The sequence below is a fragment of the Puma concolor genome, chromosome C2 (genome assembly GCF_028749965.1).
Source record: "Puma concolor isolate L17-30 chromosome C2, mPumCon1.1.hap2, whole genome shotgun sequence".
Lineage (NCBI taxonomy): Eukaryota > Metazoa > Chordata > Mammalia > Carnivora > Felidae > Puma > Puma concolor.
The window spans coordinates 62,449,642-62,521,730 of record NC_141675.1 but is presented as its reverse complement, the minus strand read 5'-3'; the positions used below and the strand labels follow the sequence as shown (position 1 = coordinate 62,521,730).

At 37.5% G+C, this 72,089-nt stretch overlaps 2 long non-coding RNA genes across 5 annotated transcripts; one reads left to right on the top strand and one right to left on the bottom strand.

The window, feature by feature from the left end:
* Window positions 1-11,976: 11,976 nt before the first annotated feature.
* LOC147577287 (uncharacterized) lies at window positions 11,977-31,158 on the bottom strand. Of its 3 annotated transcripts, none has more exons than XR_015240108.1 (4): window positions 30,952-31,158; window positions 30,091-30,208; window positions 28,832-28,913; window positions 11,977-12,124 (listed from the first exon to the last, which is right to left on the bottom strand). It is a non-coding gene; the product is annotated as an uncharacterized LOC147577287 (long non-coding RNA). The 3 variants fall into 3 exon arrangements; XR_015240110.1 differs by lacking the exon at window positions 11,977-12,124 and adding an exon at window positions 22,694-22,919; XR_015240109.1 differs by lacking the exon at window positions 11,977-12,124 and adding an exon at window positions 28,219-28,734.
* Window positions 31,159-49,599: 18,441 nt separating this feature from the next.
* LOC147577286 (uncharacterized) lies at window positions 49,600-69,762 on the top strand. Of its 2 annotated transcripts, none has more exons than XR_015240106.1 (2): window positions 49,600-49,882; window positions 69,282-69,762. It is a non-coding gene; the product is annotated as an uncharacterized LOC147577286 (long non-coding RNA). The 2 variants fall into 2 exon arrangements; XR_015240107.1 differs by lacking the exon at window positions 49,600-49,882 and adding an exon at window positions 53,150-53,847.
* Window positions 69,763-72,089: the final 2,327 nt, after the last annotated feature.

Genomic DNA, 72,089 nt, shown 5'->3' with positions numbered 1-72,089 from the left:
GTGGGCAGTGGGCACCCAGAACATATTTGTTGAATAGATGAATGAATGGATTACTGACAACTTCTTAGTATTAGCAGATATTGCGTTGATGAACTTTGTTAGACGTGTTTGCAGGTTCTGATTGAACCAATGTGAGAAGCCATAGTACTCTATTCTGCTCAGAATTGTCTTCTCTGCGTTAAATTTGGCTTGAATTTTAAGACAAAAGGCAACATTCTGTTTTGTAAGTGGCCTGATTTCCTTTCGCACTAACATCCATTTTGGAGCACTTATTGTGCTGTGAACTTTGCTCTTGCAGAGTCTATTGTTTGGCTTGAACCAACATAGAATCCCTTGGAATAAAAACAAAAGGGATTAAAAGGGATATCATATCACCCCATTTTCCATGGTTTCTTTTCAACTCTTGGCATCTAGATTCTCACGTATTCCCCTGACCAAATCTGATGTGGGGACTTTCAGGCACCTTGTTCTCTCCGTGATCTCTCTGCCTCCCAGCCTTGTTGTTGTTCCTTGGTTTAAACCCTGGTTGTTAGAGGAAATGAAGAGGAGCAAGGTCACCAAAATTAACTTATTCCTTGTAAACTTCTTTGGTAGAACTATTCAGTGAGTGATACATGAGAATCTTAGACTTTCTGTTGCTTTGAAATGTTTAAGTCATCCATGTTCAAATAATATTTAAGTATTTAGGCATAAGTCTCTGTAACAGCGAATCTACAAAGAAGTTATATCAACCTGTGCTTCAGCATTTACCCAAAGTCTTATTTTTGTGTTTCATGCAACATCTAGGATTTTCTGTAGGAGATTAGTGGCCAACTTCAGAAATTTCTTTTGTTTTTTCTTAGCCAAACTCTATCCAGCTTTATTAAAGATACTTTTCATAAGTAATCATGGTATTTCAGGCAGGACACAGGCAGATAATCATTAACAGTATACAGCAACTTTCAAGCTCCTTCTTCAATGGACTGCCATAATCAGAAAGCCACTATAAAACCCAATGAAGTCTTCACTTGATGCTCTGAAAAGGGAAAGTTTAGAGTGAGGGTTAGCATTTTGCATTTAGCGTGTTGTTTAACAACGTTTCACAAGTCCACCTTGACTTTCAGGAAATGAAATGAAAATGGCAGAATTATCAATCTGAAGATCCACAAGCTAAAAAATGGAACTCTTTTGAGGGATGCCATCTCCATGGTGACACTGTAAAGTCCAAATTGCTTGACATACTGGAAGCCATGTTGGGGGTCAGGTCCCAACAGCTCTCTGGGCTTAAGGGAGTCTAGTCTATGCTGAAGGCAGAGAGGGAGAAGAGAACATAAGAGATGAATTTTAGTTTGTCCACACCACAGGGCATTTGTGTCAACGTGGTTAATGTGTGCCAACATCAACAAATCCCTCCTGAGAACCAGGAGGCAGTTTCTGAAAACTAGAAGGGAAAGGTGTCCCCCCGCCTGCATCAATCTAGTTTTGGGGATATTCTATTAGCGACATAGGCCCTTCCCCCAAAACAACAAAGTGTTCTGTGTGCTAACAACATAGCTTAAAAAAAAAGTAAAACACAATTCCGCATTTGTATAAAACTTGATAAAAAATGGTATTTCAAACTGTGTAGTCACCAGAAGTACAGTTATCAAAAAATGCACACACTTCACATGGCATCTCCAACACCCCCAGCTTTCTGTGCCTGGTCTCTTGGCATCGCTGTTTTCAGCAGGGCCATTCCTATCCTTGCCAGGGTCCACTTTCCCCTTTTTCCCTTTAGGCATCTTCTCTTCCTTCTTTGCAGAGGCCTTTTTAGGTTTGGGCTCTGGCTTGGGGGGAACAGGTTTAGCAGATAACCTTGCGGATCTTCTCTGTGCCTTGTCCTTCACCTTGGCTTTATCTCCTTTGCATCCCCTTCAGCCTTCCTCTTGGGCAGGGTGGCAGTGGTGGTGGCGGGGTGGGGGTAGAGTGCTGCGGCACCGGCTTCAGTGAGTCCAGGGGGTCCTTCTCGCCTCTTCTTCACACTGCTCCAACTTCAGAAGTTTTAAAATTTTACAAAATTTGGCCAAGTGTGGGTCAACACTTCAGTGTTTTCATTTTTATGCATGTGATTAACCACGCTGTATTACTGGAATATAAACTCCACGAACATAACCCACATAAAACTTTTATTGCTTTGCTTTTCAGTGAAGAAATGATCTACCACCTTAAAAAATATGCTCTTGATTTTAGAACTTTTCACAAAGTGTCTTACTTTCTCTAATCATGGTCACAGATTTTAAGAAGTGTGAGGTTTTCATCTCTGAAAATGTAAGACAATTAAAATTTCATATCTTCAGAATGCCTGGTGTTAAGGTCTAGACTTAGCATGAATTCATGTCTCCACAAGTATTTATTCAGTTGTATTTAATGTCAAGCATTGTTCTTGTCTTGAAGGTATTAGCAGGTGTCTTCATTGATCTTATACAGAATTTAACAGAGTTGAATGTTGTAGAAGCACCATAACTGTGTGCCATGGGGGCATACTTTCAACATTCAGGGTGACCACTTTGAAGACATAACATTTAATTTGAAATGTGAAGGCTGAGTTGAAGTTATCTAGCCTAAGGTGGCAGACAGTGTTCCTGGTATAGGAAGCAGCAAATTCAAAAGTCTTGCGGGGATAGAAAACTTGGTATATTTCCATTTTTTAAAAGTGAACTATATGACTAGAGCACTGAATGCTAGTAGCAAAGTAGTGTATGATGAGGCCAAAGAGGTTAAAAAGACCCAGACTATGTAGATTCTTGAAGTCTATTTGCTTTTGAATTTAGAACCTGAAAGTCTTGTATTAAATAGGGGAGGACATGATCAGCATTGGATGGAAAAGATTTTCCAGTTGCAGTGTGGAAAATGGGGTTAATAATGACCTTGGAAGACAACTTAGGAGACATTTGAAATATTTCAGGTCAGAAGCAATGGTGACTTGGACTAGGGGGCCTTAATAGTCTCTGGAACAATGGGTTATTTGGGAGATAGAATTGCCAGGACCCGTTGATAGATTAGATTTGGAAGTTGAAAGAAGCGTGTAGTCGAGCATGACTGAATGGCTAACTGGTGGGCATACATAGTAACATGAGAACATGAGGCTGGATGCAGGGGGGTGTGGTCAGTCATCTATTCCCTGTGATCCCAGAATGCACAAAAATCCCTCTCCCCCAATATCTGCTACTTATTTGAAATTTATAAGATGAAATCCTAAAAGTTGGAAGGATTTTATAGGTAATCTTCCCAATGTATGTATTCCCACAAAGGTGCTGGGGGATGATTATTCAGTCTCTGTTCCACTTCTGTCAGGATGGAGTTCACTATCATGCTCTAGAGATACTGATGATTATTCATCCCTTCTAAAAGATTTTGCTGCCTGTCCCAGCACTTGACCGAAAGCCTTGACTATACTGGTAACTGGTAGAACCAACCCACTTAGCACAACAAATTGGGTTAGGTATGAAAATCTGGCTCAAGAGGCTCCAACAAAATCTTGTTGGAAAAATTTGAACTGTAAGACCCAGAAATGACAGAGATGTTGTTGAATCCTGGAATGCTAAGAGAATGTTGAGATGCTCATAGAGTTGTTGTGGCCAGCCAGGACTGCATGCAAGTTGAAATTATGGAGTCACAGAAACCAGAAATTTCAAGGATCAATCCATTCTGCAGAGAGAAGCGTGTAGCAAATTTAAAGAGAGAAAGAGAGGGAAGAGACTCTGTGGTTCCGGAAAGAAAGAAGCCGAGAGAGGAGATACCTGACACTATTTTGCTTTCTAGGAAGAGTAATTGCATTGCCTGAAGTTGACTTCTATCAGTGTCTCCTTCTCTTTCGTTTCAAGAATCTACTTTTCAACAAATAGGCTGGAGTGGGATTTTGTTCATTGCCATCACTTGATGCCTGTCTTAGATACTCTCCTAAAGAAGAATGTTCTCATTTTTAATAGATCCTCTGGATAGGGGTGCCTGGGTCACTCAGTCCCTTAAGTGTCCGACTTCAGCTCAGGTCATGATCTCACGGTTCGAGCCCCGCGTCGGGCTCTGTGCTGACAGCTCAGAGCCTGGAGCCTGCTTCGGATTCTGTGTGTCTCTCTCTGCCCCTCGCCTGCTCATGCTCTGTCTCTTTCTGTCCCCAAAATAAATAAAAACGTTGAAAGAAAAAAAAATTAAAAAAAAAATCCCGCGGATAGTTTTTTTCCCCCTCTACATTGAACGATATCTTTCTTCCTTCAACTTCTGTGGTCCCTGGGAACCATGCCGAGTGAGTCTAATTCCTTCACTGTCCATGTAAGAGAGGGTGCGTCCTCTCCAAGTGTTCTTGTCACAAAAAGTCTAATCGTTCCTAACACGATTTGATTTTCAGACCTCTCCCCTATTCTGTCATACTCACCTGGATACTTTAGGATTTGCCAATCCTTTTAGAAGAAGGGGCCCAGAATTAAACGAAACACTTCATGTATGATTTGACAAGCTCAGAGTAACATAAGGCTATCACTGTCCATTGTAACTTTGCAGTTAACTAAATCTCTTTTTGGAAAATTTCTGGATTTGAGATTTTTTTTTGTTTTGTTTTAGCAAAAACGAGTTTCTAGAAAAAAATACAATGAGAAAATAATTCCTTTGAATTAAAACATCGCTGGTTGGTAAAATACAAGTGCCCTTTATGTTGGATGGCGGGTAATGACATTTAGCTGTCACCAGCTACTCAAATCTTAGCTTTTGTCTTTCCAGTGGGTCAGCTGATACCTCCCTGTCAAAATGAAATGTTACACATTTTGTGAGAGAGGAGAGGATTCCTGAGCCAGAATCCATGCAGCCATTCAGGGAAGTTGGAGAGGGGACTACGCTGCTCAGTCAGTGCAAACACGAGGCGGACTGGGTGAATTTGGAAGAGGGATAATATGAGGAAGGACAGCAAGGGAGAGATGGAAAGATATATATATATATATATATATAAACCCAATTCAGTTAAGGTTAGCGATTCACTACTGACAAGGAACTTTCAGGGGTTACTTTGAGAGAGCTAGCTGCCTTCTTAAGATTAGTCCAGTGGAGTGGAGAGTAGAGGGAATGCAATTTTTGTATTTCTGGTCATGAGTCGCTGCTGTTAATTAAAGATTTTTTGAAAGTCTTTAAAATTCCAGTGACTGGATGTGGATCTATTGGTCTCTGCAGCAACAAACTGATATGCCACCCTCAGTGTATCAGATTAGGATACCTTAATATCTGATCCCCACAGCTCCTTATAAAAGAGAGTCACTGATTGATTGTTAAATTTCGTTTTCTTTTTGTGTGTGTGGGAAACTAAGAAGCAAACGTGAGAAGCTTTTTTTCCATAGTTATAGATGACTCCAGGGGCAGAGCCAGAAATAGACACCCCTTTTTCATACATAGTTCAATTTCCAGCCATGCTGAGCCCTGCCAATTGCAAACTGATCCGGTCTGTGCTGGCAATCTGTCTGCATGCAGTAAGTGATCATGTGCCACGCTTTCTACAGAGAGGCATTAGCGTCGGCATCTGGCAAAGGTTGTCCCTTCTCGGCTGCTGGACTGTGGCTGAAGCTCAAGGAAACACAGGGTTTCTCACTGTCTTTCTGGGTCAGGTTTACTTCGGGGGAGCAGTGCTTTGTCAAAATAAGAAATTATACCTTCTCAGGTCTGTCTTAGAAACACTCTCTCCAGAGCTGCAGGTTTCATTCAGCTTTCATAACGTTACAAGGCTTAATCTCAGTAAGGTTATCAGTTCTGTCATGTATTATAAACCCTCCAATCAAGGCAGTGGGAAACAGTGCTTCTATTTAATACCCGGAGAAATGGTGGAAGTCAGCGATTGATACCAACACAATGATGGGAAAAAGTGTCCAGAGGTGCTACTCACATAATCTCATTTTACAACATCTTGAAAATTCAATAGAAAGGACTCCACTAACAATACCATTACACACTACTGATTATTGTTCTCAAATGTTCCTAAAGCTCTAACAGCATAACTTAACAATAAAAATGCTCTATAAATACATCCCAACAGTGTACGTAACTGTATTTTTTTCCTTTAAAAACAAAAGGACAAGTGTTAGTCACAGTCATACAATTTTACTTTAGGTAGTTTCTTGGCTAAAATTGCATTATCATTTTCTAACTTATAAAATTATAAATAAATGAGCTATTACTTGACATTGGAAAGAATTTCCAAGTAATTTAGAAAAGGTGGAGAATATTGCATGTTGGGTTAACTACGCATTTACATGTGATCTTACATGGAGAGACATATTTTGTTTATCATGAGCTCTACATTATTTCTGAAAGCATTTGGGGAGAAAGCAAACCTTCCTTGCAGAAAGCATTTATAATTTTCAAATTCCCTGCTTAAATGTGTCAATAATTCTTGGTTTTATCTTTTGCCCTTAAGGCTTTTGGAATAGGTATATTTTTCAAGTGAGTTAAAATTGTAGGAAGTTACTAGTATATCCTGTCCAAGAAACAAAAAACAAAACAAATAAACAGCTGAGAGCCATACATGCAAAATACGCTCCAGCTCTTGAAAAAGATTTCAAACTGGTTTAGGAAAATATATTTTATGCTTCCTGTTTGTGCTCACACCATGAAATGAGGCGAGAGTACATAACAGTCTATGTTATTAAGAAAAACACTAATATCATTTCCCTAAAAATATCACATTATTTCATTCTGTAATGGAGAGAACTAACAATTTTGTTTACATATTAATAGTTTTGACTTAACACTAAAATATCTGATAAAATTAATTTTTTAGTTTAAGTTTCAATTTAAGTTATTTTAACGCTATTGATAACAGTAAACTATTAAGTTAGGAACATTCTCAAAATGATTTTTAAACCCATTGGGGAGGTCCACGTCCTTTCAAATAATTCATATTTATATCAATACTCACTTTCAAAGTATCACGGAGTTCCTTAAAATTTCTTTATTTAAAACATCTAATGCAAATTAAAATTTAATAACAATTTTAAAATAAAATCTACATATTTTATTTTTAATAACGTTTTAATATATTTTAGGTCATTACATATTATCAATTTCTGTCATTGAGAAATCTGGTGTATTATTAAAATATATCTGAAATATTTTCTTATAGCTGGACTACAAGGACAGATTTCTAAAACCTGTTTTATACTAAGAATCTGTAATACTACCACCTTACATTTTATTTAAATACCTTTGAAAATGATTATTTTAGGCCATATTCCTAGATGGTAATTTTACATATTCAGTCAGATTTGTTTACAGTTTTTATAAACAACATTTATTGGAGAATGCAAGAAGCATCAGAAGAGAAGTTTTAACTCCCTCAAACATAGTAAAATGATCAAACGTTTGGAATAGAAGCAAATTGTAAAAATGTGTCTTAACTGAGACGCTTTGCCCTAAGGAACCAAGCCTTTGTGTTTGATGATTCTTCCATAAACCTGAGTTTATTTTAAAAAATTGATCCTTTTAATGTAAGAAAGTTGATGGAGAAAGAATTCCACTTACAAGTTTTTCCACTAGACACTATAAAACTCCATCACAGCACCTCACATTTTTGGCATCTGCAGTTGAACCCCACAGTTGAATGTTGCCAGATCTTATTTTGAAAAATTGTGTTGTGTCTACAGAATGCAAATCATCTGAATGGAAATGGAAAGCTTGCTTCGTCCTCGATGCTCCATTTCAGTTGAACGGTGAGAAGACCCAAACGTCAACGAGACATGAAGAAATTTATGGAAAGAACAAGACCAAGAAAAGAGAGGAAAGGATAAGAAAAGGCAAGAGTAAAAGGAAAAAGCAAAGACAGCTAGGTTTGATTTGGAAAGACAGATTCCGTGACATGTTTCTTAGGGCCATTCTACGCAAATAGTGTTGCCTTCCCTGTCGCCATTGCTGGTCCACAGCGTATATATACTCTCTGTGATCACCCTTATTTGAAATATTTGACAGTTGATTAATTATTCAGTTTCTCATTTTTTCTTTGATGTTTTAATGCCTTTCTCTTTGCTGAAGAAATTAAGACTGTCACATATCAATAAGGAATGCTTTTCTAAACTTGGTGTTTGTATATTTTAAAAAAGATACTGGAGTATAACTTTTATTAACCTGAAAAATATAAGTGGGAAAACTTACTGGAGAGCTGGATCATCCTTGATGATTCTTAATTAGATAGAGGTTAAATACTGTTTGCTTCTATATACAGTTCTTACAATGCAAAATTATTCTTTACTGTTTTCCATTATATTTCTAGATACTGTACCTACCTAAACTCTCATTTCACATTGGTTTATATTAACTCTCTAATGAACGATGTGTTCACTTTACTGAAGGACTAAGTCAATCTGAAAAGTAAAAGCAATAGAGAATTCTATTTATATAAATAGAAGGCTTACGTGAAATTCGATCTTGTACGTGCTTTATCTTTCTCAGGACAATGGTTCAAAATCAGCCTTACAACCAGCAAGAGAAGAGGAGAGTAAAAAACTAAGGAGTTCTAAATAATTCATGGATGTGCATGGAAATAATGTTTCAAAACTGAAGTCAGAAGCAGCTGCTGGGGGAATTTTTTTTTTTTTTTTTTTAAGTTAGAGTCAACAACAGTCATATTATTTCAGGTTAGCTCACACCATTGTGTGGATTTACAATGCAACATTTGTATGTTTCCACTGGTTTGAGAAAGAAATTTAGAAGACCTAAAACACACAAACAGCAAATATAAAGAATCCTTTCTAGTTCTCGCAGACGGTATGATTCAGTAGTAAGAAACACCATTCTGCTTGCAGAATCTACTCTAAAACATGATTCTGTATTTTCAAAAGTAAATCCAAACCTTGGCCAAACCTTTTCGGACAGTAAATCCCTCTTTCACAGCATAAATATAAAAATAAGGCAAGTTATTGTTCCTGGTTTTTTCCACATTGTTTATTTCACAAATGCCCTACTTATCTTGACATAGGTTTAGGATAAGGGTCATTGGAGAGGCTCGACAATAACGGAAAAACCACTTATTATCTGGGTAGGTCATTCACAACTCTAAGATTGAACAATGATGTAGAAGCAAATTATTTATTTTTCAAATTAAGAGTGTGAACATAGCGATGGAAAAAGGAAAGTAATCAAAACTGTTTGAGGCTAAACATTGAAGTAAAACAGGATATTCTTTTAGATCATTTGGAAAGAAAACAATTGATAACTATGTAAGTGGAACCATTCATCTTCAATTTATTTAAATTGGTTTTCCTCCAGCCCCCTTTGCATGGCAAGAAACTCATGTTCTAGCTCCCTGGACCAACATAAAGATAATATTTATAAATATATTTACTGGATTTAGATATAGATGAATCTAAATAACCCTAATATCTCCAGTTAAATAATGGATCATAGTGAGCTAAATACTTTGTGGAAATGTCTGTAATATCATAGATTAAACAATACATTCCTGAAAGTTACTTTTATACTAATATTTTAAGATTATTTATGTTAAATATTTTCCTTAAGTGATGATGATGTTGACCCTGTAATTAAGTGGGTCTGGGTTGGGGGGGGACATTTGTCATCTTTAACATTCAGGAAAGAACTACTTACTTATTTCATATAACTCAATGAAAAATTCCAAATTTTTAAATTAATCTCTCTTCCTACCAGTGCATATGTTTGACCCTATTTAAACCCTGAGCTTATAAGCAGTATATTTTGAGGTTTTTAAAAGATTTTAAACAGACTAGAATAATTGATATTGTTGAACACTAAAATGAATTATAATATTTTAAGTAGTAATATCAAGAGTTAGATAGATTTCTTAATTCACATTGCTAGCTAAAGCTCAGATATTGGCCTTGTTTTATCCTGAGCTATGTTCACTCATAAGATTGCAAATAAGAATTATTTGAAACAGAACTCTACATACACACCTGAAGTTGCAATTTTTTCCTTTTAATTATCGTAGGTATCATTTCCTGCTTTTACTTGTTATTAGTTCTGATACCCCAAAACGAATCTCTGTGTGCTTGATTCAAATCAAAGCCAGACATTTCATCCCATCTATGACTTCCATTAATCAGCTCTCCCATAACATTACAATTTAAAACAATGCCAACTGCCCCCCTGCAAGTTGTAGTTCATAGACAAAAGCCATAATGCAACACGTGACTTGGCAGTGAAAGCATGGTGTGTGGGGGGATGCGGATTTGATTCTGACTTCATTGGGTGCTTTGCATTTCCATTTTGATCATCTTGATATTGACCGGCTCTGCATTAATTAGCCTATGTAGATAATATGTGCACAACACAAATGAACTAGCTTTACTTCTTTTTTGTTTTTCTTTTTACCACGTCCAGGTTTTCTGACCTTCCTTATTTCTCAGTCCTGGGGGTTCTCTCTCAGCTCCGTCTCTGGCAGTTTACGGAGAGCGTGTGCTGTGACGGAGATCGACAGAAGCTGCCTTGTACATTCGCTATCCCATGCAAACCCCACTTCCATTTGCACGTGGGCCAGGAAGATCCAGGCGGTTTCATCTTCCTGACTAGCTTTCATCTCTCTGCAACAGCTGTCTGGTGAGCTCTGTGGTGAAGTCTCACGCAGGATCTGAGAAGAAGTGTGCTCTGATCAAACTGGAGTTGTCAACTCGAGTGCAAAAGTGAAAAGTCTGCCTTCCAGACATAGGCACAAAGATCGGCAAATGACCAGCTCTGCTTTGCCAAAAATCAGAAAATGATTTTGAGTTATTTACATGCTAATTTCAAATGATCTCTGGCTTGATCTGAGAAAAAGAAGTATGTAAAAATGGGCTAAAAAATGCATGTACAGATTTTAAAAAGGAATGTTAAGTTTTCTATTAGCACTTTAAAAAAATTGGCTGACAGCGGGCGATAACGTTAGATTGGGCTCCCCCATCTGCAGTGAGCAGCGTTCTGAGGTTACAGGTTTCTACAGACAGAAGAGCAGGGACATACAAAAAAAAAATCGTTACTTGGTCAAATGTTTGGTTTCAAAAAGAATCGTTTGTTGGTCTACAACAGATGTGAGAGCATTTCAGGGAAACATTTACATATTTGAAACACTAGTTATGATGGGGCACTTTATTTCAGTGTGAGGGAAGACGTTTCCAACTTTAATTTTCTTTCTGGTTAGCGTTTAAGTAGGGGGGATGAGGGCCACTTCCTCGTTCTCAGAAGTAGACTTACCTACTTTTTTCCCTCTAACTTAAGAAGTGAGAAATCATTCAATTATGCCGACTATATTTAACGATTAGAAAGATTTTTCTATTCCAGGTCTTCAACTGTTGTGTTTCTTTTAACTTGGAGATATAGCTAATGGATAGCCATTATAGTTTTTTTTTTTTAATTTCTATTTTCTCATTGCGTTCATGAAGCAAAGAGGAGAAAAGCTTTTGTTTCCCCTAAAGGAAGTTGTAAATTTTGAAGTATGTTTTTATAAATTCTCTCACATGTATACAGTCACTATTTCTCATCAATCGCATATGTGCAGATACAACAGCCCACGAATGTGTCTGATTATTGGGCCATCAATTTCACTCTTACCAAATAAAGTAGTTTGACTTTATTATTTACATGATTCTTAAAATATGTAGGCCAATGACCACACAAATAAACACGGGCTTTTGGATCAGGAGACAGCCTGGTGTTTATGAACAAGTTTCTTTGTGTTTTTAACAATATCTGGCACATTGAAACAAAACTCTTTACTGAAACATGGAACCTGGATATTTGTGTACTTCGTGATCTATGCTGGGCAGGGGCCCCATCCTCTGCTCTGATGGCAGACAAGAGTATGAAAATCTGTTATTGCGTTTTGACATTTTCTTTGCACGATTAGGTCAGTTGGTAAGTCTCCACTCTGCAGTTCTTAGAAGCCCAGATTTCCTGTTACAATGCAATGTGGTTCTGATTACAGCCTTACTGAAGCCCAGACTTAGTACCTGTGTTCTGCTAGCAGTTTTACCCCTCATTTTCCGTGTTAACATGAGCAACTTATTGACCCTACCTTCTCTTCTTTGCCTGCGATGGTTGGGGAGATTGCGAATCCAAGGGGGTCACAGTGAGGAAACTGAAGACAGCGTATTATCCACGTTCTGAGTTCTGGTACAATGCTCTCAAGCTGGAGAAGAGGACCATAATACACTCAAAACAAAAGTGTTTTTTCTAGTATAGAGTTGTGGCTTATCTGTTTTGGGCTTTAATTGTGACTGTCACCACAAGTTCAGTTCGTGAGACAACGTGATTATTGTTCAGAGGAACACTGCCAAAGACCTTACAAACCTCTAGTCCTACGCAATATCATATAATGAATCTGGTCCATGGAACCATCTTTGCTCACATGACTCACACAGCTTCTTACGTAAGTTTGCCTTAGCATGTAAGCTGACTTACACAGTTTTCCTGCCTTTCATTCTCGCTCCCCTACATTCCTTCCCTCACAAAGTAGCCTGGATTTTCTTTCAAAAATGAATGTTGGGGTGTGTGAGTGGCTCAGTCAGTTAAGCGTCCGACTCTTGATTTCAGCTCAAGTCATGATCTCACGGTCCTGGGATCGAGCTCTGAGTCCAGCTCCACAATGGGCTTGGAGCCTGCTTAAGATTCTCTCTCTCACCCTCTCTCTCTGCCTTGCCCCTCCCTGGCTCACCCTCTATCTCTCCCTCTAATAAAAAACAAAGTGAAATAAATAAGGTTGTTTCTCTCTCTTGCTAGTATCCTCCAATGACTTCTCACTGCACTCTGATCAACTTCCAAACTCCTTTTTGTGTATTCAAATGCTTGACATGATCTGGGCTGTACCATTTTCTTGACCTCAATTCTTACCACTGTCCTTCTCTTTGCACACTGCATATCGTGCACAATGGCTTTCTTCCTGGTTCTGCCTTGAAGCCTCTGAACTGGCCGTTCCCTCTTCTTGAGAGCCTGTTTTCCTGCCTCATCACACTGATGACTCCTTCTCATTCAACCATTAGGTCTCCGCTGACCCATCTTGTCACTCAATTCAGACAACTCTTCCTGGGCCTCCTGATCTAAAGAATTCTCCGAGGGATTCTCTTTCAACCACCTATTTTATTTCCTTCACAGCACTCACTACACTTTAATATTATTTGTTGCTTCATTGACTTACTAGTTTATTTTTTGTCTTCCTATGCAGGCATGTGTGCTTCCAGAGAAAAGGGACTTTATCTTATTCTCAGTATCCTTGTTGTTGGGTGGATAGACAAAAGACCGATCACTGAGTTTATCCAAGTCCACTAACCAGAAAAAACTCAAGACTGGTTTCAGAGTCTAACTCTAGTTATACTCTAGTATAACTAACTTAGAGCTCATCCTTTTGTTCCTCATTTCTACAGTTGTCTTAATTCTCGTCAGGGTCCTACATTCACTAGTTTTCATTATCCTGAATTCATTTAGTTTCTAGTAGCCCCTAGAGAGAGAACCTAACACATGCTAGGTACTTTGTGAATGTTAGTAGAACTGGAATCTGACATTTTATTTTAATTAAGTTGAGCAACCTCACATTACCACATAACATATTAACTCTACTAAAAAAACCATTTTCTAAACATAAAGCAACTAAAATTAGTGACATTCCTCCTGTTTTAATGTTAATACCTTAAATCTCTATGATGGGAGTTTTTATAGGAACATCTTTCAGTGAGGTTTTACAATATTACTGTATCTGCTTGTATAGAATTTCTTTAAGGAAGTGTTCTTACATCTCCTTTTTTAAACAGGATTAAAGTTAGGTGACTCACCCAAAGCTCTGGTGAGCCAGTAGTGAAGGAAGTACCTGTGATTCTAATCTCTCCCCTCTCTCCCCCTGCCCCTCCCTCCCCTACCTTCCTGCCCATTCCCTTTTTAAATGTTTTTTGCTATTTTGTTCCCTTTGGATTTTTTTTTAAGTTTAAATTTATTTTCTTTTTTTTCAACATGTTATTTAAAAGCATCCACAAACAAAAGCCTTGGGAATGGAAAGAGAGGCGTGGGGGAGAGATTGTGGTAAAAATGGGGAGATCTCAGAACTTCAAGAAACCTCTTCACCAAAGAGAGCAAAGGCCGGGAAATGGTGATGTCATTCCTTTTCAAAAGTAGCCAGAAGGAAGGCTGGAAATGACCCATGCATATACTCATCGTTTATGGCAATGCTTTCTCTGTCGTGCACCCAGATCTTCAATGCCTCTCTTCTAAGCCATCCCATGAGCTGCGCCGCTGAGGATATTTAAAAGCTCTGCCTACCAAACACAATTTGATTGGCAGCTAAAGACTTATTTTCAGATGTGATGGATAAAGCAGAGGCTCTTAACTTCCTTTTCTGCTTTCTCATCTTCATGACACAGTTTTGTTTTCTTTTTTTAGGGAGGATAAAATGCATTTTTTTTTTTTAATTTTTTTTTTCAACGTTTTTTATTTATTTTTGGGACAGAGAGAAACAGAGCATGAACGGGGGAGGGGCAGAGAGAGAGGGAGACACAGCATCGGAAACAGGCTCCAGGCTCCGAGCCATCAGCCCAGAGCCTGACGCGGGGCTCGAACTCACGGACCGCGAGATCGTGACCTGGCTGAAGTCGGACGCTTAACCGACTGCGCCACCCAGGCGCCCCTAAAATGCATTTTTTAAAAAAAGTTTGTTTATTTTGAGAGAGACAGAGACAGCATAAGTCGGGGAAAGGCAGAGAGAATGAGAGAGAGAATTCCAAGCAGGCTTCAGCACTGTCAGTGCAGAGCCGGGTTTGGGGCTTGAACTTACAAAACTGTTGTATCATGACCTGAGCAGAAACCAAGACTTGGACACTTGACCGAAGGAGCCACCCAGGCAGCCTGATAAAATGCATTTTTAAGGGGAAGTGATGTTGCAACCAACCAACAGGAGTGGCAAACATGCCTGTTCTCATTTCCCCAATGAGAACCATAAAGTAGGGCAAGTGGGCAAATACCTCAGGCCGATTCAGGGCGATTCACTGCAGCCCAACTCTCAATTCCAAGCAAGTATAAGCAGGGAGAAAATGACAAAACATTGAAATGTTAATCTTCAAATGCTCCTTGTAGACTTTCGTTTTTCTTTTTTTTTGTGCATCTGGAAGGGTTCAATGGTAGGAGGAAAATGGGCTTGAAATGGCTAAGGAAATGCTGTGAAGAAAGAAGCAAGCAATTGGGAAAAAGGGCTTCTTCCACGTGGAAAAAAAAAAAAAAAGAATAAGGAAAAGGAAAAAAAAGGACGAAGCGCTCTGGGGCCGGCAGAGCACAGGGGTTACCGTCCTAGTCTGTGCCATTCAGGGCAGGGCACTGAGCCTCTGCGAGCTTGCTTGCTGTCTTTTGAGGAGAATATTTATTTTGCAGTTTGTTTTGAGGTCTAATCTAGTACTAGGTTCATAGGAGATATTCAGTAGCTGATAGTTTTAAAAGTCACGGAGGTAATTTGAACAAGGTCGAAAATAAAGACCTGGGAGTCGCTTAGAGCAGGAAACACAGGATTCTTTTCCAAGTCTGCAGTAAAGAGAGGTGTCTTTACACAGGACCCCTTCAGCTATACAGAAGCTATTTTCAGCAAAAACCCTTTTGAAAGCTTTTCCTGATATTAATTATAAAATAATATGGGCCTAAAAAATCAATGGTGACAATATGATCAGTTAGAACATCTAGAAAAAATGGTTTGGATGTCAGGCTACTGGCTTGTTTATGGGAAAAAGAGGGAAAAAACGGGTGAGGAGGGTTTTCTTTGTTGTTTTTTATTTTTGTTTTTGTTTTGTTTTGTTTTTTCCTCCTGAAAGCAAGGTTATTTATGTTATGAAGTGAATTATTTGAATGCTTTTTTTTTTTTTTTTTTTTAGTTTTCACCTGGTTATATTAGCAGCATATAGACACAACCTCCCTATACTCTGGGAGCTTGTTGTTAAGTATTTTTCTTTCATATTATTAAGAAAATATAGATAATCGTAGATATTTTTCTTGTTAGGTTGTGTTTTCATTGCAACTTGTTATGTGGAGAGTAAACTTGAAACTTGTTACAAATTCACCAAACCAAATTCTGAGTTTCCTAAGGGTTTTGCTCCAATATAGTAGTAGCTTTATATGTTTTTTATTTTTATTTTGTTTTTTTTACTGATTTTATTAGTAATATGTATTAACTGATTAAAAACAAATAAATGCAAAAGCAGCCTCTATAGAAGTTCTATGGAAGAAAGAAAAAATAGTCTGTGAGTTTATTACTCAGAGATCATTGTTTTTGGGGGTATATTATCCAGATTTATGTAGTCATTCCCAATTCGTTTTTAAATGAAATCATGCTATGATATTTTCAATCTCATTTTAACTTAAAATACACCTCAGGCTTTCAATACCAATAAATATAGATTTGTCATAATTTTAATGATTTACATAATAATCCGTTTGAATGGATACACTATAATTTATGTAACCAATTCTCCCTTTGGAACTACTTAAATCTTTATTTTCCCAATTCTTTTTTACTACTAAAACGTATACTTCTATTTGTCTGATTGCTTCCATAGGATTAATTCTTAACAGTGAAATTTCTAGGTCAAAGGAAATTCATATTTAAAATTTTGTTGATATATATTTTCAGACTGTCCTCATGAAAACTGTTCTAGTGTTTACAAATGGCTTTTCTCTCTTGTTAACACTGGACATTGTAATTCTTTTTAATCTGGGCTTATCTAGTAATATAAAAGTACCTCATTTTAATTTGCATTTCTTTATTTACTGTTAAGCATGAACAATTTTTTTGTGTGTTTATTGGCTGACACTCTACTTTTGTGAATTGCCTAATCATGCCTTTTGACTATTTTTTTACTGGCCATTAATCTCTTTTGCAGACCAATTTTTCATAGCATCTTATATATTGGAGTTATTGCTGGTCATTTTGTTAATAATTCTTTTTAAATTCATTTTATAAATTCACAGGACCTGAAATTTTAAGTAAAAAATGACACAAATTTGTATGGGCAAAGAAAGGTGGGGACATATAAAGAAATAGAATGGACCTTAGGGAAAGATCCAAGGTCTCCAAAATGTTATTTGAAATAGTAGCTAAATTACAACAGAAGAGAGGTGGATGACTCATAAAAATTATTTTCCAGTAATTAACGTTTTAAAGAGTTGGCCATGTTCTAGAACAGGACGCCAGGATCCTCTTCTGTGGGACTTTGCAAATGGGTTTCATACCTTTCTATCTGGCTTGCACAACGTGAAAGGATAGGCCAGATGACTGTTCAAGATGTACCTTTGCCCAAAGTACTTTTTTTTTTTCCTATTTTTACATATAAACTTGAGATTCTTAAAAGCCCTAATTCAAGGTACTTTTTAGTTCAGTTACCAATGCTATGGACGCTGTCCTTTCTAACGGGCTTAAAAAATGAGAAAGCCTAAACCATATTTCGAAGCTTAAGAACGAATAAAAGTAGCTCTCTGTTTCAGTTCTTCCTAATACATGAAGAGTGATTGTGACTCATCTTCCTCAGTTTTAATTTCTTACTGCTCTCTTGTGGCCATTCAAATGAACTGTCCAGATTTTTTTTTAAACAGATCTTACAATGTTAATTGTTAATAAATTATCAAGCAGAGTCATCAAATGTTGTTTGTGTAATCAATTTGGAGTCTCTGACATTTGAACATTGAGGTTGCAAAATAATTATTTTATTACTAAACATTTACAGGCATGGGGCTGCAGAATAGGAAAGGCCTGCAAACTTCTTCTGATTTTTGTGAAAGCAGCCACGTGGTTATTCATCTATGAAGTCACCAAAAAGCTAAAATTTGACGTAGTTCTGGCCCTTCTGAAAGTAAAATAATGCCATTCCCAGCTCCTTCCCTTACTATGGCTTGGGAATATCAGTAGGGCCTAAGTTCAGTCATTATAATATAAAATAGTTCTTTTTTAGGGGTGGGGGGAATAACAAAGCTGGCTAAACATTAGAGCACAAATAAGATACAGCTAAAAACTAAAATTATTCTGTGACATTTTGGTCATGTAATACTGCCCACGGGTAGACAAGGACCCACAATCTCAGCTTCAGAGATCTTAAGAAGACAAAATGGGGGCACTGGGGTGGCTCAGTTGGCTGAGCGTCTGACTCTTGATTTCATCTGAGGTCATGATTTCACTGTTTGTGGGTTAGAGCCCCATGTTGAGCTCCGCACTGACAGCACAGAGCCTGCTTGGGATTTCTCTTTGTCCCTCTCTCTGTCCCTCTCCCTGCTCACACACACACACACACACACACACACTCTCTCTCTCTCTCTTTCTCTTTCAAAATAGATAAGCAAACATTAAACAAAAAAAAAAGACAAAATGAATTGAAATGCTTTATTCGTACAGGCCTGTCAGTCAGCAAGTTAAGATGTTGCCTAACAAAACTCTACTTCATTTGGCCTCAATCCCTGTGACCACATCTATGCAAATGGGGCAGGTTTTGAGTGCAACAAGTAGCTACTCTGCCATAATTAGCATATGTATATAAGCATACTTCATTTTATTGTGCTTCACAGATACTGTGTTTTTTTACAAATTAGAGGTTGGTGGCAACCTTATGTCTAGTAAGTCGATGGGCACCATTTTTCCAACAGCATTTGCTCACTTTGCATCCCTGTCACATTTTGGTTATTTTCCAATGTTCCCAACTTTTCCATTATTATGATATTTTTATGGCGATCCACGATTAGTGATCTTTAATCTTACTATTGTAATTGTTTGGGTGCCCCTACAAAGTAGCAAACTTCACCCATAAATGTTGTGTGTGTTCTCATTGCTCCACCAACCGGCCGTTCCCCCCATCTCTCTCCCTCTGCTCAGACCTCCCTATTCCCTGAGACACAACAATATTGACATTAGACCACTTAATCCTACAATAACCTCTAAGTGTTCAAGCAGAAGGCAGAGTTTCATGACTCTCAATTTAAATCAAAAGCTAGAAATGGTTGGACTTAGTGAGGAAGGCATGTCAAAAGCCGAGACAGGCTGAAAGCTAAGCCCTTGCATCGAACAGCCAACATGTGAATGCAAAGGAAAAATTCTTTTTTTTAAATATTTTTTTCAGTTTTGTTTATTTATGTTGAGAGACAGAGTGAGCAGGGGAGGGGTAGAGAGAGAGGGAAAGAGAGAATCTTAAGCAAGCTCCACACTGTCAGCACAGAGCCTGACGTGGGGCTCGAACTCATGAAACCAAGAGATCATGACCTGAACTGAGAGTCAGACGCTTAACCGACTGAGTCACCCAGGTGCTCCTACAAAGGAAAAAATCTTAAAGGGAATTAAGCAGTGATGCACAAATGATGAGAAAACAAAACAGCCTTATTGCTGATAGAGAGGAAGTTTGAATGGTCTGGATAGAAGATCAAACCAACCACCATGTTCCTTTCAGTCAAAGCCTGATTTAGAGCAAGACCCTAACCTTCCTCAATTCTATGAAGCCTAAGAGGTAAAGAAGCTGCACAAGAAAAATCTGAAGCTAGCAGAGTTTGGTTCATGAAGTTTAAGGAAAGAAGGTGTCTCCGTAACATAAAAATGCACAGTGACGCAAGTGCTGATGCAGAAACTACAGCAAATTATCCAGGAGATCTAGCTAAGATAATTTATGAAGGTGGCTGTACTAAACAACAGATTTTCAATGTAGATGAAACAGCCTTATACTGGGAGAAGATGCCATCTAGGACTTTCATAGCTAGAGAGAAGTTAATGCCTGGTTTCATAGCTTCAAAGGACAGGTTGACTATCTTGTTAGGGGCTAATGCAGCTGGTGACTTTAAGTTGAAACCAACTGTCATTGACCATTCTGGAAATCCTAGGACCCTTAGGAATTATTATGCTAAATCTACTTTGCCTATGTTCTATAAATGGAACAACAAAGCCGGGGTGACAGCATGTCTCTTTATACAACATGGCTTACTGAATATTTTAAGCCCACTGTTGATACTTACTGCTCAGAAAAAAAGATTCCTTTCAAAATATTACCACTCACTGACAATGCACCTGGTCATCTAAGAGCTCTGATGGAGATGTACAATGAGATTAATCTTGTTTTCATGCCTGCTAACACAATATCCATTCTATAGCCCATGTATCAAGGGCTAATTTTGACTTTCAAGACTTATTATTTAAGAAATACATTTCATAAGGCTATAACTGTCATGGATAGTGATACCTCTGATGGATCTAGGCAAAGTAAAATGAAAAGTTTTTAGAAAGGATTCACCATTCTAAATGCCATTTAGATGCAACCACCACCCTGACCAGTCAGCTGTGATCAACGTCAAGGCAAAACCCTCCACCAGCAAAAAGATTACGGCTCACTGAAAGCTTAGATGAGGCTTAGAATTTTTTTTCAGCAATAAAGTATTTTTAAATGAAGGTATGGCCTTTGTTTTAATAAGTAATGCTATCATATACTTAATACATTACAGTGTAGTTTAAACGTAACTTTTGTATGCACTGGAAACCGGAGAAATCATCTGGCTCACTTTATTGCAATATTTACTTTATTGTGGTGGTCTGGTACCAAGCCTGCAGTGTCTCTGACGTATACTATATTCACGTGGCTAATTCTTCTGTAAAATGAGGTCCACGCTCTTCCAGACATGATGCTATAGGAACAGAGCTGCGTTCAGAGCGGCCAGAGTTGTTACTTCAACCAATATATATTGGAGCAACATCTCTGAATCAGGTCCTAGGAATATAAATAATAGCCACCTCCCCCCAAAGGCATCGTTTCATTGAGTTTACAGTCTACTGTATGAGGCAGACATGATCCATGGAGGAATGCAAAAACACAACCATGATAAATCCTACAAAGAAATATGAAGTTTATCCAATCAAGAGGATTAGAAAAGGTTTCCTTGAGAATGTGATGATACAGCCAAGATGTCAAGGTGAATAGACACTAATGAGGCCGAGAGGAGAGAAAGAGCGGAAGGACCAGTGTGTGCAAAGGCCCTGCAGTGAGAGGGAGCAGGAAGCTGTTAATGAAATGAAACAATAGTTATTTAGTAGTAAGAAAGAAGAGGAAGGGTGAGATACTTAAAGGTGTTGAGATATGGTTTTGTGGGCTCAGTGAAAGGGTAAGTTTGCCTTTATTACAAAAGTATAAGAAAGATATCAAGATGCTCTAAGCAGATAATGTTAGGATCTCCTCGTGTTTGAAAAGACTGTTTTACTTTATGTGTGGAAAGTGGAGAGACAGGGGTCCAAGAAATGAAAAGAGAACACTTTGAAATCTATTGCAATAGTCCAGGTGAGACTCGGTAGTAGCATTGATGGGCTGTGAGAAATATCTAAATCAAAGGATACATAATCTTTAAGACTTAATTAACAATGGATTGGTTATTAGAGGTGAGGGTGACAGAGTGCTCTGGACGATTTCTTGGCAGCTAACTTCAATAACGCATTGACTTCTGGTTATATTTATTAATACCAGAATGCCAGAATGTGACCCATTTGGGTAGAAATACCGAGTTTAAGTTGTACATGAGATATATAACTAGAGATGGCAGGAAGGTAGGTAGGTACGTCAATTGAGAATTTAGGGGAGAATCTGTCATGCATATACATTTGAATAAACTTGGTATTCTAACGTGTGGATTTTGATGAGATTTCTGAGGATAGAAAACTAATAAAAAGGATGGACAGAATAAGTGAAACTTGAAGAAATTAAACAGCTCTTTGTTAAATTTTTTTTTCAACGTTTATTTATTTATTTTTGGGACAGAGAGAGACAGAGCATGAACGGGGGAGGGGCAGAGAGAGAGGGAGACACAGAATCGGAAACAGGATCCAGGCTCCGAGCCATCAGCCCAGAGCCCGATGCGGGGCTCGAACTCACGGACCGCGAGATCGTGACCTGGCTGAAGTCGGACGCTTAACCGACTGCGCCACCCAGGCGCCCCAAACAGCTCTTTGTTAAGTAAAAAATAAAAAAAGAAAGAGTCTACACAGGTGAGTAAGAAAAATTATTGGAGAGGATAGAGTAAAATCATGAGAACATGGTGCCACAGAGATCAATGGAAGATTACGGCTAAAGAAGAAAAAAAAACGGTTAACATGTCAAGCAGCTTAGGTAGCAATAAATAATAACAACTAACATCTGTAGCATTTAATATGCATCAGACATTTTCTCACGGTTTTTTATATATCAACTCCTTGAATCTTGATGCCTGTACTATGGTGTACTATTTTATAGATGAAGAAAGTGAAGCACAGAGAGGTTAGTCCCTTGCTTGAGATTACACAACTAGTAAATAGAGGAGTTAGCAGTCAAACCAAGGCAGTATGACTTTAAAGTTCCATACTTTGTTTGCCGTTATGCTGTTCTGCCTCTCGACAAGTCAAAGATGGAGAAAAAAATGTCTTTGAGTTGAGTGACATGAAGTTCGATCATGACCTTACCACGCACTGTTTGACTGGCATGATAGGTCCAGGCCAACAGCCACACTGCAATGATTGTACAGCCGGGGCAGGGGAAAGGTGAAGAAACAGACACTGCATTTCGGTACAGCTAGATGAGCAGCTGTTGAGAAGCATCGCTCTGAGAAATGTAGTTTGGATCAGTCCCCAGCTAGAGTTACACAAGTGGGATTCGTGTGAAGCCAGGCAACTATGGCAGACCCAAAGACTAGGGTCATCTCTATTTGGATATGAAGCCAGCATTCCGAAATGCACAGGCTCTTAGTTCTGCTGTAGAGGGAGACAAAATCACTGGGTTACCTTTGATATTACATTTCTGAGGTTAAAAACTATTTTATTAATATTGTTACTCCTATTCCTAAACTCCTTCACTTATTACAGTGCCTTATACGTGGCAGAGAGAAATGGGGTTCCGGGGGAAAGTCACTTTGGAGTTAGGGAATGCTCCCATGCTCCCTATTGGCCATGACGTTAGACAAATCCAAACCTCTTCATTCTTCAGCTGTAAAAGAGGAAAAAAACGGCACCCTCTCAGTATTGTTGGCAAGGTTAAGAATAAAAATACTTTGTTAACTACACAATTCTATAGAAATGTTAGGTGCCACTGTAACAAACTGCTATTGAAAGAGGGAAGGAAAGAGAGAAGGGAGTGACCTTGGTTTGAGAGTTTCACCACACCAGAAGAAATATAAGCCTACTGAAGAATGTGGGCACACAAAACTGTAACTATTTGTTGGTGAATTAATTGGTTTTTCCATTTGGGAAGAGTTAGAAACAACTCTTAGAAACAGCATGCGTCCTCTGGGGTCAGAAAAAGACCACCCTGACCTTTGCCTGAATACCATTTCCATGGGCACACTGGTCAACAGGGCAGGAGTTTCAGCTTAGCAGTGGTGATAGAACAGGCATTTAACATAAATATTTGTTGATTGATTGATTGAACTGGGCATATCATCAACATTGCAGCACAAAATGTTTCGACAAGTGATCTTGTGAGATTTTGTAGGAATAAGCTTGCCAGCATTACAGCAGGCAGATATTTCCTGAACAGTCACACCACAACGCCCCCGATGAATTGCCCACCAGTGCCAATTAAATGTAGTTGTAGTTAAACCTTCAGGGTGGTAGAAAATGATCTTTAGGACAGCATAGGATTCACTGGGGAGTAGCCAGCTCTACAATGCTATCGTTTCACACATAATTTGAGGAAGAGGTGAAGGAACATGAAAAACAGTTGCTTGCTGCGTTCATGGACTAGAGATTCTTCATTGACAGCAAGTCTGAGGTTTAAAATTTTAAAAACAATGAGACTTAGAGCTCTTTCAGACATTACACGAGGTCCTCTGAAGTTTTTCTTCAAGTGTACGTAACTCACCAACATATTTTTTAAAGTATTCACTTTCCAAAAGAACAAAACGAACAAATAAGAGCAACAAGAACAATAACAAACATAGCAAATGAACCAAAGACAAGAATAATGCAATTAAGAAAGAGCCTGTGTCTGTGTTTGGGTCTGCATGACCTGATCGCGTTACTGCATGACTACTGAGAATTTTCTTCATCAAATCTCTAGAGTAGTTATCATGCCACACACTTTTGCAACCTCCAGTGTAACCAGATCTCCCTGACTGTGTTCCAGATGCCTCCAACTGCAAAGCCACAGGGGATGTCTGGTAGGATCAGGTGCTAGAACAGGTCAAGGTAGACTGTGAGGCTTCTATGAAGTTGCTAGAGGTACCCTAAAGGAGGGCAGCCTCTTTTTCCCCTTTCTCTTAGATATACACTTGCTGTGCTGGCAGGGGCCCTTGAGACAGTTTCTCTTTGGAACCTCCTGTCTTTGTGCAAATTCCATTTTGTAATGACCCTTTTTCTCTTAGGACATAAATTGTGCCCTAAATTAATTTAAGGCTGGAGGCCTGAAATTACAAGCTGGATATAGCAACATAGCAGCAGTTGAATGGAGAACTAAATGTTATGTTTGAAATATAACTGATCAGTTTTAGAAACAAAATTCTAAACGACTAGTATGTTACTGATAGGTGGGCAGTCAAGCCCCTAAATGCCTTTGCAAAAAGTTCAGATCTTTTCTTATAGGTAACAGATGCTTACCTGGGACTTCCATGTGCTGGAATCCACTGGTGGAATTGCTGCTTCTTCCTGACTGAAGGAGTTCAATGCAGCTCCTTAGGACCCACGGGCTTTCAGAAGGACAACTCCATCCTTCTCTTCTAACAATACCACCCTTTGCTTTGCTCAGTCCTGAGTCTTTCTCTGAGGCTACAGTCTCCCTTTTGCCCTCATCTAGCTTGATAGTGTTAAATTTAGCTTGCTCTTGTTTAACTCATACTTGATGATTCCACATTCTCTGTATAAATGTGCCCATAATTACTTGAAAGAGAAAGCCATCCTTCCATTTTTAAAACCAGGTAACTAGATGATCTATCACATGCATATCCAACTGTTAATGTCAGCTCTGGTGTAGACTATATCATTTCTTTTCTACTAAAAAAAGAAAAAAAAATCACCAGAATGAAAAATGATTAAGAAAATGGAAAGAACGATGCTATAATACAGATGGCATTGAACCTACTTTAATTAATATACAAATAAAAAGAGCTAAGAAGCATTGGTATTTTATTATCAGTAATCACTGGTGACACACTTCACGATTGATTGCCAGAATGGCTGAGTACAGTTTCCTGAGATAAGCGTTCATGAGGGAGGTTTGAATCATAATGGAAAGTCAGACCATCCGATAGGTTAGTGTCTCTGTACTCACTGCCTCCTTGTAACTCTCACCAAGTAGGCCTCAAGGAACCATATTGAGGGGTGAAAGCAAGAGCCCTATGTATGTGGTGTGTACAAGAAGAATCAGACAAGGAAGGGAAATAAGAATCCAGACATTTCCATGTCTGGCCTGGCATCGTTTATTTCAGTTCATTACTCTCAAAGTGTTACTAAATTTTTTTTCTAAATAAAAATGTGCTCTAGTGAATAGCATTAATCTATTCATCCTAATTATAATTGTGCCAAGAACTCTGAATTGCCACTAAATACTTTTGTAAAAGTGCTTTTACTCTCATTCCAAACTATTCATATATCCAAACATCAAATGAATATTTAATAAGTATTTATGAGCATCTATTACATTCTTAACTGGACCCAAGTTCTACAGATGCAACAGAATGGTCTCTGCCATCACAGAGTTTACATTTTTAATGGGGACATAGATAATACAAAAAACAACTATAACGAAGTCTTATAAGGGTAATAGAGGGTAAACACCAGCTCCTAAAGGAGCAAATAGCAGAAGGCATCGAATCCCATCGGCAAGAGAAGGTCCTACGACTACCTGGAAGACATGATAATCAAGCTGCTATCTGAGAGATGACTAGAAATTAATCAAGTAAAGGGCCAGAGGTTAAGGAAGACAGTTCCAGCCAAGTAGAATGTTATACGCAAAGCCTCAAGATAAGGGAGAGATGGTGTGTGCAAGAAACAGAAGAGATTATGTATGTCTAGAGTCAAAAGTTCAGCATGGGGCATGGCAAGAGGAAGTAAAAATTAGAGATCTATGACTCCTAAGCCAGGCTAAGAATTTGGATCCTATTCTAATGTCAATGGGAAGCAAGTGAAAACTAACATATATAGTAAGATTAGATTTATATTTTAGAAAGACCAGTTGGACTTCATTGTGGAGAATACAAGATTCCCTCACCATCCACATTCTTGTTAGTGGAGCTCACAGTGTCTCGACTCAGGGGTGAGACTCAGATAAGATTTTAAATAAATCTCCACTTTCCAAACTTTTGCATACCACTGTACAAAACAGAATAGATAACCTAATATCTTTATCTGATCTCTTGCTGTCTAAACTGAGGAAATAGATCCATTCAGAAACATAAAGAATATTTTTAATTTTAAGTGGAGTAATAATGAAGCCCGGGGACATACTCAAGGTAGTAGAAGAGCAGTGATCTGAGGACCTGAGAGATATTTAAAGAGCATCACTAAGCCACTGGGATAGATTTGATATAGGGCAGAGGTCAAGAGTGATAGAGAAAGAATGAAGGATAATGCACAGTCATTACTAAGGTGATAAAAACCATGATATTTCTACAGCTGTGATAGGAAACAAGAGAGGAGAAATGGTTTTGGTTTTCACTGAAATGGAGTTTGGGGATCATGAGACGTAGAAGATAAAAATTCTATTTGGAACTTACTGCATTTAAAGTGTAAGAGGAAATTGAAGTGGATTTGTCCAGTAAGCAGTTAGATGTTTGAATCTGAAGCTAAGGAAAGGCACTGAAGCACAAAATTTCTAGTTATTGGCTTGTAGATAGTGTGGTGGAGACTTCCAGTTGTTCATTAAAATCTATCCCTCCACGCCCCATTTTCCCTGATGTTATGCCCAATTAAAGTCCACGTTTCCCAGCTGTCACCATGGACTTGTGTGCCCATTTGACCACATTCTTGCCAGGGAAATGTGAATAGATGCAATGTATGCAACTTCATGCCATTTGCTTATAGAGTAGTTCATGCCCCTGACCTTCCTTGTTTCCTTTCTCTTTCCTGAAGACCCTAAACTTAGTAGAAACCTAGCTTCAGACAGCAGACAATGACTAGCCAGATGGTGCTGAGATTCAGAACAGCAGGATAAGAGAAGCTGGGTCTCTAAGTGACTGTGTAGGGCAAAGTTGCTGCTGTCCTGGATCACGTACACCTTGACTCTTAGGTGAGAGCGAGGTAAACCTCATTCTTTACATCACTCTTTTTTTTTTTTTTTTTTTTTGCAATAGCTTAGTCTTCACCCTAAAGAATAGAGATGGAAATCTTGTGAGACAACATTAGATATACAAGGGAAAAGCATGTAGAATGAGGAAAGAAAGACCCTGTGATAGAATCTTGCAGAACACCAATATTGAAAAAGTAGGCAGACTAGAATCATGAAAAAGAGGATTATAAATGTAACTGAAAAAATTAGAGGAAATCAAGGGGTGTGCCTCTTCATAAATAGTGGGAAGAGAGCGGTCAAGTGTCAAATGATGCTAAGGGATCAACAAAGTAGGGGCCTGGGTGGCTTGGTCGGTTACACATCTGACTTCAGCTCAGGTCGTGATCTCCTAGCTTGGAGCTTCACGTCAGGCTCTGTGCTGACAGCTCAGAGCCTGGAGCCTGCTTCAGATTCTGTGTCTCCCTCTTCTGCCCCTCCCCCGCTGGTGCTCTGTCTCTCTCAAACATAAACATAAAAACAAAAACACAAAAAACAGAACAAAACAACAACAACAACAAAGTAAAAACCCGGAGGGAGAATTCTGGGGATTTTGTATCAAGGAGGCCACTGGTGACCTCAATGAGGACAGGTCCAAAGAAATTGTGGGTATGAAGAGATGGCAGAGAGATGAGGAAATGGAGATTACAAACACTGGCAGGATTTTACAGAAATTTGGTGTGGTAGTAAGAAGAGAGGTGGAGCCACAATTATAGGTGGAAATGGGATCAGCAACTAATAGCTAATATTTATCTCACGGCTTAAGAGGGACCAGGTAGGGGCGCCTGGGTGGCGCAGTCGGTTAAGCGTCCGACTTCAGCCAGGTCACGATCTCGCGGTCCGTGAGTTCGAGCCCCGCGTCGGGCTCTGGGCTGATGGCTCGGAGCCTGGAGCCTGTTTCTGATTCTGTGTCTCCCTCTCTCTCTGCCCCTCCCCTGTTCATGCTCTGTCTCTCTCTGTCCCAAAAATAAATAAACGTTGAAAAAAAAAAATTAAAAAAAAAAAAAAAAAAAGAGGGACCAGGTAATATCCTAAACTCTACACATATTCTTCCATTCATTTCTCACAACAAGCCTCTTAAATTGGTCTACCATGTACGTTTTACAGAAAACCAAAGCCAAAAAATGTCTAATAACTGTCTAAGGCCCCACTAAGTTTTGGAACACCCTTAATCGCCTTTTGCTACAATGGCTGGTCAGGCAGCAATTTTTTTTTCGGTGCCTAAAACTGGGAAGCTTCCTCCTTTCACTATTCTTGCTGATCGTAAGCTGAATTTTAAAGTTAGGCCCAACAAAATGTTGAACAGCAAGGCAAAGATACGGTTGGTCCACCTCAGCCAAGGCCCAGAACATTTCTACTTGCCTCAATACCTGAGGCCTGACTGGTTCAAGAAGGATGCTTTCAGATGTCCTGTGTTGATAATCATCACCCTGATCTGTTAGTCACAACATGAATTTAGAGTTGTTTTCAGGGTGCCTTTGAAACTGCTTGTCCTGGAAACTTGCTTGTTTGTTTGAAATAAGTACCCAAGGATCTTGAAAAAGAGCTGAGGAAACATAGCAAAAGGGATTTCTTAGAAGTGGTGAGGGCCCCCTTGCTGTTGTGGAGACCATGAATTTATTGTGACATTTATCTGCAGTTACCTGATTTCCTCCGATGTATGGTCAGCCACTGATGTAAATACGCTGAGAAGGGAGGTGGCTGGAGTCTCCTAGGCTTGGGCTTCTGCCAGTAGATGATGGAAAAATAAGTTAGGATATTAAAAACAGAGTAGTTGAAATGATGGATCATGGGACTTAAGCTGTGTAGGAAAGGGGGATGTGGGAGAACTGATCAAGAGAATGAAGCAGGGTTAAGGGTTTTGAGTGTAAGCTTCATGACAGCAGGCATCTTTTGACTTCTTGCTTTCCCCAAGGAAATCCAGTGTTGAGAACAATATAAGGTACCAAGAGTGCTCTCAAAACTATTTAATGGCTATACCATGAGACTAAAGACTAAAATATTAGAAATAATTAAACAACAGACAGAAAATAAGAATTCTTGGTTAAATAATTATGTAGTGCAAATTTACAATTTAAGAGCTGGAGTAGTTTCAGGTAAAAATTAAGGTTCTACGTTTACAACTTGGTGGTGGGTGCCTAAAATACACACACACACACACACACACACACACACACACACACACTGACAGTGTGGAACCTGCTTAGGATTCTCTCTCTCTCCCTCTCTTTCTGACCCTCTCCCTCCCTCCCTCTCTTTCTCTTTCAAAATAAATAAGTAAAATTAAAAAATATATATTAAGGGGCACCTGGGTGGCTCGGTCGGTTAAGCATCCGACTTTGGCTCAGGTTATGATCTGACAGGTCCTGAGTTTGAGCCCTGGGTCAGGCTTTGTGCTGACAGCTCAGAACCTGGAGCCTGTTTCGGATTCTGTGTCTCCCTCTCTCTCTGCCCCTCTCCTGCTCATGCTCTGTCTCTCTCTCAAAAATAAATGAACATTAAAATAAATAAATAAATAAATAAATATATATATATATATATATAAACCCCAACTTGGTGGTGGGAGCCTGAGGGCACTGCACAAAAAAGTAAGTTACTGGAGATGAGGCCAACATACAGAGAGCTAAGGGTTTCTTTGGGTTGAACACAGTCTTTCCAGGCACTCAGGATGATAACAGAACCCTTGGAAAGGAAGAGAATTGTAAGCCCAGGTGCCAAGGCAATCAGTAAGTGAGAGGGAATGATTAGAAAGTCTGAAAGCAACACACTGTGAAAAACAGAGAATGGTACACAAGTCAAAGATGAAAATTCCAGCTAGCTTCACTTAATAATAATAATGGTTAATGTGTTCCATTCACCTGGCTAAAGTGGCTGACAATGGATACTTTATAGTTCGATTTACCTGTTTTCATGGTCTAAAATGAAATATTGATTGCCCGTCTGGAAAATTATTTCATTCTGTGCCATATGACATGAATCTTGCTTCTTTTTTTTTCCTCATATGCCAAAATTGGATGAATCTATAAAGGCAAATTTATTTGATGTTAATAATCTATCAATCAATCGATAAAAAAATCCAAACCAGTTGATGAACATGGATATTGTCCAGTCTTTGAGTTTTTGATATTTGTCTATCATGTTCACACATTCTTATTACTTACTATTCTTTCTAGATAAGAATTTCCTATTTATTCTTTATCTTCTTTGCAATGGCGTGCATGATTTCTTTGTAATGGCATGCATGTCAAATATTTCGTGTTGGCCATTTTATTTTTTACTATTGTATATTGTTTACTTGTTGATATAGCTTGAGATTAACTTTGTTTAAATTTGACAATAAAAGTATTTCCTTTTAAACAATCAATTCCATTTTGACGATATTATATAAAATGCTAAATATTTTGTGGCATGTCTTGCAACTACAATTTATCCCAGTTTTTTAATAATGCCTAGAAACAAATAAAATTGTAGGTTCTATGTTTGTTTCTCTGGAAGAGAAAATGGAAAACCGAGGCAATCACACCAATAATTTAGGTACATAAGTGACTTGGCTATTTCATTCAAAAGTGTTTTTTCATCTGAGTTATCTGTATATTTAATTCCCCGTTACTCTCCTTTCATAGAGAGACTGTGTATGAACCAGAAATTAAAGAAAAAGTTTCTAATTCTTTGGTTAAAGACTGGGTGGAAATGTTCTAGCGTTTGTGCTATGATGTGTAGAATGTTTCATAACCAAAAAAAAATATTAACAAAGAATTCTTACCTTGATTCTCATTAGCTACAATTTAAGCAGAAAATCCAACCAATGAGTAGACCATTTCAGAGAATGTTTTCATGCTGAACTCTTGATTCCCCTGTCTTTGTGAAGCTGAAAGTCACCAGACGCTATTTGATAGCTTGTTCCACTATTCTCTAGTACTCTTTTCTTTTCATTATTTCAACTATGCTAGTCAAATAAGTTTCCATGGCCCTGTCCTCAAAAGTTGTACAGGGCATGATGGCTTGTTTTGCTTGGCAAAATTCTCTAGAACGTGATTCATTGTCTGCAGGTGATTCATGGTTAGGAAATTAATTCTGAACTCTGCCAGTGATTGTGGTTGATTAAAGTCCAGAAGTCCCTGCCGTCTATTCACTAGCACTCTTTGTCAACTGGAATATTTCTGTAATAAAAAGGGCCGAAAGTAGATGTGTTTGATGCATGGAATTTACATGCGTGTTTGCATCTTTTGAAAGAGCTACTCGAGCCTACACAATTTTAACACTTGGCATGAAAATCATTCTAAAAGTGTCTGACTGAATGAATCACATTTTACAAATAAATATCTGTCAAATGGTGCAATTACTTCAGATCCAGTCATTAAGCAATAAAATAAAGCAGTAAATAGGATACATCTGCTGCAAAGTGCTATAGAAATGCGAGTTTCCTTCTCAAGTTACTTGTCTTTTAATATTTTAGCCTAATTGGTGGAATGATTCACAAGAAACATCAACCATTCAATGTAATCATGGCACCAAAAAAGGGGGGTTGGAAATAAAGGCTTTCTAAACCAGTCAATAGGACAAGAAAAAAACACCCACTTAACACGAGCACAGAGAGCCAAAAATGGGGATGAGACATAAAGTATTTCTTTTATGTGCCATTATGGGGAATGCTGTGAGATGAAGGACCACACATCCTTTGGAAGCAATAATAGCATCTCAAGGTGTTATCTGGTTTCCTTCCATATCAAAATAGTGTGGACGTGTAAATAAAGTAAATGTAAGGAGACTGTTATCTTTGTAAGCCAACTGAAATGCACGTGTTTGGTTTTTCTTAAATGAAGAAAGTAAATAAGTAAGCAGACATGATATTAGCTTCATAATTCTCCGTTACTTTATCAGTGGTACAGAGTTTACATTCAAAGTCAGGCCAGGTAATGCATTAGCTAATTATAATTATGATCTATTGATCTGTGGATGGACATCATAAAGTATTAGGTCTTCTTTCTCCAGTTGTTCTCTTTTCTATATAGATAATTATAAAAGAGGGGTGAAAAAAAAGAAAGTCTGAAAATTCAGCTTGGTAAAATATTTAAAGTTAAGTTTTTGTTGGGAGTTGATCATGAAAAGTATGTTGTTGTTGTAACTCCAGAAAAAATAAACAGAGGAAACTAAAATTCAGATAACTAGTGTTAGTGCTGAGGTATCTTGGGGTTTTTCAATATTTTCCATTATATGTTCTTATGCCTGGACCTAAAGAGGTTGTCTTTATTTCTGTTCTCTCCCTTGTACCTCTGTCACTACCATAAAAAGAACATGTTCAGGCTAGCCCGCTGTTCTAAAGAGGATGAGAAACATGTGGAGCAGAGCTGTTCCAGCCAATTTACAAGCCTACAGTGATGCACAAATGCGTGATGATTATTAATGACTGTTGTTTTTGATGATTTCTTAGGCAGCAATAACTAAAAGGTGCAAATGCATATATATAAAAATGTGTGAGTAAATATGTATAGATATATAAGTGTATGTAAACATATATTTAAGGAAATCAAAAGTATAGTCCTTTAATCTGGTCTTTTTCAGTTAATGTATGTCCTCACTCATCTCCAGTATATATAATCATTTCTACTTTTGTTACTGCTAGAGTGTGAGGTTCCTGAAAGCAGATATTGCTGTATGCCAGTGACTGGTCAGGATTTGGCCCACAGTTAAGAATTAGATAAGTATGCAGAGACTAAATTAAAATATTCAATATCATACTTTTGATGGCCGCATTTTATTCCATTCTACATATGCATATATCATGATATTTCTAACCAGCCCTTTATTTTAATGTGTGTTAAAAATGTTTTACAAACTTAGAATTTGGAGCACATTTGTGTTTATTTTCTTAGGAAAAATTCTTAGAAGTAGAATTTTAGGGCCAAAGTATATAGAAAGGATAGCTATTTATTTATTTATTTTTTTTTTTTTATTTTTTTTTTTAAATTTTTTTTTTTCAACGTTTATTTATTTTTTGGGACAGAGAGAGAGCACGAATGGGGGAGGGGCAGAGAGAGAGGGAGACACAGAATCAGAAACAGGCTCCAGGCTCTGAGCCATCAGCCCAGAGCCTGACGCGGGGCTCGAACTCACGGACCGCGAGATCGTGACCTGGCTGAAGTCGGACGCTTAACCGACTGCGCCACCCAGGCGCCCCAAGGATAGCTATTTAAACAAAACCTTTTTTTTTTTTTTTTTTTTTTGTTTAAATCAGCATCTTAGTGATCATAATTTGGCAAAAGCTTTTTGGTTTGGTTGGTTTTTTCCACGTAACTTATTTGATTCATAATGTGGCCTTTCTAAATTAAGGTGAGGAAAAAAAAAGCAATCTCAGATTGTGCTTAGTGCAAGCACAGGGTTGCAAGTATGCATGTTTTCCCTTTAAAAAAAAAAAAAAAAAAAAGCTGTAACCACTTCCGCTTCTATCAATTTCTCTTTTCTACTTTTTGAGGCTTCCTTTCTGGTCGGGTCAGCAAAGGTCTATTGAGGCTCTAGGCTGTGTGGGGAGCTTCACCCACCAACCTCTTCTTTAAAGGTGCTCTCCCCCCTCCTTCCAGTTCACACTCGAGGGAATACATGGAGTAGCAGAGTGCAGAAACCATTAAAAATATAGGTTGAAAATTTCAAAGATAGAACTTGTCATTGCCAGGAGAGTAGCCATCTTACCTGCTTTTGGACATATTCCTGTGGTCTAGTTTGAGGGGACCTTTCAGTTTGGACAGTTTTAGAGCAAACCAGGAAGTTGATGAGAGGGACAGAGAACTTATCAGTAACCATAAGAGAGGGTTGGTGGGCACACTGTTGCAGAGAGACTTACACCCATACCATTCTACTGAGCATAGCCTTTCAAACGGGCCTTAATTATGCCTGAACGTCTTCCTTCCTCCTCTCTAGAGATCATTCTACAATGCAGATTTCACAGTGAACTAAGGCACTGGCTCTCCCACTTTCTGTGTGTTCCTATTCAAAGTATAACAGACTTGTCAATCCAAGGTAATGTTATTCCCATATTTTGCTAAGCATTATATTTATTATAAAACATAAATGACAGTAGGCTGCCATTTATTTTTAGTACAGACACTACATTTTTAACCATGCCCAAGTTTTTTTTTTTAAATTAATGTGTATTTCTATAGTTTAAAAACTTTTATTGGCTGTTTTCTAAATGTCATTAATTTCTATTTTAATGTTGATATTATGTTCATTTCAGGGCTGTAGCTAAGGAAGTATAATCCGAAGAATGTAATTCTACCTTGAAATAGGTATGTGGTTTGTAAAGATCAGACAAAAAAGAGGGGGTAGATTCTTTTCCTTTCAAATAACTGTAATTTTGGTCCATTCTTGACATGAAAATTGTCTTGGGATAATTTGAATATGACCCCTTTTAACAGGGCTGAAACATCTTCTCCAGGATCAGAATTTGACTTTGCACTAACAATAAAAACTGAAAGGATTTCTAACTGTGCCCTACCCCCAACACACACCTACAAGGAAGGCCATGGCTCGTCACTCTTGTATGAAGTTGTATTCCTTGTAAGCAGTCTAATTCAAACCAAAATTACAATTGGAAGTACTATATTTCAGTAAAGATTTTCCCATTTATCCACAAACTTCAATTTAATAATAATAATAATAAAAGCCACCGGATTTTGAACAAATTAGAAGGGGAAAATGAAAAATTATACTCTCTATTTATGTTGGAAAGACTGGAGACATGATTCAGAGCCTACCTTCATCCCCTCCCCCACAAAAAAGAATAGATTTATACATACATTCAAAATGATATGAATAATTGAGCAATTATTCGGATATTTGGCCTCATATATTCAGACATATTACATAAAAGTGTTTTTGGTACTTTTAGGCTTGAATCATTGAGGTAACTGAACCAATTCACTATTTCACTTTGCCTCTGTAAGTATAGTAGTACCTTAATTATAGTCTAATTTACAGGGTTTCTTTTCCTCCACAGACACTTTAAGAATACTAGATTACAAATCAAGGGACCTGAGCTTGATTCTCCTTCACCCTCATTAACCATGTGAGCTTGGACAAGCCCTTTGCCTCATTGGGTCTGTTTCTTGATCTAGAACAAGACTGTAATGCATGCCCTACATGTTTCATGAAGTTGAGAAAAGGCTAAATAACATCAGAGGAAGAGCTACAATATATTGGTTATACATGATTCATTGTATTTTCACAACAGTCACAATGGTGTAGAAGAATTGATGTTTAGAGAAATTAAAAACATTGCCAAAGTCATACAGCCGGAACTCCACAGAGCCCAGACTCAAACCTCAGACTTGGATTCGAATATACTTGTTATACGGTCTCTCTAATGAGACAAACCCCTGCACGTACACGAAGGATTATTTTTCATATGATTCCAGTAAGTTCAGCAAACCAGGCAGCCTACAATGAGTTGAACAAACTTCCATACTGGTTGGTATTTAAAATTTATAAATTTTTTCACCTTTCTTCAGCAGCGATTCTAGGACACTTGAACAAATGGCTCTTAATGGTGTCGCTGTTGGGGCTGTAGCCATATGTTCATGAAGGCCATGTGAAACCTGTTAGCTTTGGCACCATCATCAATAATAACTTTGCCATTTCCCTCAGCTTGGGAATCAATCCCTGGGGTTGGATTTGCTAACACCAGCATGAGGTCCCTTATCTAATCAGAGCTAGACCTAGCCATATTTCAGTGCATTTGACAAGGAATGATGTAATGGTCTTAGTTGAAAATGAGATATGCACTTGACATTTGAATGTCACACAGTAATATGATTGTCAACTGAATTGCCAATAATAGGTTTAGTAAAAGCAGACTTTAAAATAGGGTAATGGTTTTACTCTAGCTTTTTTCTCCTGGTCACCATGTTACGTACCCACACACATGTATATATGTGTTGACACACTTATATACTCACTTATCTATGAAATAATAATGATATGCCTGTGAAAACAACCAGGTTGTGTCTGTTTTAAATATGGAGAAGTCGCTATTTTTCCACATTCAAGATTTTCCCACATACTGATGAAAAAATAAGAAACCTTCCTGTTTGGATTCCAGTGGTGAGAATTTCCCCATATGTTCACCATCTCTCTACCCTTTAGATATTCTGAAGGCAACAAAGTAGTACATTCCATCCTCTGTAAATTTCCACCAAACTTTCTCATCACAGATAAGGATTTTAGGTTAATTAACCAGAATCCTACACAAAATGTATTCAGAAGAGGCTAACTCCCATTTGCAAAGCTTAAAAAGAAGAAATATTTGCAACTAATAAAGGGAAGGTTTGACCTTTCTAAAAATAATAGATAAGATATAATACATAACACAATTCCACAAAATAGAGAAATGTTACATATAGGCTAATTTTACATTAAACTATCGCTAGGAAAACTGCAAACAGAGGTCAATCTTTGACAGATCTAAAAATACAACCATGTGGATCAAATTTTCCAGTCACAGCTTCATCTCTGTAGATTTTCTTTCATTTGTAAAAATCTTGCTGTTTCTGCAGAGGAACTGATTAGACTGTCCACTTTAGTGCTGAGCAATGTATTTCTGAAAATGAGCTTCAGCCTGCAACAATGCAGTCTATTTGCTGTGTGTTTTTTAATCTATCCAAGACCAGCTTTTAGGCCTTACATTTCAGATCTGACAATTTGCCTTCGGCATAAACTTTCAGTGGCAGCAACTTGAATTTTCACATAAATAGTAGTCCAGTTAAGAACTGTATCTATATAGCCATGTAATTGGAACATACATTTTTAAGCCTCTTCTAATGATTAACATACCCTTTAATGTATGTCTCTCATTGAGCTCTGGTTTGTGCCTCAGTAAAAGGGAATATTACCCACTTTCACCTCAACTCATACAGCAACACTTTACAACATCTGAACGAGAAGAAGATGAAACAGATCTTAGAATATTTTACAAAAATCTCATTTCATCAAGGACTCAGTTTGTCCCTAGGACCTCAATCACACGTGAAAGGACTTTGCTTTTCTAAGATGCGTTTTCCCAATTTAACAATTTAATGCTCTAGTAATGCTAAGACACTGTTGGAAAAAGGGTTTGACTAAAATATGTTTTGTCCATTTCATTAAACAATGAAATGTCTGAAATGAGTATATTTTCTAGATGATTGAAGCTTATTCCATTAAGTCCCTAATTTTTTATGTTGAAAGTTTGTTCATGTTTTGGTAGAATTTTCCCTAAAAACTCCCAATTCAATGGAGGCCCAAATAATAGATGCTCATTATGATTTTCCTTGGCTTTTAATTTCCAAATCTGGGCATGGCCCTAATATATAGGTTGGTCCCTCAGAGACCGTTTTCTGTGAGTTCTATGTGAAGTCTTTCTCATAGACACAATAGATTGTCTCATTGTTCAACACTGGAACTAAACTAAGGATTAGAGTCCTTGTCCAGGATTTTCAAATAGGACAAAGGCAAGGTGTAGTCCCTGACATTTAGAGTGCTGGTAGCAGCTGCAGGAGGTAATGCCAAGGGACTGCTGGCAGCCATGTTATCCACAATATCGAGGGAGTCAGTCTTCAGTAGGAGGAGATGACGCTGAGAGAAACCATGGTGAATAGAAAGACAGATGGAAAGAAAGATTCCTGGGCAAGACCAGTCACTTTGTCCACTTATGTCTAAGGCTTAGCTGTACCCCTGTCCTTTCTGAGGTTAGAAAAGTAGCCTGCAGATCAGTTTCCTTCACGGTCTAAGCTGGTTCCATTTGAATTTCTGTCATTTGAAACCAAAAAATCCTGATGACATTATCACATATCTATATTTTCCACAGCTGATTCAGGCAAACTTCTGAACTCCATCACAAAACTCATTAGAGGGTTTTTACGTGAACCTCGACCAACATCATTTTCTGAAGCAATGGGAACACTTTACCAGACACTTTTCCTGAAAAATGACAAAGGCCAAAAAAAAAAAAAAAAAAAAAAAAGAAAAAGGAAAAGAAAAGAAAGAGGGTAAAGAAAATGGCAATGGCATTGATCTTCTTAGACATAGGATACCGAACACACGTCCACATTTTCTTCATGATGTGGGGCTTGTATACAAAATGAATTTCTGTTACTGTACTTTTATAATTCAATGACACATTCCAGAGTTTTTTGAAATAGGAGAGGTTGTACCCACACTAAATGGCCTCAGACAGCTGTGCTTTGTAAGATATTAAATCTGATTTCAAGAAAGTCTCTGTCATTCCTTCATTGGCTTATTGTTGGCTTTCATCTCCTGCTGTTAGAAAGAGGTGGTTTGAGAAACAACACAGCCATGAGAAGAAGAGGGATCTAGGCTGGGCAAAATGTGTACTCTTGCTTACTAGCTATTTGACCTTGGGCAGTTTCTTTCAATGCCTGAACTTACCACTCTCCTTATGAAAGGAGAGATTAGCTTAATAGGAACTTTATTCTAAAGAATAAATCGGATAATGTATGTAAAACACATACTGAAAGTTCTATAAATGTTAGGTCTTTTCTGGCAACCACTTTCCTCAATTTCTAATTTACTGTTTCTAAAATGTCCAGGGCTAGAAAAACAAATCTGAAGATATGAAATCTGAAGGTTTGCTAGTGATTAAAAGTGACTCAGTTTTAAAATCACTTTGAAGATTAATTAAAGTTTATGAATTAAAAACCACTTCACTACATTGAGTCATCTCTACAAAGTCCCCATTATATGCTTAGACAGATGCTTCCCCATGTGTCCCCAAAGGATACCTGTTTGTTCATTCTACCCTTGGACAGTTATGATTATTAGCAAGTTCTATGTACATGGAGATCATTGCAAGCTAGAATTGGTTCCACTTATCATTGCCATACAGATGGAAGTGTCTGTGTTTCCATATAATGATTATTTAGACATTTGAAGGATACTGTCTTATCCTCAAACCTTCTTTTATATAGACTAGAAATGTCTGTCCATTTTCCTTTGTCTTCTTTAATCATCTCAATATTTACCAGTTCACCATTTTTGAACAAATGTTCAGAAGGTGTTATCTGAGTCATTTGGAATAGAATTATATTTCTGTCAGAGCAGCTTCAGATTTCACTTTTGATAACTAAGCAAATAGCTCTCAAACAGAGAGCTGTTTGTATTCTGCATAAGATCATTATTAGTGAACCTTAGTTACAGCCTAGTGTGCTTCCCATGATTCAATTAGGAAATTCTGTTCACTATCAATCAAAACTTGATCTAGTCTCTTTTAATTTTTCCACAAATAGATATGTACACACCAAGTATAAAATCCCTTACCTTACCCAGGTTTGAAGCTAGATGTTTACACTTTTATGTGATTTCCCAAGATTACCACACAGTTCTGTCATCTCAGTTATAAGCGCTGTTAGTACATTAGCACATTGCTTTTCTTTCAATATCACTGAAAACTAAAAAACTCTATTTGATACCTTCTCTCTCTCTCTCTCTCTCTCTGTGTGTGTGTGTGTGTGTGTGCGTGTGTTTGCATTAAGGGTCGGGTCATTTAGGACTTTAACCCAAATGACCAGTGTGAGGTGTTAAGCCAACTGTAAAAGTTTAGAGGGAACAGGCCCCACAAGAGTCCAGCCTCAAGTTTGATAATTTGCTAGAAGGGTCTCAGAACTCACTGAAAGTGATTATACTCATGGAAATAATGTATTACAGGGGGAGGATACAGATTTAAAATCAACCAAGGGAAGGAGGGCATAGGATAGAGTCCAGGAAAAGTACCAAACATAGAGCTTCCACTGTCTTCTTCCTGTGGACTCATAGTTACATTACTTTCCTGACATGAGTGTTTGACAATATACGTGGATTGATGACACATGGAATATTTCCAACCAGGGAAACTCACTAGACACAACATCTGCCAGTGTCTTGATCTTGGATTTTCCAGACTGCAGAACTGTGAGAAATAAAAGTTTGTTGTTTAGGCCATTCAGTCTATGGTATTCTGTTAGAGCAGCCCAAGCTGACTAATATATTTATCATTTTTCCCTATAGAATATGATACATAATTGGTACTCCACGAATATTTCTGGAGTAAACAAATTAATATACACAGGAAACTTCCTGTTTTTACTAGGACCTTACTACTTTTTACATCAACTTTCCTTATGTGCCCTTATCATTACATAGGAACTCTGAGCTCATTTCATGTAAAACTAGATTTTCATCTGCTCATCTTCTCTGGAAGAGTCCTGATTGGCAACAATTGTTGAAGCTGATGAGTGGCCATCCCCTCCAGACTGGACAACACCTCCAAGTTCATCACATGGTATTCTCTGCTATCTCTTCCCTTTGTGGTGGTCATTTCTTCCTGATAGGAAGGGGTTAGTGATCCTTTCTTGTGACAAAGGATTCTGACCTATGTTCAGGTTCCAGAGATAGCTTCACTGGATTAATAACCAATCATAATCCGTTTGGGATAACAAAATGAGAAAAGGCAATGCACTTTAAAAAGGACATAAAATTGTGCTTAAGAATAAACTCAATAATATATTGAGAATATCAACATAAACGTAAAATTTTACTGAGGCACTGAGTTAGGTTGACTTTATACAGATATATGTCATGTTCCTGAATGCAAATATTATAAAGATGTCAGTTTCCCTAACTAAATGTACAAATTTCAAAGCAGTTCCAGTAAAATGAATTCTAAATCTCCCATGGAAGAATAAATAAGTGAAAAGCAGAAAAATAAAAGTTATGAAAGAATAAATAATGAAGGGAGCTTTCAAAATTATATATCACATTATTAAAGCTATAATAGTGACTCTGGCATGGTACGCTAGGTGTATGAATGGTAGGGACTAGAAAACTAAGAAAGTGGCTCAACAAACCTCCATCACTTTACTCAACCTCAACCCAACTGTCTCTGGCCAGAGAATAGCATATAATGAAAAGTTGAAATCATGCCATATTTGAATGAACATAAATGTACTGTTACCAACATAGTAAGGAATCTATTTTAATCAGCGGGGAGGAATGGTTTAATCAATGGGAAAGAGTAATGGCATAATTTGTCGATTAATTGGAAAATGTAAACCTTTATGTCTACCTCACAAAATTTGCTTCAGAACTGCAGATGGATTAAAGCAGTAAAAAGAATATAGCTTTACAGTCATAAAATCAGTAAAAAAGTATAGATAAAAATCTGATTTCTTCGTAGAAACAAAAAGTAAATAACCAAAAATAGAAGTGTTAATAAATTAAAAAGCATAAAAATGAAAAGCTCTTCTCATGAAATAAATAAAATAACAATGGTAAACTAGTACGAATAATTGAAAAATAAAATAAAAATGAAGAGCAGCTATTCTTATTTGTGAAGAATTTTATAAATTAATATGGCACATAATAAGAGGAAAATTGTTAAAAGAAAGTAACAGGCAATTCACTCTACAAATTACAAACAGTATAAGAAAATGTATACATCGGGGCGCCTGGGTGGCGCAGTCGGTTAAGCGTCCGACTTCAGCCAGGTCACGATCTCACGGTCCGTGAGTTCGAGCCCCGCGTCGGGCTCTGGGCTGATGGCTCAGAGCCTGGAGCCTGTTTCCGATTCTGTGTCTCCCTCTCTCTCTGCCCCTCCCCCGTTCATGCTCTGTCTCTCTCTGTCCCAAAAATAAATAAACGTTGAAAAAAAAAATTTAAAAAAAAGAAAATGTATACATCAACGATATCAAAGAAATGCATATTAAAATATTAATTAAAAGTACTTTTCACATGCAACACTGGCAAAGATAAAAAAAAGTGATAATATTTAGTATTGGCAAAGGTGGTGGGAAATGAGGACAGTCATAAATTATTTTTAGAAATGTAAGATAACACAGCTTTTTAGAGGATAATATGGATATGATATAACAAAAGCCTTAAAAATATTCACACGTTTGAGCCAGCAAGTTCAGTGGTAGGAATGTATTCTAAGAAAACAATTTGAGATATTAAAAAAGATTTATGCTCATTTTGTTCTTTGCAATGTTGTTTATGCTGCTATTAAAAAAACTCAGCAATAGAAGTCTAGTTAAATAAATTATGGTCAGTGAACAAATTCAATGTAACTATGAGAAAGCAAGTTGAAGAAGTAAAGTATAACCAAAGTTTTAGAAATAAATACATATTGTTGACCCTTGAACAGCACGAGGGTAAAGGGAAATGACTCTTGTACAGTCCAAAATCCACATGTAACTTTTGACTTCCACAAAACTTAACCTTAGGCGACTGATGACTGGAAGCCTTACCAATAACATAAAAAGTTGATTAACACATGTTTTGTATGCTATATGTGTTATATACTATATACTTACAATGGAGTAAGCAGAGAAAAGAAAATGTTATTAAGAAAACCATAAGGAAGAGAAAACACAGAACTGTACTATATTTATTGGAAAAATATGCATATAAGTTTGACCCATGCAGTTCAAACCTGTGCTGCTCAAGGGTCAGTTATGTTATTAGAAGGAAATATCCAAAATATTAACAGAAATATGTAGAATTCCTTTCTACTTTACCATATTTTTCAAATTTTTAGCATTATTTTTTATTATTTATTTTTAATTATAACCAATAATACGTAAACAAATACACTCTGACGTGGAATAAAACCCCAAAACCAGAATGAAATGAAATCCCCATTTATTTGTCCAGAAGTAACTATATATTTGTGTGTGTGTGTATATCTCTATAGACTTTTTTATGTGAAATATGTGTTATTATTGCAATCAGAGGTAAAGGCTGTTTTAATGAGTGTTGATCCAAACAGAAGAATAATCTTTCTCCTACACTCATAGGACGAAATATTAAAGGCAGAGGCTATGACCAACTATATAAGAATATAGGGACTGAAACTATGTAACAATATAGGGAAAGATAGTATTTTGTACTGTACTCAAATACTCACTAACTTTGACTATCCCCACATCACCACTCCTTAAAATAGACCTTCTTGAGTCGCACTAAACATTCTCAGAATCTACTTAAATGCGCCGGCAGAGAGTACGTAACATTTCCAACAATGACCATACACTTTTTCAGGGAGAAGATGTATTCTCAACCTTTGGGCTTTTGCCTTGAACACAAGAAACTTTTCACATAAGTTACTCCTCATTTTCAAACAGAAGAAACATATTGCATGCAAACTGAGACCTCACTCTCACCTTCTAAGAAGGAACAAGCAATGGACAGACAGGTGCAGATCAATGATGGGTTATCTTGTGTGTTGTCTGACGCAACTGCTCTACAGGCACTTATTAACTCCACATGTTCTCAAGTTTTTTGTAAATTAAAGAATGAGTGAGAAATGAGGGGATCACTATAATGAAAGGGCAACCAAGGATACTTTTTTTTTTTATTATTATTTTTTTTTTTAATTTTTTTTTTCAACATTTATTTATTTTTGAGACAGAGAGAGACAGAGCATGAATGGGGGAGGGGCAGAGAGAGAGGGAGAGGGAGACACAGAATCGGAAACAGGCTCCAGGCTCTGAGCCATCAGCCCAGAGCCCGACGCGGGGCTCGAACTCACGGACTTCGAGATCGTGACCTGGCTGAAGTCGGACGCTCAACCGACTGCGCCACCCAGGCGCCCCCCAAGGATACTTTTAAACTGACCCTTAAAAATGGCTGGCTCGCCACAGGGAGTATTTGAACTATGCGCTCCAAAGCAAAGCACGTGACTCAGCATTTAATTTTTAAAAATAACGTGATTAACTTGAATGTTTTTGGTAGGGAGAGGAGAAAGCAGAATCACTTACTTGTTTAACCCTTATTAGTTGAATGTTTTCTATGTAATAACGCATCATGTTAGGTTCTGGAGGTCTGGTGAGGAAGAGGAAAAGTTCTTTGAATTGGTGAGGCTGGGGCAGAGAGGCATGTTGCCTGAGGAAAGGATGCTCCAGAGAGAGGAATTGTCTGCCATTTCCAGAAGTGGGAAGAAACATGCCACATGGTGAGAATTGAAGACAATCCTCTGTGGCAGGAAAGGCCAGAGATATGACTGGAGAGGTAAGCAGGGCAGATGATTAGTGGCCTTATAAACCCATGGAAAGCAATTAGAACTTAATCCTGTGGGCAGTGTGGCGCCGCTGGAAGGGCAAGTGACAGGTCAGATTTGAAATTAGAGAGATCACTGTGATGGCAGAGGGGCAGGTAGGAGGCTGCTGCTGTCCTCCAAGTGAGAGACCATGTGGCCAACAGGGAGCGGACGCAGAGAAGACGGAGAGACGCAGAAAGATTTCAAAGGTAAGAAGACAAAACTGCATTAACTGTGGATTGCTGAGGAAATAAACGGTGGACTCACAGGAAAATCCAGGGTTCTGGCTTTAATCTGGAGGAGCGAGACAGAAAACAAAAAAACACAATACGTGGGGAAAACTATGATGATTTGAAATGGGATAAATTGAACAATGGCATTTTAAGAGCTTCTTCTTCTTTTTTTTTTTTTTTTTAATGTTTGTGGTTGAGAGAGAACGTGAGCATAAGCTGGTGAGGGGCAGAGAGAGAGGGGGACTCTGCCGACAGAGGATTCAAAGCAGGCTTTGCACTGACAGCACAGATCCCATATCTCCATGTAGGGCTTAAATTCATGAACCATGAGATCATGACCTGAGCTAAAGCTGGATGCTTAACCAACTGAGCCGCCCAGGTGCCCTGAATTTGGAGAGCTCCTAAGATTTCAAGTTGGGGATCTACAGAAGGCAATTCCATAGAGAGAGATGGCAAAAAGGCATTACAAAAGAGAACTGAAAAAATAGGCTAAGAAAAAAAGAGAAAATTGTAGGTCATATAATTTTTTTTTTTTGAAAACGACCTTTCCTTCTCCAAGTCCTTAGTGTGTGTGTTATAAATAAGAGAAACCAAATAAATATTTTCTCAATTAGCTTTGTTGAGGCATAATTTCCATGCAATAAAACTCACCAAAGTTGAGTGTACAATCTGATGATTTTGACCAATGTATACAGTTGTATAATCATTACCACAATCCTGATCTAGAACATTTCCATCCCTCTCAAAAGTTCCCGTACAGCCCTTTGTTTCTACACAAACAAACATACCCCAGCCCCCAGCCCCCAGCCCCTGTCTACAACTGTGTCACTTTAGGTCACTCTATTTTTGTCTTTTACAGAATTTCGTATAAATTGTATCATACAATATATGTTTGGCTTCTTTCAATGTGCTTTTGAGATTTGTCCATGTGGGCATGTGTATCAGAAGCTTATTCCTTTTTATTCCTGGATAGTAAATATTCCATTATATAGATATACCACAATTTGTTTACTCATTCTCCAGAAAATGGACATTTGGATCATTTCCTGTTTTTTACTGCTATGCTTACAGTTGCTATGAACTTTTGAGAACAAGCCTTTCTGTGAACATGTTCTCATTTCTTGTGGCTAAATATGTAGGAGCAGGATCGTTGGGTTGTATGGTAAATGTATTTTAACACATTTTTAATCACACAAAATTAAAAATCTTAACACACTTTTTAATACACAAAATTGCCAAACTGTTTTCCATTTCAAATGTGAATTTTGCATTCCTATCAGCAATGCATGGATGTTCTAGTCATTCCACATACTTCCTGGCGTATGTCTTAAAATTTAGCCATTCTAGGGTGTGATATTTCACTTTGGTTTTCATTTGAATTTCCCTGATGACTAATAGTCTTAAGCAATTTTTTGTGTACATTTTAACTATTTGTAAACCTTATTTGGCAAAGTTTCTATTCCAACTTTTTGCCACTTTTATTTGTCTTTTTTTGTCTTCTTGTTGAATTGTAAGAATTTTTATATATTTTCAATACAGAACCTTTATTTAAACATATGCAAATATTTTCACCCATTCTGTGGCTTGCCTTTCATTTTCTCAACCATGTTTATTGATGTGAAGACATTTTTTATTGTGATCAAATGAAAATAAATTCATTTTATTTATTTTTCTTTAATGGCTTATACTTGTGTTCCATTCAAGAAATATTTGCCTGACAAAAGGTCACAAGTATTTTCTGTATTGTTTTCTTGTTAATTTTTGTTGTCTTACTTCTTAACATGTAAAACTATTGTTCGTTTTTTTAAATGTTTATTTATTTTTGAAAGAGACAGAGAAAGAGCGTGTGCAAACAGGGGAAGGGCAGAGAGAGATGGGGACGGAGGATCTGAAGCGGACTCCGCACTGACAGCAGTGAGCCCGATGCGGGGCTCGAACTCACAAACTGTGAGATCATGACCTGAGCTGAAGTCGGACACTCAACTGACTGAGCCACCCCGGCACCCCAAAAGTATTATTAATTTTGATCAAATGTTTCTTTACAGAGTGAAGTAAAGGTCCAGGTTTATTTTTTTCCAGTGTGGATATCTAATTTTTATAGCACAATTTGTTTAAGGCACAATCATTTTTCCAACTGAGTTGCTGAGCACCTTCGTCAAAAATCACTGGACTATGTACACATGTATCCATTTTTGGACTCTATAGGTCTATATTGCACCAATACTTGATTATTGCAGTTTCTTACATTTTTTTTTTTTAAACGTTTATTTATTTTTGAGACAGAGAGAGACAGAGCATGAACGGGGGAGGGTCAGAGAGAGAGGGAGACACAGAATCCAAAACAGGCTGCAGGCTCTGAGCTGTCAGCACAGAGCCCGACGCGGGGCTCGAACTCACGAACTGCGAGATCATGACCTGAGCCGAAGTCGGATGCTTAACCGACTGAACCACCCAGGCGCCCCTGTAGTTTCTTAATAAAACTTGATATCAGAGGATGTAAGTTCTCACACTTGACAGTTCTTTTGGTTGCTCTGCATCCTTTGATTTTTCCATACGTATTTAAAATCAGCTTATAAATTTCTAGCAAAGAAAAAAATGCTACTGGGATTTCACTTGGGATTCTATTGTGTGAGTAGTTCAATTTGTGATAATTGATATCTTAGTAATGTTCAGTCTTCTCATCCATAAACATGTTACATATCTCCATTTTTGAAAGATCTTCCTTAATTTCTCTCAGGAATATTTTGTAGATTTCAGGATACATATTTTCATTATTTTGATCTAATAAATCCCTAAGCTTTCTGATTATTTGACAATATTATAAGTGACATGATATTTCCAATTTTCATCTCTAAATGTTTGTTGTTTATAAAGTGTGATGTATTTTCATGTATTGACATTGATTCCTGCAACCCTGCTAAACTCACTTATTAGTTTTAATAACATTTTTGCAGATTCTGTAAGGTTGTCTACGTAGACTGTTTTAAACGGTATACCTTTTTTCTTCTATTGCCTTACTGTGCTGGCTAGATTCTGCAATGCAATATTGAATAAAAGAAACACAGATGAAATCTTTGCCTTATTTTCAATATTTGTGTGATGAGAGCAATAGCTTTTTGATTTTACCCAGTTGAGGAAGTTTTCTTCTGTTCTCAGTTTCTTGAGAGTTTTTATCATAAATAACTCTTGAATAGTATCCAACATAAAAATACTTTATCAAATATTTTTCTGCTAAATGAGTTGATCACATGGGTTTTCTTTTGTATTCTATAAATATGAGGTATCACTTTGGCTGATTTTAAAATATGAAAACAACCTTGCCTTGTTTAATTAAAACTCACACGATCATAATGTATTATCTTTTGTATATATTCCTGGATTTTTTGGCTAAAATTTTGTTAGGATGTTTAGGAGGCTTATTGGCCTCTAATTTTCTTATGTTGTCTTTGTCTGTTTTCTACCAGGTTGATATTGGCCATATAAAATGAGGTGAGAGGTTATGTCCTCTTCTTCAATTTTCTGAACAATTTTTGTAGAATTAGTAGTTTTTCTTATATTTCTGGTAGGATTTACCGGTAACATTATCTGATGTTGGGGTTTTATTTTGTTTTGTTTCCTTTTTGGAGGGAAGGTTTTTAACTATGTTTTCAATTACTTTAACAGATGTAGAGCTATTCAGGTTATCTGCTTCTTCTCCAATGATCTTTTGTTATTTGCATCTTAAGGAATTTCTTTATTTCATCAAAGTTCTAAAATTTATTAGCACAAAGTTATTCATATTTTTTCATTATTTTTGGAATGTCTGTAGAATCTATTATGATGTCTTCCCTGTCATTCCTGATATTGATGGTTTGTGTATTCTCTTTTTTCTGATTAGTATGCCAAGAGGTTTGCCAATTTTATTTTTCTTTTCAAAGACATAAATTTTGGTTTTATTTATTTTCTCTATTCTTTTTTTCTGCTCTCAGTGAATTCCTCTCTTTTTCATCCCTCTATTCAGGCTTACTTTGTGCTGAATTTACTCTTCTGTACTTAGTTTCTTAAGGTGCAAGCTCAGATCATTATAGATCTTTCTTTGTTTCTATTGGAGACATTTAGAACTGTAAATTTTCCTCTAAACAGTGCTTCATGTAAAATGAAATGGTAGTAGTATCCAAGTGTGTAACACTACTAATTTTTTGTCCATTTCTTCTATGAATTACTCAGAAAGAGTGTTGAAATCCCCAATCATAGCAATAGATTTGCTAGTTATCCTGTCAGGTGTTTTTCCTCAGTTATTGCTTCATGTGTTTTGAAGCTTTGTTATTAGGTGCATACACATTTAGATTTTTTTTTTTTTTTTTTTTTTTTGTCCTCCTGATGAACTGATCCCTTTAGCAATAATCTTTATTCTTATGAGAAGTTAGGGTGATGATTCATTTTCATAAATACCAAATAAAAAGCTAGGCAGCCTAGTTAACAGTAGGTTTACAAGCCCCGCAATGGAGTCCCAAATCCTTAGACGCTTTGTCTCCTAGTTCTTCTTCCCCTCTCCATTTCACGAGGCTATTTTCATAGGCTTTGCAATGAGCATTTGCCAAAGAACAAAGGGAGGAGGGACTGAAAGTCTCTGTCACCTCAGGGGAATGTACATTTGTTCCAATCAGACTAATTTTTGCCTTATGTGGGCATCGGTGATGTCTGGGTAAGGCTGTGACCTCTGTAGTACTCAGCCAATGAGGAACCAGGGGCAGGACTTGGACGCTAGGAGATAAATTGTCTGCTATAACTGCTCAGAGTGTACCTGTCAGATGCTAGCTCTTGCAAGTATGTTGATTAAAACCTCACTTCACATGCTCTGATTCTCTGAGTCTCTCCTTCCATTGGGTTGGTGGGCCTATTTCTCACGTTCTGAGGTCTATTTTCTTTGATATTAGTATGATCACTTCAGATTTTTTTTTTTAATTTGAGTTTTCATGGTCTATCTTTTCTCATCTTTTTTACTTTTAACATTGCTGTATTTGTATTTTTGCTGGTTAATTTTACGTGTCAACTTGATGGAACCATAGGGTGCCCAGATATTTGGTTAAACATTAATCTCAGTGTGTCTGTAAGGGTGTTTCTGGATGAGACATTTGAATTGGTACATTGAGTAAAGCAGATTGTCCTCTGCAATACGGGGAAGGGGGACTCATTCAATCAATCGGAAATGTAAATAGAGTAAAAAGGAGAAGTAAGGAAGAATTCACCCTCTCTGCCTGTTTTTGAATTGGGATGTTGGTTTTCTCTTGCAGTTGAACTGGAAGCTGTACCATCAGTTTGGGTTCTCAGGCCTTCAGACTTGGATTGAAACCCTACTGCTGTCTTTTCTGGGTATACAGCTTACAGATGGCAGACTGAGACATCTTAGTCTCCATAATCATGTGAGTCAACTCAATAAATATATAAATGTAAGGAGATTTTTTAATATATATGTATATATATAATATGTATTTGTCTATGCATGTATTTGTCCCATTGGTCTGTTTCCCTGTTGTCTCCTGATTAACACAGTAAACTGAATTTCTTGTAGAAAGCATATAGTTAGGTCTTGCTTTTTAATGCAGTTTAAACCACTCTGTCCTTTTTTTTCCCCTTTATTTTATTTTAATTTTTTTGGCAATGAATTTCCTGTTTCATTGAAAAAACATTTTTCCTTCCTTCCTTCCTTCCTTCCTTCCTTCCTTCCTTCCTTCCTTCCTCCTCTCTCCCTCCCTTCCTCCCTCCCTCCCTTCTTTCCTTCCTTCCTCCCTCTCTGCCTCCCTCCCTTCCTTCTTTCCTTCCTGACTTCAAAATATTTGTGTCATTATCTTCTGGCTTGCATGGTTTCTGACAAAATGTCTGCTAATATTTCTGTATTTGTTCTTTAATATATTCCGTATGCATTTTTTAACCACTTTTGAGACTTTATCACTGTTAGTAATTTGGTTACAATGTTACTTGGCATGCTTTTATTCATGTTTATTTTTTATATTCTTTATACTTCTTGTATTGGTGCGCAGATTATTTGGATCAAATTTCAAAAAAAAATTAGTATTATTTCTTCAAATATTTTTTCTATTCCTTTCTTTCACCTCTTTCAGGATTCTATTACAAATTTATTACACTGCTTGATAATGTCTCAGAGGTCATTGATGCTTTCTTCATAGTTTTCAATCTTTTTTTCTGTGTTGCATTTTGGATAGTTTCAACTGATATGTCCTAATAGTTTCTACTACTCCAATGATTTCTTTTCAACGGTCTATTGCCATACTTTTTTCCGCAGTGACTAATATGCTGCCAATTTAAACCAAATCACTTTTCATTTAATGTTTATTTTTCATCTTCAGTAGTGGTCTTTTTCATATCTCTAATTTTTTTTTTCATCATACTCATGTGTTTTTCTACCACCATGAACATATGGAGCATATTTATAACTATTTCAAGATGCTTTCCTGGTAATTCCCTTATCTCTGTCATTTCTAGGACTATTTCTAATGATTGATTTTCTCCTGGTTAGAAGTGATATCGTGCTGCTTATTTGCATATCTAGTAATTTTTTTAATGGATGCCAGATGCTGTGAATTTTCTATTGTTGCTAGCTGGATTATATTGTATTCCTTTAAATAGTGTTGGATTTCATCTTGGTGTACTGTTAAGTCACTTGGAATCAGTTGGATCATTGTGAGATGTACTTTTAGATTTTGCTATTATGGAAGAAGAGGAGCTTTTGTTCTGGGGCTAATTCAGACCCATGACCAATATGTGGCCTTTCTGGGGATTCCACCCTATTATTGTAATATAATGTCTTTCCATTCCGGCTGGGAGCAATGCAAACTACTCTCAGGCTGGTGTGAGCATCCGGAATTGTTCTCCCTGGTTTTTCTGGTGGCTCTTTCTCTGAGCTTAGATCGTTTTCTCCCAACCTGCACTGATTAGTACTCAGCCAAAAACTGAAGGTAACCTCTGCAGATCCTTGGAGCTCTCTCTGTGTAGCTACCAGAAGCTCCCTCCTTTCTGCGATTCCACCCTTAAATACTAGCTGCCTTAGCCTTCCAGAACTGTTTTCTCTGTTTCCTCAACTCAGAGAGACCATAAGGTCCTTCTGGGTTTTCCCTCCCTGATTTGCATGCAGCCTGGAAACTGCCTCCAGGCATCAGGCTGGTCTGAGGGCATGGTTCACTTTGTTTCCCTTTTCTCAGAGATTATGGTCCTGTGGTGGTGCTGCCTTTCAATGTCTGAATACATATGTGTATATATATATATATTTTCCTATTTTCTCACTTGTTTAAAATGGGAGGGTAAATTTGGGTTTGTTGTTCCATTTTGGCTACAAGGATAAGTCAATATACATTTTTTTGTGATAGAAAATTAAAATTTTGAAAACAGATACTCATCTACAAAATGAAGGAATTTATAGGCAAGTTGCTTAACTGATCAAAACCTTAATTTCCTTGCACATAGGGAATTAATAACAATGCTTCCCTACTTGAGGAGTGGATTGGAACTAGGATCCAATGTGACAGAGGAAGTTCTTTGTAAACTATAAAGCTCTATGCAAATGACAATGTCAAGGCTGTGGTAGGGAAGGGGTGCTAGGGATGGTGATGATTGCTTCAGTTCCATAACAATTCAAGTAATAAAACTATGTTTTAAGAAGATTTCATTTCAAAAAAATCCTGTGAATAATAATAACAGCACATACTCTGGGTCTTGTATGTAAGCAAACATCCTTTTCCAAGCTGGTTTTAAGCAAAGAGAGAATGTATTTGCTCATTAACTATGAAGGCCAAGGTGGTGGGCCAAGCCCAGCTAAATACAGAGTTCCAATGCTGTCAATGTTGTCTCTCTCTCTCTATGTCTCTGGCTCTCTTGCCTCTGCTCTGCTTCCTTCTCAGACTTTCTCCAGGTGGCAGCAAGATGGTTGTTGACAATTCCACCTCATATTCCAACAGCTTGGCAAACTGAGTAGACAGAATGAACCTTTCAACAATTGTTCTGGCAGAAAATTTCTGAATCTGATTTGGGTGATTTTCCCATTTCTGAACCAATTGTCGTCACCAGGAAAAAATGATATTTTAATTGGCCAGGTCTCTGAAATCAGGGACATTTTATTAGATACCAAGGATTCAAAGCTCAATAAGATATGATCTTTGATCTCTCAGTTAGCAAAGTATTTACAGGGCACAATGAATTACAGAGGAAGGTATGGTTAGTTCTACTCAGTAATCAGAGAGAAGACCACAGTATGTTTCCTATGTTTGGGTACTTCCTTTCGTATCCTTGCTTATGCTGCGCTACTTTGCTTCATGGATTACTAAGAAAACAGGCAACACACAAGGACACTTTGACAAAAGAATCTTTACAGCCACAGAAAAATACAAAATCACTATGCTCCGTAAACTACATGACTATAAGGGAAAAGTAAAAGTAGCATTGACCCGTCTCTGCCTTCACTCTTCAGGTACAGTGTACTTAAATAATGTGTTTTTTTGTAATACTCCTTGATGTTATTTTTGTTTGTGCTCTATCTCGCAGACGACATAGTCAACTACTTGAAAGCAGAAATAGACTGTGTTTTTTTTATCTTTACATTCCCCTCAGTCTTGACAGAGTGCCTTACCCATATTAGGAGCTGAGTGAATTATTTGTTGAATGTATGAATGAGTGGCTAGCTAGTTATATATGGTATGTGAGGTATCCTTCTAAGTGCTTTACCTATATTTACTCATGGTATCTTCCCAGCAATCCTATGAAGTAGATTCTACTTATTCCTCATTCTACAAATGAGGAAAGTAATACCCAGAGAGGCTGTTACCTACCAAAGAGCCTGTAGGTAAGAACTGGATGGCAAACCCAGGCAACCTGGTTTTAGACTGCTCTAGCTGCTGTCTTAGTTTTGAAAAACAAACTTACTGAAATACTTCATTAAAGAATAGGAGACAGAAAGAGAGAACACGAATGTTGTACATTTTAACAGCAATAGCAACTGGTCACCTACGACGGAAACGGAAAGATTACACTTAGCTTAGAATTTGTCAAAGCATGAAGGTGTTATCCATTAACTGGATGAGTCAAATGATGATGCAAGGGAAAACCTTCAACCGTGAGTGAAAGCAGTCATCTGAGTGGCTGTTAGTATTGTCTGAGGGCTGAGAAATGACTCCCTTTTGTTCTTAGGTAGACATGCAGAAACAAACAAAATGAAGTGACAGTTTGTTTCACCTCTTGGTGATGCAAAGAAACCACATTGTGAGTTCGGTAGACAGCAAATTATTTGACTCGTACAATAAAGTTTAATAAACCTGGCTGTTGTAGAGGAAACTCAAGACTTTAACAATAGCAACGAGAACAACAGCAGCAACAGCAGGTAAGCACAGGACTGACCGCCGTTACAGCAATCTAGACTCTCGCAACTGTGGATGGAGCGATTCTGACTGTTTACCTCTTTGATCTGTGATGTTCACTTTTATCTTTACTCTTTGAATAACTTGGCTCAAATCTAGTCAGTAGTCGTGGATGGCTCCAGGAAAAATTGTCATTTGAATAGTTTCTTGGTGCTACCTCTTTAAACTCTTTTTCTTTGAGTATTGCCTTAGTATACTCTTGTCTCTAAGTAACATTAGTATAAACAGTAATAAAATAATTTTAATCACATTAGAAGAAGTTTAGAGGTAGGGCAATTTTCTGAGTTGCCAATTAGCTCACAATGTTATCAGATCTAGTTTTTTTTTTTTTAATCTACTGTAGGCACTTTTTTTTCAAATTTTTATTAAATTCTAGTTCGTGAACATATAGTGTAACGCTGGTTTCAGGAATAGAATTTAGTGATTCATTACTTACTACAACACCCAGGGCTCATCACAAATGCTGTCCTTAATACCCATCACCTATCTAGCCCATCTCCCACCCAACTCCTTCCAGCAACCCTCAGTTTGTTTTCTATGGTTAAGAGTTTCTTATGATTTGCTTCCCTTTCTTCCCACCCCCCCTTCTCCTATGTTCATCTTTGTTTGTTTGTTTGTTTTTATCTCTTTGTTCAGATAGTCACATGTTAGTTAGCTTCTCAGGCTGATTCTCCTCTTGGTCACAGAATGGCTGCCAGTTAGCAACTGCCATGCTTATTCATGCAGAATGGTTGAAAGAGTCTGGCTGTCTGTGACAACATCTTGAGAAATTGAAAGAACGTATTATATGGAAATAAATTACTACAGGCCACAAAGTCCTTGATTCAATAATGAGCACAATTACAGTTAAATTCATGAACCATAATTGCAAAGCTACTTAACTAAAAACTTTAGTGAAGAAGCTGCTGACACAAGATTTTAGAAAATGAAAAGCACTGGACCAGGCATTAGTCTTTTCCTCTGGAGATAGGGGCAGGCAGAGCTAATGTTGGGAAAAATACACATAACTGCTGCCATAACATTTACATTTTACATATAGTTAATCTGTGTATAGTCATAAAAACATTTTGGTCTACTTGTGAATGAGTGGAGTTTTCCTGTGATATTCAAGGTTTACTTTTTTTTTTTTTTTTAATTTTTTTTTCAACGTTTTATTTATTTTTGGGACAGAGAGAGACAGAGCATGAACGGGCGAGGGGCAGAGAGAGAGGGAGACACAGAATCGGAAACAGGCTCCAGGCTCTGAGCCATCAGCCCAGAGCCCGACGTGGGGCTCGAACTCACGGACCGCGAGATCGTGACCTGGCTGAAGTCGGATGCTTAACCGACTGCGCCACCCAGGCGCCCCTTCAAGGTTTACTTTAAAGCAATCTTCTAAATAGTGATTTGAGTCTTTGAGACATTATTTAGAATGTTGTTCAATTTGTTGTAGAGAATTGTGTTTGTTTTTTTTCACATCATAAACACTTTGTTATTTGAGATTAACTTTGCTCGCCAGTCTGGTGTCACATAAATGATGACCACACAGCCCCTAGCGGCAAATCAGTAGGTGAGGGTTGAACATTTTCTTATTGAGTCAGGAACATATTTTGAAAGCATTTCTCCCCACGTAATGGAATGCATAACCAGCAATTAAAATAAGTGACTCTTAACAGATTTGTTGAAAAACACAATGCAAGATCTTGTTTTTTCCATACCTAGAAAACCTCAGCACATCTCTTGTCACGTAGCTTTACCTATACACACACGTGTGCATATGCTCCACACAGTCGTATTGGATGAGGTAAAAAGCTGTTATGTTTTACCTATCTGCTGTTATTTTGGTTTCCAAAATCTTGAATTAAATGAGATTGCTTTTACCTCTCAGAGCCGTGTTAAATGTTAGAGATCATATAAGAAATGATGGTTGCTACATTCAGGGACATTACCATCTATTTCAGAAATAGGTGAGCAATTGATAAAATTGTAAAACTGTGAGTAACCAATCCCACATTCTGTGCTAGAGATTTCAAGTGCCACAGGGAACACTCCAATAAAGGAGGTGTGCCCAATGCAATCTAGTGTCCCATTGTCTCTGGCACTCTCTCCGGTCCACAAAGTTCAGTAAAGGCCCAAAATGCAAATAACTAATCATGGGTATTTGGCATTAGCACCTGGATTCACAAATAAGCAAAGGGACTTTTAAAATTGAATGCTGTATGTTCAACTAGGCTAATGTAAAATAATGATTAGATTAAAATCCAAACAGTGGAAAAAGACATTCTGTCAACTCATTCTGAAGATATTACTGGTCGTCGGGCAGAATTGTGGGTTTTATAAAATAAATATTATAAAATATACAAAACCTAAATATAAACTAAATACAAAATTTGATATTCCATATTCTTTATACTTTTGATTCTATATCAGTTTATGTCTGTGATGTCTTTTTTTTAGGAAAAAAAAGAAAAAGATTATACTTTTAGGAGGGAAAAATCCTTTAGCTAAGAGAGTCATATACAAGACTCACTCAATGGTGTCGGTTGCTATTGAAGATCAATAAGAAACAGAACGCATAGTCCTTGCTCTCAAAAGTTTATAATCTGGGGCGCCTGGGTGGCTCAGTTGGTTGAGCGTCCGGCTTCAGCTCAGGTCACGATCTCGCGGTCCGTGAGTTCGAGCCCCGCGTCGGGCTCTGTGCTGATGGCTCAGAGCCTGGAGCCTGTTTTGGATTCTTTGTCTCCCTCTCTCTCTGCCCCTCCCCTGTTCATGCTCTGTCTCTGTCTCAAAAATAAACGTTAAAAAAAAAAATTAAAAAAAAAAGTTTATAATCTAATGAGGGAGAAAACAATGAGGCATGTGAACTCAGAGGAGAGCAGTAAAACAGCAAATCATACCTTCCTGTGAAAAATTTTACTAATTCCAATGTGGTTTTTTTGTTGTTGTTTTAATCTGAAGTAATTCTGCCATGATTTGCTTTACTTGCCTAATTATAGACATAGGCTACACCAAGGTCAAGATACACGTTCAGGACACAAGATCAGGATAGGATACACCAAGATCCTGGTCAAGATCAGGACATTCTTGAGCCTGGGGAGTATTTCATTTAATAGTTATTTTCTAATATTTCTTTCCTCTCCTGAGTTTAAAAATTAATCCCACACCTAGAAGTTAGGGAAACTTTAGAAGTCTTTCTATTGAAACTTCAGAGGAAATTCTTTAGAATATTTTATATGTACTTGGCTTTCAGGATCCTCTTGGCTCAATCCTTGCTCCTACTGTGAACAAAGGTCAAACATAACTACTGTAAACTTTTCATTAGGGTTCATCCTTTGGCATTTTAAATGTTTCTGTGAAGAGGTCTTGAAAGGCCTCAACGATTAGATATCCTAGACCCTGCTACAGTCCCCCCAAAACTTTGAGTTGGCTTAAAAACTAAAGGGAAGGAGAAAAGGAGAAATAAGGGAAGTACACAAGCAGGAATAGGACGAGTGCTTTTAGAGGGGAAAAGGTCTGTTTTTGTTTTGTTTCATTTTAAGACGAGGGTAGGAGACAAAAAGCCACTGGCTCTCCTGATGGCGGTGAAAATGGCGAACGCCTGGCTCTTCCTCCTGTGCTCTAACCACTACACCGCCATGTCCTGCTTAGTTTTCAGAAATGCATTTTATTGATCCTACACTTGTTTGATATACAAAATGAATTTAATAAACTTGGGACACATATAAAAATAAAACATGATTTATCAGTCAAAAGAATTTCCTGACCAAGGGCACACTGCATTACCTTAGGAATACACCCCAAACCACAGCATTTCTCTAATGCTGCTTTTTAAAAATTCCTGACCTCCCACCACTTCTGTTCTCACAGATTTTTCCTGTTTTAGCAGTACTCTCATCCCATCAAACGGCTTCAACGGTGTTATTTATTTGGGTAAAAATAACAGGAGTGGAGATGAGGGACTCATCAATTCCAACTTAGACAGAAAAATGACTGAAATTATCTGGTTGTGGAGTCACTTTCTTTTTCACTTCATAAAACATCCCAAACATTCATCACATATCAACTTTCTGAGTGCATTTCAACATGACCGTGTGTTTGTCAGTTCAAATACTTTGCACAGCCCTGTCTGTCTGAAGCAGCTGATGGCGCCTTCGGTTTCACTCCTGGTCTTCAAGCTCTTGCACAAGAAGCGGGGCTTCCCCACAAGTTCCTGACCCATCTCCGGCTGCCCATTCCTCTGTTCTTCAGGTCAGGGCCCTGGGAAAGTTGCTGCTCTGAGGGAAAGGAACCGGGGCCCAGGTGCCTGGTGATAGGTATTGGGTACACTGGAAATGTACTTCCAGACTGGTCTGAGAGCACCTTTGAAGGGGAAAATCTGAACCAGACAGGTAACTGGACAGAATGGGAAAAACACTGGTCTGGGAGTGACCTCAGTGATCTGAGCAATTACTTAGCATCTCTGACTCTCAATCTTCTCTCCTTATGAAAAGCAGCAACACAATGAGAGCCCACAGTCCTCAATTCCCATCCTGTTTACCTCACTGATATATTATGGTGATCAAATTTCATTGTGTATAGCAAAATCTTTTTATTTTTTATTTTTTAATGTTTATTTATTTTTGAGAGTGGGGGTGGGGGGAAGAACAGAGAGAGAGAATCCCAATCAGGTTCTGAGATGTCACCAAAAAGCCTGCCTTGGGGCTTGAACTCAGGAACCATTTAATCATGATGTGAGTTGAAATCAAAAGTCTTATGCTTAACTGACTGAACCGCCCGGCATGCCTGTGACAAAATCTTTTCAGACTCTTAGGCACATCACAAATCATCAGCTCTCATTAACATAGATACCCTGAACACTGTTAAGCATTTTGCCCCAGGACTGTGGCCACGGAGGTAGTTTTCTTGAGTTCAGTTATATGGTTCCCTTCCTTCCCCCACTTTACCCTATAGTAGCCACATGCAAAGGTAGCACGTGATACCTGTGGCTATCTATGCTAAGAAGGCTGTTACCTACCACCCCACAACACATTTCCTAATTTAAAGAAAAACTCATTTGTTAACATTTCCTTCTTTCTTCATCCTTTCATCTGTGAGAGTTATTATGACCATTCAGATCCTGGTGGTGTAAAAAGTCATCCCAAGGTGTTTCTCTTGCAGGAAAAGAATCAAGACATCTGTGGATGACGCACTAAGGTAGTCACTGGCAACCGCCCTTCCATTTCTGGGTTGGCTCATTGTTTACCTAATTGCCAGTAATAATATTTCATTGTGTAAAGAATGTTGGCACCAGGGGCCCAGGTTCCAGTTTATTGATGGCTCAGAGTTTATGAATTGATGCCCTCAGCAGGTTGCTGCCCTGATGAATGGCAATTACTGCGGCTCCCACAGAGGCAATTGTAGTCAGAGCATTTACTCCTTTCAAATAATTGCCCCTGAGAAGTTGAACAGGTAATTGTAACATCTGAAAACCATGCTTTTGGCTCCGAATCAAAGAGTATTAATCTCCGTAACAGAGGTGTTTTGGAATGACCCAAAAGAGTTGTTAAAGAATGGTCTCCAGAGTGTTTAATTTTAAGATGAATTGGAGAAACCTTAGCAAGACCCCCCCCGTCCCTAACGAAAATTAAAACGTTGTAAAGACACCCAGATTGTTGTTAGAGGTGCCCACCTTTTTGAAGTTGCGATTCTCTGTAGTGATTGGTTTGCTTCAGACTTTATGCCTACCATTACTCCTCCTTAAAATTCTTTAAAGCACCTTGCTCCAGCCAGGCTAATCTGCCCCTTAACCTCTGAAATGTGTTCATTCTCACTCCAGAAAATTTGTTCGTACCATCCTTTAATGCCATTCATTGAATACATGCAACGCAAAAAGGACAAGTTATTTGAAACACCATTTCATTTTATACTATGACATAGGTGGATTGAATGAATTACGGAAGTCCCTTCAATAAAGAGAGTGCTAAAATCTTGAAATCATGCATATGTCTTCTATAGAATCCAAAGATACCTTCTACTCCAGGTACTTTGTTAGAACTCCTAATCTATTTATTTTGGTGCCATGAAAGAAACGGGATGGAGTCACATAATATAGTTTATTTGTATAAACTTCAATTTGGAGGGAACTATTGCACACAATGGGAAAGAAATATAAAGATACTAATCCACAATGGTTTTGGGGTTTGGGGGAGAAAAGAGTATCAAAGAAAATGTAATATAGAGTCACACCTATAACTTTTAAACCTTTCTGAATAAAGGTCAGAAATCTTTGAGAGATGACACTGGAGGACAGGAAGGAAATAAGAAAAAAAAAAAAGATCCAAAATATACAAAAGTGTAGAAAAATCATAAACTAGTTTTAAATTCTGGAAACCGTGGTGTTTAAACATTTATTCTTCTCAAATTGTTGGCAGTAAATCCAGTGTGCTGAAAACAGCCAGGTATGTCTCCTTCAAGGCAATCTGCCCGTCATTATTCAAAGTGCCAGGGGTTTAAAAAGTGTCTTAGCATCCTCACATTTCAGACTAGTAAGTAACGCCAGAAGGAATGATTAGAAGACTTCAGACTAAAGTATGAGTTGGTTCAGAAACATGCAACCATTAGAATAAAAGCTGTAAAAAATGATCATGGAAGTAAATATGGGATAACATGAACATGGGTAAACTGAAATATGAAGTAATTCTACAAACACACACACACACACACACACACACATGCACAACTAGAATAATCTAAAGGATACCAAAATAAAGATATACTTACTCATGCAACCATAGACATAGATTTCCTTAATCTTGATTTACCTTAAGACTTCAATACTCAAGAGTTTCCATCTTATATAATCACGACCTTGTTCTGCTAATTGGATTATTGGAACTGAGAGTTTTATAGGCACATAGAACAGACATGAATTGTAGAGACCATGTATTCCAGACGGCTGCCTTGAGGCAGATAAATATCTGAACCAAGGATGACAGATAGGTTTTAACTTAGAAACTAATTCCAATCCATTTGTGGTTGGCTGACTAGAGCAATGCATTTAGGTGAATTCTGAGGCTGAGTTTAGCTCCAATAAGAGGAATATGGAGTTTGATTGATAATGTAGGGTCTAAAGTGCTCAGGTCCGGGAATCAGAGTCCAGAACACATGTTGGGATGGAGGCTGGCCTTACTGCCATACATTTGTTCTTCACAGTCTAAAAACTAGGTACAAAGAAGGTAGCATAGAGTATAGACAGTCAATAAATATTCTAGGGTGTAATTACATAGCACAGAAATATTTAACCTGCATTTTTTTTTTTTTTTACCAAAATTATCCTGGATATATGAGGGGATTTTTTAATTTGCTTCTAGATGTTCTAGATACCAAGGAAATCTAAAAGGTTTCATGCCGTAAGTTCCTTGCCCTTTATTCCTTAAGGTTTGGGAGTTCAAAAGAAAGGGGGAGTGCAGAGAGTGAGATATGCTCTTTAAGTGCATGGGGTCTCATGTCAGTGGCTGTTCTTTACCTCGTGCTCTTGTCATTCAGGTGACTATAATCACCTAAGGCCTCTGCTTGGTTCATAAGTTTTTTCACAGCTAACTCTACCTAATGCTTGGTTAAGCCATGCGACCACAAATGGTAATTATAGTCATTTATCCTAACTGCAAACTATTTATAACTAATGATCACACATCATAATAAGAATTCTTCATACGAAAGATGTGTCCAGTTCATTTTGTGGTATGTTTTATAGTATCACAACAATGAACTCTGTTGTTTCCAGCCCCTCTTTCATAGAGGCTCATCTCTTTGGCGTGGTCTTCTGACCCGATTTAAAGCAACCAGAGGACACTGAAGTGCTCCATTGAGTCTACTGACCTTGAACTATTCTCATTCTCTTCCAATGGCCTGTTCACTCCTTCTCTGTGTCCTTTCTTTTCCTTTCGCCTCCACCCTAATGCTTCTGTTCATAAATTTAGCAAACATTCAGTGGTAATTACCATTAACTGGTTCAAGTGCCAGAGACTGCAGTCGGCATGTTTTTATACTTTCTTTTGGTTCTTCACAGCAGTCCAAAGAATTTAACATTACTATCCCTACTGCATGGTTGTGGAGATTGAGAAACAGAGATGTCAATTTATTCAACATCACACAGTGAGGGAACACCCACATTGGGATTGGCGTTTAGCAATCCTCTTCCCAGTAATCCTCTTTCACTTACAAATCACTGCTTAATATTGTGACATTTACATAGGGCACCTGGGTGGCTCAGTAGGTTGGGCGTCCCACTCTTGATTTTGGCTCAGGTCACGATCTCACAGTTCGTGGGATGGAGTCGTCATCAAGTCTCTGTGCTGAAAGCACGGAGTCTGCATGGGCTTCTCTCTCCCTCTCTCTCTGCCCCTCCCCTGCTTGTATTCTCTCTCTCAAAATAAATAAACTTAAAAAAATAGCATAACATCTACAAGGCACACAAGACATTATCCAAACTTTTATGGAACTTAAAAATTAGAAAAATACCTAGTCTGTTATCTATTTGTTTCATGTCCTGTATCTACCCAATCATATATATTCATCCTGTTCCTGGTTACCAGTGCTAATGCCTGGTCCTGCCTTTGTTACCTCATGATTAATATAAAAGCCTTTTCACTAACACTCTAAACTATGTTGTATTCTTTCTTATATGTAATTTGCTTGCAAATTTTCTTTTGCTCAAAAACCGGGGCTACTATTTCACCTGGTTTATCAGGAATTACTTAAGTAGGTTTAACGGCAACTGTGTAATTTACAGTTTATTGCATGTATTATGGATTTTTTTTTATATCACATCCATTCATTTGGTAAGTAATCCTTGAGTGGGTAACCCTTATTAGGCTCTGTCAAAGATATAAAGTAGAATCTTTTTTGGAGAAAAAAAGAGAAGAGAGAAACTTTGGAACTCTTGGAGAGCTCTTGGAGAAAAGAGAGAAACTTAGTCCCAGACACCAAGAGCTACAAAGCAGAATATGACATAGTCTTACAATAAGAAAGGTGCAGATTCATGAAAGAAAACAACTGGGTCAATCAGAAATCATGAAGGAATAGGCAGTGTCTAAAGTAGACCTTGAGGGAATACATTGCTGGCTTTGGAAATGATAGAAGAGGCTGAGAACACGTTGTAAAGACATGGCCATTGGAGGTACCTGGGGTGTTGGGGATGCCATGTAGACCACGTGCCTGGAGTTGCTGGGGCACGGATTGCCTTCTGCTCTGACCACTGAGTCATGCTGGGTGGAGGCCAATGTAGCTGTTCGGCTTTGTAACGCTCTTCATCTACCAAACTCTGCTTGTTTAGTTTCTGGGGCTCCCTCCAAAAAATTTTTTTCTCTCTCTCCTTTGTTTTTCTTTTCTTTTTTTTTTTTCTTTTAAACCCTCCCTAAGGTCTTTTCCATACTCTGAAGAGTTTAATTCTATTTGGTCTCATCAAGGTTGCTATCATTTCTGTGTGCCCATTGTCTTCCCAATTGGATTACAGTCTCTTCGAGGACAGGAATGGATTCTTTCTAATTGCACATAAAACAGAGCCTAAGGCTGAGCCTACAGCAGGCAGTCAGTAAACATTGGATCATTTATTGGGTCTTTGGTTATGAATAAATGAAACTGTCCACAGACAATGTGGTTAAAAAATGTTAAACGAATGTTTCAGATTTACCCCAAATTGTTAGCTGTAGAAAAAACTAACATCAATTTAAGAAAGGAGATGATCTTTCTTAAAAAATTCTTGGTACACCCTATCTCTGTTAAAGATATTTCTCCAATCAAAGGCACTCATGTTGGATGCATATTGTGGTATGTATCTGGCTTTGAAGATCTAGCTTAAAAAAATAGGGGAAAAAATCATTTCATCTTTAAAGCACCATTTTCGATTTTATGTTGAAATGATTCATACCTCATTACCCACTTAGACTGAGTAATATGCTTTCTAACCAGAATTATTTCCACAAATATAAAGAAGTCTATTTTATCTTTCCCCATTGAAATTCAACTTCATTTATTAATGCAGAATTATCACCAGATTAAAATTTAGAATCTAAGACTGCTGGTTATTTACACAAATTATTTTATTGCAATCTGCCTATGGGATCACCTTGGCAGAATTAAACTCAACCAGTTAAAAGAATAACTTATGTAAGAACTGTCAGAAAAGATGAGAACCCAAATTATACACATGCAACATGAACATATAGTGTCTGAGCTGATTCAGCCACTGGAAAGGTTCATGAGTCCTGTTATCTGAGAAAATCAAATGAGGAACATTGCATTGTTTCTCTGATTTATACTTAGTCTGATATTGATTGCTGCTGCCTCGTGACTAAGAATGTGCAACTCGCCCGGAGAATAATTACCTCTGCTCCCCATCCTAGCAATCTGCTAAATCTTTTTTCATGTGAGAGAAAGTTTTACAAACTACATATTTAGTTTTCAGTGTTTCCTACAGTTATTTATAGTTTCATGGGCATTTTCTGTCTTCCCAATTCAACTGTGACTTCTCTTATGGCAAAAGCTGGCATTTTTCTTTGTATTTCCATTCTCTCTGTCACAGTGTTTTGAACATGGTTTATTAGTTTTTGTAGAAAATAGTACAAGATAAAATATAGCAACCTAACTTATCTTTTAAAATGTATTTCTAATAAAAAGGACAGTTGCTGTTTGTTTGTTTGTTTTTAGCTACCAACTAAGTCAAATATCTCAAAGCACTGTCTATGTAGAAATGTGACCCAGGAGAAGATAAAACTATAGTACAATGGCACAAATTCTAGATCATACTAAAAGTGCCTGCTACAGAACACACACTGTTCAGTTGTTGAAAATATACTTCCAGCTGTTTGGATGTATGTTGGATGTATGCTGTTGGATGTATGCCTGGATAAAAAATGCTCAGTGAGTTGGGGAATACTTGTTGCAGTGGAAGAACACTGCCTTTGGTTAAATAAGTCGGGTTTTATTGCTTGAGAACTATACATATATACTCTAAATTTTTTGGTAGAGTGCTGTTTCCATGGCGTAGCCACATGGATTGGATTAGAACTGTGATACCCCCTCAGAATTCTGCCCAAAACACAGTTAACCTTGAGCTAAAGCAATTTTGCTGAACCATTGATTGAGGCTCCTGGCACTGTTCTTGTATACATTCCCCTTGACCTTGTAATTTTGAGGAAATTGACTTTGCCCTCAAACTCTATTCTGGAACATTCATATTAATAAGACTATGTGTTTTTCTCACACTGTCTGGTTGCCACATTTAGTAGAAATTAATTAAACATACAAAAAATTACAGGTAGTCAAAAGTGCCTTAAAATGTACTTCAAGATGATACTAAATATATATACAAACAATTTAACTTTTACATCACAAACCTAGTGCCAAATAGAGCGCGTCTTTTTGAGAAATACTTCTTAGACATTTTAATAAAAGAGTATATTTTACATATAGAATTATGAACTTAACTTTATGTCATGATGAGGACAACTCATTAAGGAAATGATACAAGAATTAGGTATTAAAGGATAAGCAGGATTTTTTCCAGGTTGGGGGGACAGTTCAGGCACAGGGATGTGCATGAACAAAATGAGCCAACGTTTGGAGTGAAAACTTAAAAGTTAAAAGGATTCTATTATTTACATCATATAATTACAGCCTAAGAGTTGATGGAAAACAATGGTGAGTAAAAAGTGGTCCCCACCATTATACTCTAGTAGAAAAAGCAATTTAAATAACTCAGTTATAAAACATTAAAATGGTATGAGCGAGCAGTCATCTAACAAGGGTGAAAATATTGTGGGACTGTAAAGAAAGGAGAAAATAGGGTAATGATACAGGAAGGGTTATCAGATAAGATGGAATTTGAACTAGCCCTTGAAAAATGAGTAAGAATGTGAAAGGTCAATCCAGGGAAAATTCCAGGCCATTTCTGGGAAAGGAGAGTGCAAGAGTGAACTGAAGCACACAGAGCATGTTCATACACCAGTGCAGATGCCATTGTGACAAGAAAGTGGGGCCTTTTGGTGGCAAGGTGGGGATAGCGGGGGCAATGTTAGCAAAACCTGAATGATATTTTGAAGTTGAGTGGCAGAATTGTTTGAAGTTTTGGCAGAAGACCTTTGCCACTGGAATGAGGAGAGTGTGTCATGATTTGATTTTTGTCTTGAGTTCAACAAAGCCAAACTTACAGTTGGGAAAGTCATCCACGAAGAATGATTATCTCTGTAGGAAGGATACAGAGAAATCATTGTGTTTAATGTGAGGAGATATGGGTGAAGGTAGAGCTTGGGAAAGTCTTTCATACATGGAGAGGGAAGAAGAGAAACAGGAGAAGATTAAGAAAATGATTGCAAAGAGACAGGAAGGAGTATCTTGTACATCAAATTTTCATTCTTTGAAAACACATGCAGGGAATTTGGGGCTCTTTGGGCTGCTGGACTTCAGCAAAGACCTGGCATATATGCTAAGCACTCTTTGAAATGTTGGGATGATGTAGAATCCTCTACTCTCCTCTTTTTTATTCTCGCCTCACCATGTCATCATCCAACCCAAAGTTCATGCAGTCTATGAATTTATGATGTCACCCTCTACAAACTCCCCATACATAATTTTGTAACAAACCATAAGGGATAATTCTGTGTAACAGCTGTTCAAGGATGTCTGAATAGCCTGTTCTTGTCAATATGAAGGGCAGGACATGACTAGAATGACATTCTTAATAGTCCTAAAAGAGATTTCTTTCATTAAAAAAATTGTTTTAAAGTTTATTTTGAGAGAGAAAGAGAGAGTGTGAGTGGGGGAGGGGCAGAGAAAGAGAGGGAGAGAAAGAATCCCAAGCAGGCTCCATGCTATATCAGTGCAGAGCCTGATGTGGGGCTCAATCTCACAGATGGTGAGATCATGACCTGAGCCGAAATTGAGAGTTGGATGCTTAACTGACTCAGCCACCAAGGTGCCCCAAAATTTCTTTTATATACACAAAAAGTATTGATCTAAAATCTATTTTTTAGGGTACTTTAATCCCAAACTAGTATTTTAAACCCCATTATGTCAAGTCTTTTCTAGATATTTGCCCTTTTATTGACATATTCTTTTATTCTTATTATTAATTATTATACAATTTGCATTTTCATTTTTAACACTAATAATTAATGCCATCTCTCTCTGGCTGATCAGTGTTGCTTTATTGTTATTAACTCTATTAATATTTTTAAAAATAATTTTTGCCTTTGCTGATTTCTCCATTGCATGTTTATTTTCTGTTTCATTAATTCCTGCTATAATATTATGATTTCTTCTACTTTCTTTGGCTTTTGCCAAAAGATTTTAAAAAATCTTTTTGAGATGACATGTAGACATTAATTTTTCAACCTTTCTTCTTGCCTAACATATGTATTTGAGGGTATATATTTCCTTCGAACTATAGCTTTAGCTGCTGAATTTCACAAGTTTTGATAGTTACAATGTTACTACACTTTGAAAATATCATTCCTTTGACCTCATTATTGGCCATCAATGTTATCGCTGCTAATTTGTAGGGAGTATGTCTCTTTTCACTGGATTCTTTTAAGGTATTCTCTTTGTTTTGTTTTGAGGTTTCACTGTGATGGGCCTAAGTGTTGTTTTCTCCATATTTATTCTGTTTGGAATTCACAGTACTTTTGACTCTACTTAGTGACATTTTTGTTAGGATTTAGAAAATTTTCTCTTTTCTTTCTTTCTAGGACTCCAAATACAGCTATGGTAATTCCCCCCGACCCCCTTCTCCCCTGTTCTCCACCATGTCTTAAATGTCTTTTATGTCATTTTCTGTTTCTGTTTTTTAATACTTTTTTCTCTTCATGCCTTACTCTGGATATAATTTTCTTTTTCTGATATGTCTTCCAGTTCACTAGTCCCCATCTCAGTTGTGTCTCATTAGATACCAACTTCATTTAAAGTGTTTCTAATTGTAATTATTGTATTTTTCATTTCTGGAATTTATAATTAATTATTTTTGGCTTTAAATTCTATGCTAAAATCTTCTTATTGTTTAATTTTTTGGCTATATTAATTACGGTTATTTTAGTTTGTGTTTGATAACTACTATATCTGAACTTTTTTGAAGTTTGTTCCTCTTGTCTTTTTTTTCCCCCGTATTTTTGGGTCATATGATTTTGTTGACAGTTAAAGTAGGAACAGGTTATTTTAATCCTATTAAATGAGTAGTCATGCTATGGCCAATCTAATTCTAATTTACCCTTATACCTAAAGTGTGGCTCTCTGGGGTGACCTAACAGCCAGAGGTCTTTCCTAGGACTCCTTGTTGGTAATTCCTAACCTCTAATTTTTGCTACCCATCTTTCCAGAATATCTATTCAGCCTCTCCATCTCTTAGCTTCTTCTTGTGATCAGTATAAGAGAGAAAATCATGCATGACATTGGACTCATCTTTTTACCTCTCTGCAGTTCTTTTTTCTGGAAATAATTTTGAATTTGGTTATTCTTACTACCTTAATAGTTACCCAATTCTTAAACACAAAAGTATCTACTATCTAGGAGCACTTGGGTTGCTCAGTCAGTTGAGCGTCCCACTCTTGATTTGGGCTCAGGTCATGATCTTGCAGTTTGTGGGATTGAGCCCTGCATCGGGTTCTGTGCTGACAGTGTAAAGTCTGCTTGGGGTTGTCTTTCTCCCTCTCTCTGCTTCTCCCATGCTCTCTCTTTCTCTCTCTCTCTCTCTCAAAAAAAGAAAAAAAAAATATAGCCTATCATCTATCAACCTAAGTAGAGAAAGAGAGATAGAAAGATATATTTGTGTGTTGCCCAGGTTTTCTTACTATTTTGTGTGAGGGTTCATCTACAATAGCTCACCATTACCAGATTATTAAAATGCCTGATATAAACTCTTAAATATTCAGTTTGTTTAATTTAAAAAGTTTTGTAAAAATAATTTGCAAGAGGTTCTGACATCCAGTGCTGAATTTGAAATTTTGTCATAGAATTGTTTGCTAAAAAAAGAAGTCAAAAAAGAAAGTGAGGGAGAAGAGAAGACAAAGAATTTTTCCAGAGAAAAAGTGGGGGCAGAGAAAGGAAGAAGAAGAAAAAGAGGAGACACTATGGCAGAGTTTAGGCAACAGATCATTACAGGTCTCCAGATAGGTTTCGTTTTGAGGCTGCATTTCTTTTTGTTTGTTTTTTGTTTTGTTTTGCCTACATTATTTTTTTGTCCCTGTCACTTGTTGTCACTTCAATCAACCCATCTGGTAAGTTCTTGGTCAACCTAGTCACTGGATGCAACCCACTGTCCTTCATACAGACTCTTTGTTGGACTATAGATCTAGAGCATATATTACCAGCACTTTTTGTACACACTCCAGCTGGAATTGGAAGTAAATGCTCTCATTTTTTTCCTTCTCCACCTTTGACCCTCCTTCAGGACTTTCTTGGTGTTCCTGGCCTTCTGCCTGACGTCCAGAGTTGCCTGCATTCTGACAAGACAGAATGGCTCACCTAGCTTCAGAACAACAGCAGAGGTGCCAACACAAAGTAGACCAGATACACTGTCCAAAACACCCCTCCATGGTTATTCCAAACCAGGACTAAGCCAGGAGGTGTTCCAAAAATATATCACTATATTTTGGCCTGAGTGTCACTTCCCCACTTGGCAAGCTAGGGCTAGAGAAATTGGAACAGAGATTTCATGTTAGCCTGTCTTATATTCTCTCCTCTCAGATATACATCTTTGACTTGTCCCATCTCCAATGACACAGTTGCCCCAGCTTTTATAATTATTTGTACATACCAGAAAGGAGCAGAAGCTGTACATTTTGTCTCCAACCTTCTCCAAAATAATTTCAGCCAAACTGTTCTCTTCACACTAAAATGTTTTCAAGTGAATAAATGACCAACTGAATGAATATTTGTTATACATTTCTTCTTTTATTTTGTGGTTCACAGAGTTTCCTAACTATATGTTGTTGTTGTTTGTTCCTTTTTTTGTTTGTTTTGACCTGGTGCAATTGTACCCTTCCTTTGGGGGTTATCTCAAATTTCAAATCTCAAAGCCTCTGCTCACTATCCCAGTCTTTCAATGTTCTTTGAAAATCAACTATTAAAGCAGTTACTTTTTTATTATTCATTGTGGTTAATCAAAAAACCTCCTTTAATTAGTGCCAAACCATTTTATGTAAAAATACCTCACCTCCAGAAATAGATGGGAATCTCCTTTGGAGTAGGAAAAACATCCTCCCCTTATAATACCTATGTTGGCCTCATGTCTCTAATTTACAAAGGATTATCATCTATTTAATACCGTCTTTCTTATCTTCAAAGACCAGAGTAGGGCAAAATAGTAGCCTTCTTTCAATTTTTAAAATGATGAAATTGAACTACAGAGAGAATAAGTGATTTCTTCAAGGTCATATCCTTGATAAATGAAGAAGCCAGGATGGAAGTAAATATTCTTACTCCAAAGCCAGTGACCTTTGTACTGTCGCATACACTTTCCCACTTTTTAAAAGCCCCTTCAGCCTCCAGCAAAGTCTTTCATGAGTTATAAGGGCTTAACAAAGAATGAATGGATAAATGAATAGATGTATGTTTTTTTTTTCCAACTCATCATTCATATACTTATTTAGAAATATACCCAGTTGATATTTGCTTCAGAGTAAAAGAAGAATTCCTCTGAGAGGATGGAATCCATATATAAAGACATGGCCATAATTGTTGAATGCATACATAAAGATATGAACATTAATCATTGTAAGAAATAACCGGCAACAACTAAAAGTCTCAGTGCAAAAGATGGATTTCCATGCTGTTATATCAATATTTCTAAGTTTTCAATCAGACTGTTCACAGACTTGGGTAAATGGGCTCATTTACAAACAGACCACATTCTGATCTTGTACCTTACTCTCATCTTATTTGGATACACTAACAGGACCTGCCTTGTGCATGGGCGCACTTGTAGACATCCGGAACACATTCAGAAAAAATAGTCTAACTGATACAGCATGATCATCTTCCCTGACCCAGCTTTCTTAGAGATGCTTTGAGGAAATTTGAGTAAGTTCATACTGCACGAAAAGAAAAAAAAAAAAAAAAAAAAAAAAAAAAAACTTGTTTTTGCAAGCTGAGACCACATCTTCCAGGAACTGGCTTCTCCAGTTCCTGGAAGGTTTTGAAAAATGTTAGACTATCTGTACGTTGCCTTTCTGACATGTTGGTAGCGATTGCAAAGCATTATCACCACCACTAATTTACTTTTCTGACAAAGAGTGTACTTAAAAAAGTGGAAAGAGGGAAAAAAATCCTAATGATAGGTTCTTGAACGTTATCAGCATTACTGTAAATTAGCTTTTGTGCTAAAACAGCCCGTTTGGTGCCAGGAACAATTCTAAAGCTTTACCAATACAAAACGGTGAGGTTTTAACACAATGTCGTCTAGACAGAACTTGTGTGACGATACAATCAAATCATTATTGCAAAGTTAAGACAAAATAAAAGATGCAAAATTACTTTTAATTATTTCTTGGTGCCAAACCCTGCCCCGCTACACTAAGCTATTTTTCACTGTTATTTCTTCCATCCCAGAGGATTTTTCAAGTAACTACCCTGGCCACGGGCAGCGATTTAAAATAGTAGGGTTGAGGCTGCAGTTTTCCTTGTGCCCAGATTCAGATTGGCCATCAACGCTTCAGCTTGGCTCTGCCACTGCCACTTCTTCACTATACCTGTGTTGGGGAATTTAGACCCACAACCGTGCCAAGACCGGGGCCAATTGTTTCATAAGTTGGCAGGCTGAAGCTCTGCTGCAAGTCAGGACAGTGTCCTAGCAACCAAGTGACTCACCTCTTAAATTATCTCATTATTCTCTTACCCTAAATTGGGAGAAAGCTCATAATTTCCTTCCAATACATTTTCCTGCCACAATGTAGTTTCTCTTTTAATTATACTCAGGAAAAGAGGCTTTCATTGTGGTGGTGGCTTTCTTTTCCTTACCAGTTAGGGCCTTTTAAAATAGAATACATTCTTCAATGAATATATGTGTATATATACATACACACACGCACACACACACACATACACATATGAATTAAAACTTCATCTGTTGCTTCCTTTAATCTCTATTTTTTAAAAAATATACATTTTTTTGTTAGTTTAGGACCAGGTCCAACTTCCAATCCCCAATTTAGATTACATGCTCTGAAACTAACTCCAAACATTTACTGAGTTTGAAGGT